Raw genomic sequence first — 71,617 nt, 5'->3', positions numbered from 1 at the left:
TAGAAGAAAAAGTGATGGATACAGAAAGTGATGGAAGATTTGTGGGGAGTGGACCCTGAAGAAAGAGTTTTGTGCATGGTCAGGACTGGCTAAGTTTAGAATAAATTTAATTGATTAAATGAATTTTAAAAGTAAGCTGGTACAAAACTTGAATTTGGCTTTTCTCTCTGTTAAGAGAACAAGTTTTCTTAAAATGTTGAACTGCCTTTGATAACAGATTTTAAGTTTCTTTACCTTTTAAGCGATATATTCTGTATTTGCCTTTGAAATCTTTTATTGTTACTTTGGCTAAGTGAATAACTATTGTTTCACAGTGACCTGTGATCCTATCTGACTGAGTGTTCTAAACGCTTTTGATATTTTTCTGACAAACTTTCCAAATATCAAATTTTAATTACAGTTCTTTTGACCTCCAGCTAAGTTCGAGATGCTTTAGAAGACCCATGAAGCATCTCACAGAGAAATATTTCATCAGTATGTTAAATTACAGTACATGGAGAGCATTATTACATGAGTGATTAACTTTTTAAAAAATATACTGTATGGAACGGGAAGTGGAGTCCATCTGCGATGACCTCTAACTTTAAGAAGGCAAACATGGCATCAACTGCTCAGCGAAAAAGGATGAGTCCTAAACCAGAGCTTACTGAAGAGCAGAAACAGGAAATTCGAGAAGCTTTTGATCTCTTTGATGCTGACGGAACTGGGACAACTGATGTTAAGGAACTTAAGGTGGCAGTGAGGGCACTGGGCTTTGAACCCAAGAAAGAAGAGATAAGAAAATGATAAGCGAAATTGATAAGGAAGGGACTGGAAAAATGAACTGTAGCTACTTTTTTATGGTGATGAGTCAGGAAATGTCTGAGAAAGATACCAAAGAAGAAATCCTGAAAGCTTTGAAGCTCTTCAATGATGATGAAACGGGGAAGATATCGTTCAAAAATCTAAAATGTGTGGCCAAGGAGTTGGGTGAAAACCTCACCGATGAGGAGGGGCAGGAAATGATTGATGAATATAAATGGAGATTGAGAAGTCAATGAGCAAGAGTTCCTGTGTATCATGAAGAAGACCAGCCTTTATTAAGATCAGTGTCATCTTTTTTTTTTAATTAATTAATTTTTATTTTTGGTTGTGTTGGGTCTTCGTTGCTGTGCGCAGGCTTTCTCTAGTTGTGGTGAGCGGGGGCTACTATTTGTTGCGGCTTCTCACTGTTGTGGCTTCTCTTGTTGCAGATCATGGGCTCTAGGTGTGCAGGCTTCAGTAGTTGTGGCACATGGGCTCAGTAGTTGTGGCTTGCGGGCTCTAGAGCTCAGGCTCAGTAGTTGTGGCGCACGGGCTTAGTTGCTCCACGGCACGCGGGATCCTCCCAGACCAGGGCACAAACCCGTGTCCCCTGCATCGGCAAGCGGACTCTCAACCACTGCGCCACCAAGGAAGCCCGAAATTGAGGTTCTTTGTAAGGTGACCTGCTGAGTGCTTTAATTCCCCAGGGCAGAACGAGAGCACGTTAGAGTGGAGAAAAGGGTCTTCAAGCTTTTGCCCACCTGCTGCTCTGCCTTGTATCGCTTTGTCCCGCATTCCCACATTTATGCTACGGCAGAACAACTTCTTCACAAGCACATGTTGTACCTGTGTCACCACAAGCAGGGGGCATCTCTTCAATGGTTCCAATGTTAATTGGCGCCTGAGTGCAGCTTTCTCTTTTATAAAACCCAGTGAACTCTCTTACTTGCATTTGGATGTGTGTGTGTGTGTGTGTGCGCTATTGTTTTGTCTTCAAATAACCCTTTCTTATTTTGAAAAAAAATATATATATATATACCGTATGGATGTTATTATTCTAGAAATTACATGGAATTCCTAAAAATCTAGTATGTCCTGGTAAAATGTTGCCAGTCATAATTCTAGTTATTTTAAAATGTTGCATGTCACAGCAGTAAGTTTCTTTTGTCAGTTACATTGTGATCAGATGGTTAACTGTGACTTTTTAAGTCTTTCTGTCATTTATAGACAGTTGTTGTACTCTGATAAATCTCCAATTATCCTGGGGAACTGGGTAAGAAAGTAAAGAATCTTAAGGAAACCTGATGCTTCATCAAAAGTTTAACAAGAGGATTAGTTACTGAATGGGCTGGTGAATATAGTTGTAATGTTTATGTTTCTATCTGAAACATTACAAGCTGTTAATTTGTGTTTTCCAGATACAAAGAAACCCTTCCCCTCAAACTAATTATGACTTACAGCAATTTGGTAAATTACACCTTTGTAAGCAGAATTGAAAGATTTCTCTTTTCTGTCTACCTGACCCCTCCAGAGATTGGAAACTCTTGGGTTCCCAGCAGCTTTATCAGATAAATTAGAAAGGCCACCTCCTAATAGGTGCAGGAATCTGAAGGTATTTTTGTGGACCTTAAAAAGGGAGGAATTCACCTAAATCTGAGGCAGAATCTGTGACAAGCCCTTGGCTTTGCTTTCCTGGTCTGGGGAAGCCTTTAATCAATTAATCAGACTTAATGTGCAGACAAATTAATCTTGCTTTGACTATATTGGTAAAAATGAGGGTAACTTTAGACAGAAAGTGATGCTTCAATGGACATCAAAATCTAATTCTGTTTATTGAGGTCTATATTCACTAAGACTCACTTCTTAGATAGTTTTTGCTGTTATGTTATATTGTTGTAAAGTTTTAATTGAATTATTAAAAGGACACTTTAAATTTGTTTCTGAAGCTTAACTCAGTAATCTGTCTTTGGACGAAGCTCAGATGCTCCATGATCTGCAACTGGGAGGTTAACACCAGGTTATGGTCATTTAAATTTAAAGGCAACTTTATTTGGGGACAATTAAACCATACTAGAGATAACCAGCCTAGTAACAATAGGAAACTGGGCTGGGTGCCTTATGGATAGTGCCAATATATTATTTCCCTTAAAGATAAAGATTGGTACAGAACAGACTAAGAAAACCTGGGATATACTGGGCTGCACCTAATGGAAATTCTTGACTTAAATTCTTACTTGTGAGCTTACTAATACTGCTAGCTATATTATTTTTTTAATAAATAAATTTATTTATTTATGTCTGCATTGGGTCTTCGTTGCTGCACACGGGCTTTCTCCAGTTGCAGCAAGCGGGGGCTACTCTTCGTTGTGGTGCACTGGCTTCTCATTGCGGTGGCTTCTCTTGTTGTGGAGCATGGACTCTGAGCTCACAGGCTGCAGTAGTTGTGGCATGCAGGCTCAGTAGTTGTGGCTCTAGAGTGCAGGCTCATTAGTTGTGGTGCACGGGCTTAGCTGCTCCACGGTATGTGGGATCTTCCTGGACCAGGGCTCAAACCCGTGTCCCCTGCATTGGCAGGCAGATTCTTAACTACTGCACTGCCATGGAAGTCCCTATATTATTTTTTATATTGAGTGTTTTACAGAATTGTTGTTCTTTGTATTACCAAATGTGTGATTGAGCCTCTGATAAAATGATGACATATAGTTCCATATAAGATCAGTGATGGTAATAGTAACTCTAGATATGGGAAGAAGCAACAAGAGGGAATATTTTCGTGGACCATAAAAGACTAGTAAGACAGGTGGTCCAGAGATTTTTGGCTACTGTGAATAAGGCCTAGTCTAGTAATAGCACATTGAGTGGCCTATCAGTGAAATCTTTGCCCGACCTGGGAATGATCATTCCTAGCACCATGGGACGAAGTGGTCATGAAGTGCCCCCGAAACCGTGGTTGAATTTATGACTCTGAAGGGGCCCTGCCAAATGAAGACTGTCACTTGCCGTATGCTTATGCAAGGATTAGGTCAATGGCCACTGCAGCCACTGACCTTAACATACCCTGAAAGGAGTTCAGGGTGGAGATCAGGAATGAGGCACTCTGTGCTCTGGGAAAAACTGGTAGAACAGGCCTGCAGATCGTTAGATACTTTCAAGAGAAGACTTTATGAGCCCAAATTCTTCCATCTTCTCATATCTAGAAAAGCTCTAAAATCATTAACAGTGACATCTGCTTTGGCCATTAAAGAGAGAAGTGCAACTGAAAGTCAAAATGGAGTAGCTGTGATTCAGACATCCAGGGTAATACTAGGTGGCATTATGGGCATGATTTCAGACAAGTCCTTGTATTGCTAAGAACTTGAGTTTTCTGAGCTGTGTCAGACTTGGGATGCCACCAGCCATTCGCAAAAAAATGTCTGCTGGCAGCTGGTAGCTGCAACCTTATGGTTTCAAGGTATCCTCTTGTAACTACTAAATTTTTAGAAAATGAAATTGTTTTAGATCAGATAGTAGTAGAAAAAAGAGATGTGTAGTGGCCAATAGCTCCTGTTATGTACATATTAATACCATATCTGAAGTTAAAACCTACTTAGATTAGATAAGAATAAACAACTGGCTACCTGGTTACAAGTCTCTCCAAAGTGCGAGGTCCAGACTGGGTTTCCGGCTTACTCTTCTGAATTCCTCAGGGAATGAGATTTATTTTGTCTCTTAAAATTGCAGTTGTCACTCGTCCAAATACTTCTTTTTTTAATTAATTAATTAATTAACTTATTTATTTTTGGCTGCGTTGGGTCTTGGTTGCTGCGTGCGGGCTTTCTCTAGTTGCAGCGAGTGGGAGCTACTCTTTGTTGTGGCGTGCAGGCTTCTCATTGCAGTGGCTTCTCTTGTTGTGGAGCACAGGCTCTAGGTGCATGGGCTTCAATAGTTGTGGCACGTGGGCTCAGTAGTTGTGGCTCATGGGCTCTAGAGCACAGGCTCATTAGTTGTGACGCACGGGCTTAGTTGCTCTGCGGCATGTGGGACCTTCCTGAACCAGGGCTTGAACCCACATCCCCTGCGTTGGCAGGCAGATTCTTAACCACTGCACCACCAGGGAAGTCCCCAACTACTTCTAATTGGGTCTATTACACCAAAATGGCGGACCAAGGGATTGAGATTTTAATTTTTTTTTAAATTTATTTTTGGCTGTTTTGGGTCTTTGTTGCTGCGCGTGGGCTTTCTCTAGTTGTGACGAGCAGGGGCTACTTTTCGTTGCGGTGCGCAGGCTTCTTAGTGCGGTGGCTTCTCTTGTTGCGGAGCACGGGCTCTAGGTGCGTGGGCTTCAGTAGTTGCAGCACTCAGGCTCAGTAGTTGTGGCATGCAGGCCCTAGGGGATTGAGATTTTAATCATACAAGACTCAGATCCAGGACTTGGAACTCAGGAATATTTCCAACTCGGTGTCTATTTTCCAAATTGAGGCGGGACTAGTCCCCCTTTTAGCAGGGAGTGGCCAGAGTTGTTGTACCCCAGTTCCCTGAATTGAAACTGAGCAGGACTCTGTTGGCTCTGGAGTACAAATCCTTTCTGTGTCCCCTATTTCTTGTTTGTAGGAATAGGCTTCTTTCAGCCTCCTTGACCTTCCCTGAGTTCCAAAGAGCAGATTCAAACAGTTGCTAATCAGGGAATGGTGGGGATATATAGAAACAGGGGAGGAACAGTCAAGTGATGGTATGGCCTTGGGGCGGGGTCCTGGTTCCTCCTCAAGGAGTATGCATAACAATCTCTCTGAGTTCTTCTGCAGGAACTAAGGCCCCCACCCAGGTGAAGCATGGTAACTTCAGGCTGAGCACAAGACTCTTGGAGCACCGCCCTGTTACCTCACTACCAACTGATCAGAAAAAAGTCACAGACACTGCAGCTCTCACCCCAAATTTTGCCTTCCTTTTCTGGGCCCGGCAATGACCATCCTGTTCAGCCTCCTGTTTGGCCCTTGTCTATTTCAGCTGCTAACAAGGTTCATCTCTGATAGGGTCCAACAGTTTCAGGCTAAACTGTTGTTACTATGAGGGTGAATGCTGATTTGGGGCACAGAATACCTCGATTTAAATCAGGTGGAGAGAGTGGGACTTCCCTGGTGGCACAGTGCTTAAGAATCCACCTGCCAATGCAGGAGACACGGGTTTGATCCCTGGTCCAGGAAGATCCCACATGCCGTGGAGCAGCTAAGCCTGTGTGCCACAACTACTGAGCCTGTGCTCTAGAGCCTGCGAGCCACAACTACTGAAGTCTGTGCACCCTAGAGCCTGCACGCCATAACTACTGAGCCTGTGTCCTGAAACTACTGAAGCCCATACATCTAGAGCCCGTGTTCTGCAACAAGAGAAGCCACGGCAATGAGAAGCCTGTGCACCGCAACAAACAGTAGCCCCCACTTGCCGCAACTAGAGAAAGCCCGCATGCAGCAACGAAGACCCAATGCGGATCAATCAATCAATCAATCAATCAGGTGGAGAAAGACTTCTATTCCACTAGGCAGGACTACACCCACTCTCATCAGGAAGTAGTTACAGAAGAAAGAGTCCTCTGCCCCAATTCCCAAGAAGTATCTTGAGTATGAAGTCTCTCTGGGGGAGTTGTTAGGGGAACCACTGACTGAAACCACCCGCCCTAGCCAGGCACCATAGTAACCACTTACATGAGTTCTTTTACAACAGGAGGTCCTGGTAAGGAATGCGGAACTAACAAGCTACCACCAACCAGAAGAATTTGGGAAAGGTCAAAAGGAGAGAGGAGACACCAGTCCATATGTCCTACCAACCTCCCAGAATCCTTCTTGCTGGAATCCATCCTGGCTGAGTGATGCACACGCCACCAGGAAGGACCCTGAGTCAGAGTGATTGGCCAGAGACAACCAGGAAACTAACCCTATTACCATAAAACCCGAGGCTGCGAGCCACATAGCAGAGCAGTTCTCCTGGGTTCCCTTACCCTGCTGCTCTCCGCCCGGGCGCCCCTTCCCAATAAAGTCTCTTGCTTTGTCAGCACATGTGTCTCCTTGGAGAGTTCATTTCCAAGTGTTAGACAAGAGCCTACTCTCAGACCCTGGAAGGGACCCCTTTCCTACAACAGGTTGATTGGGAGAAGGAAGGATTAACTACTTGCATCAAGTAAGGAGAACACTGAGGATCTTTCCCAAAGCAGTGTCTCCCCAAACACCAAAACTGGGTAAGTTTTAAGCTAAGGGTACATGCATATTTTTGAAGGGGTTTGGGCAGAGGAGACTATAGCATAGAATTGGGGTAAAGGTTGACAGAGTCCAAGCTGTAGTTGATCGAAGTCTTAAGGGTCAGAAAAGGTCAACATCCTCATTCCATTCTCCATCTGGGTGGGGGGGTCTTAGTTCCCACAGAACTCAAAGATATGTATCAGATTGTTATGTATATCCCTTAAGGAGGAACTAGGACTGTTTTATCTCTGAACTATTGTTTCTTGACTGTTTTTCCTTTGTTCCTGCATTCCCTCACTTCCCTTAAAATCATTAATTACTGAGACCTGTTCAAGGGCAAGCACTGTGGCCAGGCTTAGATCACAAAATGGCTTAGGCCAAAGATGGTTTCTCTTATGTCAAGAAAGCTGTGCCTGGTTCTCTTTCTCTGGGGACTCCCTATCCTACCTGCTTACAGTCCTGGTCCCTGAGCCTTCATTTCACTAAGAAGCATGTAAACTTGAGCTGGTTCCTCAAACTTTCTGGATTTTTGTCCCATTAGGGAAGAAGTGTTGGCTGGAGAGAAACTAGGTCCAGTTGGAGGGGCGCTAGCATGCTGCCACTAATGCGAGGTGGAAAGTTCTTCACTGGGGAGCTGACTGCTGTGCTGTGGAAACACAGGTGAGCAAGGAAACGAGCAATCAGCTCTGGCTGGATCAGGTGTGGCACCTGAGCTGGACCTTCAGTGCTCATGCGTGGGCTTTTCCACTGGAGAAAGGAGGTGTTTCAGGTGAGGACAAAGACCCAAGTGTCCGGCAGGTGAAAGAGCATGGTGCTGTCCAATGGCGGCTCATATCCAACCCCACTGCAATCAGCTTCTGGGACTACCTCTGACTGTTGAGTTGTATCAAATACATTTAAAACAAGTGGACCCTCTGTGGGCTTTGGAAATCTTTTAGCTCTACTCTAGGGAAATGTTAACTGAAATGGGAGTTGCCCTGTAAACCCCAGGTACTCACCATTTGGACTGGGGCAAAGGAAACTACCAGTTAAACATAAGTCTTAACTCACTAATAATAATAACTAATCGTTCCATGGTGTGTTCTATGTGCCAGGCACTGTTGAAGTGCTATACTTCTATTAATTTATTTAATTCTCAGAACAATCGTGTGAAAGACGTGCTGTTGCGTTACTTCCTTCACAGATAAAGAAAGTTAGAAAAATTAGATCATTTGCCAAAGGTCACCTGCAAGGAAATGGGAGAATTAGAATTAGGATCCAGGCCCCCCGATCCTAACCATTCTGCAGGCTGCCTCTCTAGAGACTGAGGAAGTAAAGAATCAATGTTACAGAAAAAAAATAAAATAAAAAACATATATATTTATATATATATCATAATTTTTTAATCGAAGTATAGTTGTTTTACAACAGAAAAGTATATATTTAACTAGCACTAACAGTTGAGAATTTAGTCACATCTTTGCGTATAGCTGTAGGAAATGCTGCCTTCAGATGAGAAGCCAGGGCATTACTTTTGGGACCAAAACATGCTCTATTATTTGCTTTGGTAACAATTTTGATTGTTTCATTATTTGAACATAGGCGGTTAAGTAATGCCTTACAACACTTCAGTCTCCCCTCCCCCTAATGCGCCATTCTTTGTTGGAAATGAGAGGAAAGAAGGAAGTGGAATGGGTTGGACAGCATTTTACTTGGAGCAACGTGGGCTTTGTAAAGAGTGTCAAGTGGAGATTCTCTTAAGAAAGCCTGGACCAGTGTGTCTTCTCTGGGCTGAGTGATGGAGCCTCAGGCTGCCAATCTTCCCTCTAAGTCAGGCTTTCTCAAACTGGAGGAACCCTTTGGTGGGGCGGGCGGTGTGTGGACATATCTCAGGGCACTGCGATTCTGCAAGGGTGAGGAAAGTGGCTGCAGGTAATAATAGGAATCTGCTTCTCATCCTTTTGTGTTCTACATGCTAATTCTAAAAGGGTCAGCGGGGACACAAATGAGGATTATGACTGGCACTCGGGGTGCTGGCTTGAAATGTCTTGCAGAAAACCTATTTTGTCATTTATTTTTCTTAAATAATCATCCAGAGGGTTCTACCAACAAACTCTTAAGGAGGTTCTGAATGGGCTGTGAACTGCCTGGCACCCTGGGGGTCAGGAATACAGTTTGCCCCGGTATCTGTAGAGGATTGGTTCCAGGACCCCCCCCCCCCCCCAGCAAAATCTGAGGATGCTCAATTCCCTCGTATAAAATGGCCTAGTGTTTCCATTTAAACAACCTGGGCATACCCTCTAGTATACTTAAAACCGTCTCTCGGTTACTTTTTGTTTTTTGGGGGGGGCATGCCCCAAGGCTTGTAGGATCTTATTTCCCCAACTAGGGATCGAACCTGGGCCATTGGCAGTGAAAGTGCGGAGTCTTAACCACCAGGGAATTCCCTCGGTTATTACTTGGTTACGTATAATACCTAATATAATGTAAATACTATGTAAATAATTATAAATACAATGTATATGCTATGTAAATAGTTGCCAGACAGAGGGAAATTTGAGTTTTGTTTTTAGGGACTTTATGGATTTTTTTTTTTTTCGGTATGCGGGCCTCTCACTGTTGTGGCCTCTCCTGTTGCGGAGCACAGGCTCCGGACGCGCAGGCTCAGCGGCCACGGCTCACGAACCCAGCCGCTCTGCGGCATGTGGGTTTCCCCTGGACCGGGGCACGAACCCATGTCCCCCGCATCGGCAGGCGGACTCTCAACCACTGCGCCACCAGGGAAGCCCTGGAATTTGTTTTTTTAATATTTTCAATCTGAGGTTGGTTGAATCTACAGATGCGGAATGCACGGATTTGGAGGGCCAACTGTAGAGTTGAATGACTGGGAAGAGAGTGGGGAAGTCCAGAGTGGGGAACAGAGTGGGTTGGCTGTCACCATCATCTTCCTTTCCCGACATAGGACTCCTGAGAACTGGGTCTCTGCTTGGGGTCCTTTGGGGTGTTGAGCATGATGCTCTATTCCTCAGTTCATTTCAAAGGACACAGATATGGAGCACCTGCTGTGTGCCAGGCACAGTGCTAAGAACTGGGAACCCAAGGATGAAAAGTCAAGAGTCCTGAAGGAACTCAGTGCCCAGAGTAGGGTGTGCCTTAGTAATAATATCAAACATCCTCATCAGCATAGCCATTTATTGAATACTTGTCAGGTGTCAGATACTGCCCTCTATGCTTGTCATATAGTTATTCATTTAATCCTCACAACAGCTCTACTGTTATTAGCTCCATTTTACAGAGAGGGGAAACAGGCACAGAGAGGTTGGTGAACCTATTCACTGTCACACAGCTAGTAAGAGATTGGGTAGGGGTTCAGCCCAGAAATTGGTGGAGATAGGCAATGGCTCCAGAGAGGAGGGGAGCAGGACACCCTCTCCAATCACACACTCCGTGACGGGGAGGGGGCGCCTGCTGGTGGGAGGCGGGCAGACTCACACACCTCCGGTTTGGGGAGTTATAAGAAAAGTGGGGGGGGCTTCCCTGGTGGCGCAGTGGTTGAGAGTCCGCCTGCCGATGCAGGGGACACGGGTTCGTGCCTCGGTCCGGGAAGATCCCATATGCCGCGGAGCGGCTGGGCCCGTGAGCCATGGCCGCTGAGCCTGCGCGTCCGGAGCCTATGCTCCGCAGCGGGAGAGGCCACGGCAGTGAGAGGCCCGCGTACTGCAAAAAAAGAAAGAAAGAAAGAAAGAAAAGTGGGGACACTTTGAGACAACAGGCAGGGCAATCAGAGGCAGCACCATGAAGGGTTGACTAGCTAGACACTGGAACCACCTGCCTGGGTTTGAGTCCTGGCTCCAGCACTTTATAGCTACCTAACCTCTTTGTGCCTCAGTTAATCCATTTGTAAAATGGGGATAATTGCACCTACCTCTTAGGGCTATTGTAAGGATTAAATAAGTTAGCATTCGAGGCTGAGAGGCTGAAGAATGCTTCTCTCTGGGAAAACCACAACCATGAGGCTGGTTTCGCAGCTGCCTTCAATTTGCTCCTTTTTGCAAACATCTCACTTCAAGTCCACCCCATCAGGCATTTACTTGGAATTTGCTATAGGTGATGAAGTTCACTTAATAAAAATTTCTATACAGCTTTACCTTACAAACTTGGTTTGGCTACATGTCTTTTTTTTTTTTAATTGAGGTAAGATGTACATAACATGGAAGTAGCCATTTTACAGTGAAAAATTCACCGGCATTTAGTACATTTACAATTTGGGGTAACTGTATGTAATTCCAAGACATTTTCATCCCCCCCAATAGGAAACCCTATACCCATTAAGCAGTCACTTCACTTCCTTCCTTCTCCCAGCCCCTGGCAAGCACTAACCCAATTTCTGTCTCTATGGATTTACCTATTCTGGACATTTCTAGTGGAATCATACAGTATTTGTCCTTTTGTGACTAGCTTCTTCCACTTAGCGTAATGTTTTTGAGGTTCACCTATGTTGTGCCATGTATCAGTACTTCATTCCTTTTTGTGGCTGAAAATAGTTTGTTTATCCATTCATCTGTTGATGGAAATTTGGTTGTTTCCACCTTTTTGCCATTGTAAATAGTGCTGCCATAAACATTTGTGTACAAGTTTTTGTTTGAACACCTGTTTTCCATTCTCTTGGGTATACACCCAAGAGGGGAATTGCTGGGTTGCATGGTAACTGTTTAACGTTTTGAGGAACTACCGAACTGTTTTCCACAGTGGCTGTGCTATTTGACATTCCCACCAGAAATTCCTCCACATCCTCCCCAACACTTGTTATTTTCTCGCTTTTATTTTATTTTATTATTATTATTTTTTTTTGCAGTACGCGGGCCTCTCACTGTTGCGACCTCGCCTGTTGCGAAGCACAGGCTCCGGATGCACAGGTTCAGCGGCCATGGCTCACGGGCCCAGCCGCTGTGCGGTATGTGGGATCTTCCAGGACCGGGGCACGAACCCGTGTCCCCTGCATCGGCAGGCAGACTCTCAACCACTGTGCCACCAGGGAAGCCCTTTCTCGCTTTTAAAATGTATTTATTTACTTGTATCAGAGCCAGCCTCATGGCTTTATCTATTGGGGTTCACACTGCTTTGGGGTTTGGCAGAGGCACTCTTCACTTTGCACTGGAATCTCCCGGGTTTTTTTGGTTTGTTTTTGTTTTTTTCTTTAAGATGTTTTAGGACTTTAATGTCCTTCACACGGTCAACATAAAACACTGACAATGGATGAACAATAGGGGAAAAGACTCTTCAGCAAAAATCTTCCCGAACTCACGGCATCACTGGTCAAACACCAGAAAGAGAACAGTCACGTGAAGAAACAGTAAGGGAATTTAACACAGATTTTTAGTTTAACAGCATAACTGAAAAACAAAACCAACCAACCAACCAACCAACCGTTCTTCTACCCACTGAAAGGAAAGTAAAAGTGAATCAGGGAGCTTCCAAATCTTGTGAAGCAGCTTAAAAAGGGAGAGAGGAGGGGGAAGGGGAGGCACACAACTGTTGAGAACGTAACACTCTAATGCACAAGGTCAAGGATCCTAACAAATTCTCAAAGTCTCAACATATACCAACAAGAACCGTATTATTAGAAATATAAAGGCACAGAGATATAAATGCATAGAGATATAAACTATTTGGTATTAAAAACAGACCTTGCTATATAAACATATAGTAAGTCACTTTTATCGCTTTATGAGAATAACCGTATAAAGAAAGTCCAGAAGACCCCACTGCTGTCATCTTGCAAAGGATCAAAATTCAGCACCTAGAGGGCCCCACCCACCCTCCATGCTGTGTGTCTGTGTGTCTCTAAAAACAACAACCTGCAATTTGCATATAATTAAACCCATAGGCAGCTTTGAATATGAGATCTAGGCAGAAAAAGTAGCAGCAAAGACAACAGTAGCTGGAATTTGGTAGAAAAGCAAGAGAAGACTTTTTAAAAGCTTCCAGTTCAAGTCAGAATTAAGGTTAAGTTTCAACAGCTTGGGATAGCTGTGGATGTTTTGCTGTTCTCTATGCCCTTTCAGGGAGATCATATTGAGTTCAAGAGCTTTGTCGACAAATCTTTTTTCTAAAGCATCATCTCCTTTGGTGTTGCCAATGTGAAATGGAATATTCATCTTGCTTCTATTCTGGGGCTCCACTGGACATCAATTCTAATAGTAGCTTTTCCTTTTCGACCACTTTCCAAAATTAGAGTTCTCTTCTTCTGTCTAGCAGCTTTGGATGGTTCCTTCACCGATGGAGAAGTTATCCACTGGTACAACAAGTGGATTTTTTCTTACATCCAGAACGAGCAGAGTTCCATTGGTTTCAAGGGCCTTTAGTAAAGCCTTTGCTCCTTCACTGGTGAGGCCACACTGCTGCAGGTCCAGTGCTTTTGATGAAAGACAAAAGGTCACTTGCTAACTCTACAGGTTTAACATATAGACAACTCTCATTTTCTCACGTGTGGAAGAGTCCTCCAAGCCACAAATCCTCACTAAGAGATTCTGCAGAAGCACTTGCACCCAGGTCACCCATGAGCATGTCGCAGTTCGGAGCGATGCGCCTCAAACCAGCCATACAGTCAAGATCAGGTCTCCTGGAATGGAGATTCTCAGCCCAGGTTTCTTCATGCCTTCTGGTAGTCAGATACTTTAAGGTCTTGGCCATGTGATCTGCTCCCTGCCATGTCAGATTACACCCCGTGAAGTTTACTGTCTTAAAAGTGATAGAGTTCTTTACACCTTGACAAATAACTGTCTCGCCCAGCCGTGGCTGGAAGAAGCTCTGGATACAGATCAGGGACAGAGGGTGCTCAGAAGCGGTGCCCAGTCTACCCCGCGGAGGCGGTCGCCGTTAACTCCAGCAGGCCCTCCCGCAGGGAAGCGCGCAAGGCGGGCAGAGGCACTGAGTCCTGCAGCACGCACAGGTCCTCACAGCGCGGGAAGAAGTCGGCCGCGGTGTCGCAGCGCAGCTTCACCGAGTGATCATGGCCCGAGCGCAGCTTCGGGGACGCTGGCTGTGGACACGATGCCCACACCCACCTGGGGTCCCCGGCTCGCCTCCCGGCCCCTTGGGTGCTCACCGCCCGGGGGCTGCAGCCCCGCAGCGTGCGCAGGACCCGCGTCGCAGCCAGATGACGCAGGGCCAGAGCCCCAGCTAGGCCAGGCCCTCCATGCCGCGCTCCCGCGCCGTCTCCCACGGCGAATCGCCGGCCCTTGGCGCCAGCCTCATCGACCTCCGCGTGCGGGGCTGCGGTTCAAACCGGCAGGCCTCCCGGGTTTTTATATATTTATTTTAACAATCCAATGCCTGAGCTGCACCTGAGTCCGGGCCCAGGTAGCAGCAATAGCTTTTAAAGCTCCCTAGGTGATTCCAGTCTGCAGCCAAAGTTGAGAATCGTTGTATCAAAGATTCCAGGCCCCTCTTGGTTATACGCTCTTTTTAATCAGAAATTTAAACCGTGTTTAACTAGCTAGGCCAGGCCCACATTCATCTGAGAAATGGTGGGGGAGTGATCCAGATATCTGTCAGACATTGTAACCCTAACAAACAGCTAAGGCCAGTTCTTTTTTTTTTTTTTTTTTTTAAGAGAGGAAGTGATTTCACCACAGCTGCACACAGGGGGCAGGGAGGCAGAATGTCTCCTAGGGTCCCAAGTGAACTGGTGAAAAAGCAAAAAACAAAACAGTAGAACAAACGGCTACTGGGTAGCGCTCGCCCCTGCCTCCCCCCCACCTCTCTTCACAAGAGAGGTTTGGACTGCAGCCCCATAGAATGGCCTGTGCATTCTTTCAGCTGGGGAAGTTTCCAGATAGCACCCCAACTTCCCTGCCATGGCCACTGTCTTCTCCTTTTTAACAGAAATCTCTTCTGTTTTCCATTCTCTTCTTACCAGGAGGTAGTTATTGTTGCTAACTGTGCAGGACAGTGTGGCTCTTTATCTGAGGTTTTTGTTTGTTTGTTGCGATATGCAGGCCTCTCACTGTTGTGGCCTCTCCCGTTGCAGAGCACAGGCTCCGGAAGCGCAGGCTCAGCGGCCATGGCTCACGGCCCCAGCCGCTCTGCAGCATGTGGGATCTTCCCGGACCGGGGCACGAACCCGTGTCCCCTGCATCGGCAGGCGGACTCTCAACCACTGTGCCACCAGGGAAGCCCCTCTCTGAGTTTTTAAAAACTGTTGCAGACGTGCAAGTTGGCCTGACTGCCAATAAGCAGATGGGTCCATGTGAATGTGAGTTTTGGATAAGTGTAATATCTAACATCAAGTAGGATTTTGCTAAGAGGTCACTTTTCCGCTCTAAGTATTGACTTCAGCTTATTTTCACCGCCCTCCAGCCACTCCCCCCGTCCTCAGGAGCACCTGCAATGGAACAGCCGTATGCCACGGGGACCCACGGGGCATCACAGCGAGAGGAGGTCACGAAGGACCACACGTAGCAGTGGGGCCTGTGTCTGGTGATTTGGGGAGCGTTTAAGGAAGCCGGGTGTCGCTCTGGATTGGATGTTGTCAGGAAGCGGGGGTGAGTCCTGATCAGGCGTCTTAGTCTTCTTGCCCGAGATGCGGGGAAGACCAGACAAAGGCTGGGATTGGTGAAGAAGCAGCAGTCTCTTCTAGGAGCCAGGACCCAGGGACGTTGGGGTGACTTTGGTGGTTTGGACAAGTTCCTGCTTTGTCCGTGTTTTGACATGATTATGGAGTGGTCTTGTTTTTGTTCCGTCCTATCCTGGTCACAGAGTGGCCTTGTCTGATGTCAGGGTTGTGGGGAATTGTTTATGTTCAACAGGAGGGCATCTGGCCAGCTCCTGCTGGATGCCAGGTACTGCTTTTCTCTGTCTCAGGCCTCCTTTGGGCCAAGAGCAGACGAGGGCAGGTAAGAGGACATTAATCCATGATATCTACATTTTCACCATTGCCAAGATTTTGTTGATGAGGAAATGCAGGCTGGCCTTGGGTAAGTCTCTTCTGCTTTTTTGTTGCAGGATAAGTTACTGAATTCTCTGATGTGATAACAGTTGCAGAGGATACACTGGTCAACTGTAACACAAGCAATTCCCACAAACAAAGTGATTATTTGTCTTCTAAGAGGCCTTGAAGCCAGGGGCCTAGATTATAAAACCCAGGCAAAGAGAACACGTTCCAGAATCCAAATAGGTACTCACAGCCCAGTTGGAGGTATTTACAAAGGCCTCAAGCCCTTGATTCCTGTCCATGTCCTACCTGTAACAGTCTCACCAGGATTGTGTCATTGATAGGTAATACAGGCACTGTGAACATGCTTAAAATTACCCAACAATGCTGGCTCCATTTCAAGGCCCATTTATCTCTGATGCTGTGCTAACATTATGAAGCGTTAGGGTTTTGTTGTGGCTTTCTGATTAGTTAATGGCAGAGTATCTCAGGGACTTTTATCTCTGTCTATTTTGCACCTGCAGAAGCAAGGCGGGGCACTATCGCTGGCCACTGCCACCTGCCCTGGAGGACACAAGCTGTTGAGCAGGACCGGCTACATAATTTGCAGGCCCAGTACAAAATGGAAACACGGGGCCCCTTGTTCAAAAATCATTCACAATTTCAAGACAGCGAGAGCAGAAAGTTAAAGCAAGTGCAGGGCTGTTCTGAGCCTGAGGAGGCCTGTGGAGCCTTGCTGCCCCTGCAGTGTGGCAGACAAGGACAACTGGGTTCCCGGGGACCTGACTCCGGAGGAATGACCAGAACTGGAGAGCATCCCAGGAAGCAAGCAAGAGCTGCAGTCTGAAGAATAGGGACTGAAGGCTGAGATAGCAGAAGAGCTATGGAAATTGAGGACCCTGGGATCCACAGAAGAAAGGAAAACATGCAGGGCAACAAACAGGTGGCCTGGGCTGGAGAAAATTAATGTGGGGGCTGAAAGGGGGCCCCGGTTCTTAACAGGATGGTCTATTAAAGGACACTTGTGAAGACACTGCCCAGTTCCTGTGGAAAGGTGAAGGACTCAGCAAAACAGCCACTAGGGACTGTTTGCAGGAGAGATTAAGCTTCATATATAGGTTCCTCCTGCGCTTGTGGAGGTACAAGAGTTCACTGATCTAGACTTTGTCCAGCCATTACAGCAATTCCTGAGGAGCCTGGGAGCGCCTAGAGAGGCACAGAGGACTGATGGGATGATGGAGGCATTTGCCCAGTGATACTGTCAGTGTCATAAAGAGGGCTTTAGTGGCCAGACACTGATGTTCTCTCCTTTGTCGCATCTTGTTGATCACTAGCTACAACCCCGAAGTCAAAGACAAGCTCACAGCGAAAAGGTTCACTGCCACGAATGTAGACATCAGTGGTGGACGAGCAACTCTAGAAGCTGTAATTTCTCAAGTCAACATTAACAACGTTTTCCTCTCACTTCTTCCCCATTCCCATTTTTCGCAAAAACGTAGGCAACTAAGTTGAATACCCAAGAGCTTTCTGTTCTGTGCGGAAACGCAGAGCCGGCCCTGGCTATAGATAATGTAAATGACAATTCTAATAGATTAAATTGTAGCATTTGAAGAGTTAAGGAAAAGGCGGCAGTACTTTTAGACTCCAGGGTGGTTCCCAGCATTTTATTTTCTTGGCTTGGCCAGGAAATCAGAGGGGCCTGGGCTCGGGGGGCCGGTCTGGGGGAAGCGCAGGGGGTGGGCCCCCCGGAAGTCGTGCTGCGTGGTTTAAACCTAAGGTGACCTAACGGATGGCGGGAGCGGCCGCCAGATCCTCGGCGCGGGGCGCGGCCATTGGTGACGCACGCCAGGGAGCACGGCGCCCACGTTTCCACAGTTGCCTTAGCGCGGCCTCACACGCTGCGCTCGGAGTTCGGGGCTGCGGGCGTCCTCGCTTCCTCCCTCCCGGAGGCGGGCCCGACCCCGCCCCCGCTCCCCGGGTGGCTCCCCGCAGTCCCTCCTACCTCCTACCCTCAGCCTCCCCGGCGCGGCGCACTCCCCGCCGGCCGCAGCCTGACACGCCGCGCGGCCCCCCAGTCTCCCCGGCCGCCTCCCCCAGGCATGGCCCAGGGCCTCGCCTCACTATGGCAGCAGCACGGCACAGCACCCTTGACTTCATGCTCGGCACCAAAGGTGAGGGCGCGCGCCCGCCACCTGCCCCGTCGCTCCCGCCGCCGGGCGGGTTGGGGCCGGCGGGGCCGGGCGGGGCGCGCGCCGCGGGCCGAACAATGCGGACGGTCGCGCGGCCCCAGCCCCGGCGCTGTCGTCTCCCGGGCTGTCGCTTGCACCGGCGCCCGCGTGGAGGCCGCGCTCTTGCTCCCGCCGCGCTCTGTCCCGGCGGCAGCGCGGGGCCCGGGGGGGGCCGCGCTGGCTCCCTCTTCGACCCCGACCGGGCCGCCCTCCGGGGCCCGGGTCGCCCACCCGCGCCCTTCGCGGGCTCGGCCGCCCCCGCCGGGGGTCCCCTCGCGCCCTGGGCGCGGGAGGAAGAGTCCGGGTGGGGCGGGGGGCGTGCGAGGGGCCCGCCCGCGGGACCTTTCCCCGTTCCCCGAGGCGGGTAAATTCCCCCGGGGGTGGGGGCTCCCCTCGTGTGAGCCGGGCCTGGGGCAGGACCGCGCCGCGCTCGCAGAATTCTCAGGCGACCGCGTAGGAGAGATTCCCCCGGAAAGGGACTGGGCAAGGGAAAAGGAAACGATGATTATATTATTATTGGGTGGGGGGGTGAAGTCCCAGCGCGGGAACTATAAGTCTCCGAATCGGGGAGGCTCGGAAGACTGCGAGCCGGCCAGAACAGGGGGCTGGGAAAGTCCGGACTGACTGCGGAAATTGTGGAGAGGAAGGGTATTTTGCATCCTTTTTTCCTGGGTGCGTCTAAGGGGGGGGAGGGGGAGGGGGAGGGGTAGGACTGCTGGTCTTTTTTCTGGTGGATTTTTTTTTTTTTGCCGGGCCCAGCGGCATGCGGGATCTTAGTTTCCCGACCAGGGATCGAACCCGTGCCCCCTGCATTGGGAGTGCGGAGTCTTAACCCCTGGACCGCCAGGGAAGTCCCTCTGGTGGCTTTTAAACCTGTGAGTGCCGCAGACTTGAATCTGCGCTTCCGGTTTGTCCCACTTGGAGCGTCTCACCCAGGTCTTGCTTTTTCACCGTCTTCCTCCAATTGGCTGGAGCCACCTTTTCTGTTACCATTGAAAACATTACTTTTACACTTTCTTTCTCCCCTGCCCCTTTTTTTAAACTTCTGAGTACTCACTTTGCATGTTCTTCCCCAGTTTAAAGGATTTCCGAAGGCATAAGATGAGGGGGAAAAAAAAGACCTTAGGGATTTGGACAAGACCTAGTTTTCTGTCCTGTGTTGATTGGCTCTGCTTGTGACTTTGGCTTTATTTCTCAACCTGTCTGAGCTGCTTCTTCCCTGTGGTAAAAAGGGGGAAGGATAGGGCGCACTTCGTTGGGCACCCCCATCCCCCAGGGCTTTTAATGTTAATGGAGTTGCTGGAAAACGTTACAGGGTTGTGAAGTAATATCAGCGTATTTGGGTGGTGGGGAAGTGACTAGGAGAAAAAGCATTTCTTAGTTCCCTCCTTTCTTAGGTGAGGCTGGAGGGAAGGGAGGCGGCTGGGGAGAATCAGGAGATGAAATGGTGATTGGAGCTGTAAAAGGTTTTCTTGAGTAATTAGCCTGCCAGTTTCACTGGGAGGGTGAGGCTTGAGGAAGAAATAGGGGTTCAAAGCCACTAAGCTGCTGAGTTGAGTTTCTGGTGGCAGTCTTGTGTGAGCGCTCACCTGTACTTATTGAGTGTGAGTTTTCCAGGCTCTAAGCACGGTAACGATGAGGCCGGAAGATTCCTGCCCTTCCCTCAGCCTGAGTGTCCTTGCCTGAAGCCTTAAACAGCTTGCAGCTAAATTCAGGTGTTGTCTGTTGAAATGGGTGCTCCCAATGGACTTCTGTGTTCTATTGTAGAAGTGGGGAAAACCTTCCCTTAATTGCATGAAGAAAAAATGAGAGAACTTGAACATTTTGGGCAGGCACCGTCTAGAGAGGGAGAGAGAACCATGGACGTGCAGTTTGGGAAGGGAGCGGGAGAAGCTGGCGGGTTCGAAGTTGCCGAGGTGTGGAAGTGGCATCCAAATAATTTAGTCGTGTGAAGAGAAAGTAAAAAATAATTGAGAATTCCCAGTCACTCTTTTTTTTTGTCTGCGTTGGGTTTTCGTTGCTGCGCGCAGGCTTTCTCTAGTTGCGGTGAGCGGGCTTCTCATTGCGGTGGCTTCTCTTGTTGCGGAGCACGGGCTCTAGGCGCGCGGGCTTCAGTAGTTGTGGCGCACGGTGGCATGTGGGATCCTCCCGGACCAGGGATCGAACGCATGTCCCCTGCATTGGCAGGCGGATCCTTTTTTTTCTTTTTAAATAAATTTATTTATTTTATTTTTGGCTGTGTCGGGTCTTCATTGCTGCGAGCAGGCTTTCTCTCGTTGCGGTGCGCGGGCTTCTCATTGCGGTGGCTTCTCGTGTTGCGGAGCACGGGCTCTAGGCGTGCAGGCTTCAGATGTGGGTCACAGGCTCTAGAGCGCAGGCTCAGCAGTTGTAGCGCACCGGCTCTGTTGCTCTGCAGCATGTGGGATCTTCCCGGACCAGGGCTCGAACCCGTGTCCCCTGAATTGGTAGGCGGATTCTTAACCACTGCACCACCAGGGAAGCCTTTTTTTTTTTTTTTTTTTTTTGGCGGTACGCGGGCCTCTCACTGTTGAGGCCTCTCCCGTTGCGGAGCACAGGCTCCGGACGCGCAGGCTCACCGGCCATGGCTCACGGGCCCAGCCGCTCCGCGGCATGTGGGATCTTCCCGGACCGGGGCACAAACCCGTGTCCCCTGCATCGGCGGGCGTACTCTCAACCACTGCGCCACCAGGGAAGCCCATTGGCAGGCGGATTCTTAACCACTGCGCCACCAGGGATGTCCCCCAGCCAGTTACTCTTAATTCCCAGATTGTTTGATCTTCAAGATGAGAAAGTTTTTTGTTTTCAAAGATGAGAAAGTTTTGATGACAAGGTGAATATTCTAGAAAGAGATCCTAAGGGGACATGTATGTATGCATCTGTGTTAGATCTTGAGTCCCTACAAAACTGTTTTGGGAGTAAGAGGACCCTGATTCTTATTGTATTCCCCCCATCACTTGATTTTGGGGGGAGGCATGTCGCCCTTGCTGTCTGTAGGTATCCACCCTTGTAGAATAAGGGGATCGGCTAAACTAGGATCTGTTTTCGGTTTTCATTAAGGGGCACTTGATGAGAAGTCTACCACCTGTGAGGTCTTCAAAAACATTTATTTTAATTGATAATAATGAGTCAAAAGGCATTAATCTTGGCGTGTGAGTATTGGATGTGACTCAAGGGTGAGTCAAATGCCTGTGGAGCCTGGAATCATGTTCTTTTTCTCATTTGTCAGTAATCCTTCCTCATGCCCCAGTTCCACGATGTGATTTTAATGGAATTAAACTTGAACCACTTAGTTATGTTATGTTACGATTCTGTATAACTTGGTTACCAGTGCAAGCCAGCTAGTACCCAGCAGCCACTGGGCCACTGAGGGCAATTATAGGTTGGGCCTGGCGGTGCCTGTTTAGTTCTGGCTGATGAGGTAACTCAGGAAATTTTAACTTCTGCTGAAAAAAAATCTCACCTTTGATCCTCTCGTAAGTGAAGTATTGGACTGTGAAGACTCTTGAGCCCAGAAAACATTTTGTGACTTCTTAGCCTGAGGCTAACAAGAATAAACATGTCCCACACTAGTATAGCTTAAGCATCTTTGGGCAGGTGGAGGACACGTGGTTTGTTTATGCTAGGCAGCCAGCAAGTGTTCTGTGTAGACCGAGTGAGGTAGACCGAGTGAGGTACGCACGACCTCTGCCCGCCCTGGAAGGGTAGGGTTGCAGTCTTCCTTTCCATGTCCATTTCTTCCCCGGGCTGGGAGTGTCTTTGAAGGGTGACCTCCAGGGTTTTTATCCTGGACACAGTTCTGATACATCATAGATGTTTGAGAAGTACTGGTTAAATGGACCTGACTGATGTTATGGTAAAGGTGGAAAGCTAGTTCAAGTCCACTAGGGGAAAACGAGGCACACATTTACTGTTAGAATTAAGAGGATGGGTCCTGAGTGAGGAAATGTGACTGATGCTGTTGTATCTGTCCTTTGGATCACTATAGTTTATGTAGGGAAACAAAGTGACTTATGTCATTCAAATTAACAAATTAGTTTTATAACAGAAATTTATTTAGTAAATTAAGGACATGGGAGTTCCCTGGTGGCCTAGTGGTTAGGATTCTGGGCTTTCACTGCCATGGCCCAGGTTCAGTCCCTGGTCGGGGAACTGAGATCCCACAAGTGCGCAGCGCGGCCAAAAAAAAAAAAAAAAAAACAAACCCAAAACAAAACAACAACAAGAAAAACCATAAGCCTGCTTGGGAATTATGGGCTTAGCCGAAAAATGTTGAGGGTAGGGATTCTTCAGTTGTGTGCCTTTGGCCCTCATTGGGGAAGCCTGTGGAGCGCTTCTCAGAATAAGAATTTTAAATGCATAAAATAACCCATCTATTTAAAATAACATTCTCAAAATAAAACCCCTAATATGTGACATAGTAAATAGTAATATGTGCTTCTTTCATAACACAAAATACAGTCTAGCTGCAGGCCTCATAATTTCCAAATTTCCATAATTTCGGAGTAGAGCCAAGGAAATCCGTATTTCAGCTGTCATTTGATCAGGAAAAGCTGTGCTTCTGTTGTGACAGTGGCCAGGTAGTTGATAATGTGTGGTTTTACAAGCATAATTGAAAAAAATGCTAAGTTTCAATTAGTGAAAATAAGGATGTATGCTTTTTGCCATCCATGTTCACAGAGCCCCTGAATTGTGTCCCCTGGCCCTTGGGAGTCCATAGACCCCAGGTTCAGGGCCCCCAGGAGCTGGAGAGAGAACTGAGACTGTCATTTCTCTATATTGTTCCTTTTGGGAGGAGGTTTCCACTCAGGCCAAAGCTGTAAGCAAATGTCCCCGCTTCTTCAAAACATCTTTTTGAAAACAAAAAAGCCAGTGTTTACTAATTGCCTCCTGGGCTAGGCATTGCCCTAAGTGCATAACACATTATTTTATGTAATCTTCTCAACAGCCATATGGTGGGTTTTATCCCCATTTTAAAGATGAGTAAATAGGCCCATTGAAGTTTTTCTCCTTTTAAGTGGGCTACCTGTGATTCAAAACCCTGTATATTTGATTCCAAGTCCTTTGTTAATTTCCACAACCAGGAAGCCTCTAAGTTAAGGCAATGGCTGCGTGTTCCCCCCCTCCCCCCCAATTTATCACTATATGGAGACTTTTTTTGTCTCTTCACCTTGGGAGGTGCTACCAGCATCTAGTAGGCCAGGGGTGATTTTAAACATCCTACAGTGCACAGCATTGACAAGCCAACATATCTGTGGTGCTGGAGTAGAGAATCCCCGGTGTAAATTCTAACCAGGTTGTTGCAGTGATCTGGATGACAAATCATCAGCAAAATTTCCCTGGTTCTTTTTGCAAGTGTCCGTGGTGCAGGGAAAGGAGGATGGGCCTTACCTTCCCCTGAGGTTTGCACTGGGGTCAGTTAGCACTTCCTACCGAGCAAAGCCTGTGGCTTCAGGTGACCCCCCACCCCCCATTTCCTGAACCATCTTGGACCCTCTCCACCAAGCTCCCGCTCTTCCATGTATTTATTGAGCTCCTTTCTGGCGGAAGCAGATCATCTTCATGTACTTACTTACTTAATTAATTTAACATCTTTATTGGAGTATAATTGCTTTACAATGGCGTGTTAGTTTCTGCTGTATAACAAAGTGAATCAGCTGTATGTATACATATATTCCCATATCCCCTCCCTCTTCTGTCTCCCTCCCACTGTCTTCATGTATTTTAAATTTATTTAATTTATTTATTTTGGCTGTGTTAGGTCTTCATTGCTGCGCGCAGGCCCTTTCCAGCCGTGGCGAGCAGGGGCCACTCTTCGTTGAGGTGCGCAGGCCTCTCATTGAGGTGGCCTATTTTGCTGTGGAGCATGGGCTCCAGGCATGCCGGCTTCAGTAGTTGTGGCTTGTGGGCTCAGTAGTTGTGGCTTGTGGGCTCCAGAGCGCAGGCTCAGTAGTTGTGGCGCACGGGCCCAGCTGCTCCGCGGGATGTGGGATCTTCCTGGACCAGGGTTTGAACCCGTGTCCCCTGCATTGGCAGGCAGATTCCCAACCACTGAGCCACCAGGGAAGCCCATCTTCATGTATTTTAAATAGCTATAACTATAAGCATAAAACCTAAACCAGTTTTGATTGCATCTAGCTTTTTGGTTCTTTTGTTCAAGAGTAGAAAAAGCTTTCTCCCTACCCCCTCAGCATTATCATTGTCCCATCACACTTTATCCACCACTGTGATAGAGAACATCCACACCCGCTTTAACGATGAAACCTTGGGCGGCTGATGAATGGGAAAATGCATGCGTGGGCCCCACTCTAGACTGACGTGAATCACAGTCTTTGACGGGAGGGTAGTACCTGGAATTTACATTTTTAACCAGCTTTCCTCCTAGCAATTCTGATGCTGATTATATGAGAACCACTATAATAGGATCCTCATTAAAAACAAAAAAACCCCGTGTATCAGAAACCTTCGAGGCACCCATCCACGTCAGTAAGTCCTATGGATTCTACCTGCTACCCTCTCAGATTCCTTGCTCACCCTTTTCCTGGCTACAGTCCTTGGCCACAGTCTCCCTACTTGTCTCCCTCCCTTGTTTGGGAAGGGCTCAGTCAACAGGAACACAACAGATCCCTGTCCCCTTTCCCATTTAAAAGCCCTCCTGTGAGTCCTCATTACTCTACAGATGAAGTTGAAACTCCTTATCAGCACTTCCAAGGTACATGAAGGTCCATTTCTACCCGATTCTCCATCCTCACCCAACACACACTTGAGTCTCACACTCCTTGTGCTTCCAGGTAGAACCTGGACTCAGAATTTTCTAACAGCTCTGGGGAAGGTATATTTTTGTGTGACATAGGTATTCTCTCATACCTTCATTGTCTTTGAAAATGTTTTCTGGACTGCTTGGGGGGAGGTTCCTTGTTAGAGTCTGACTACATTTGGCATGCTCCTTTGCTTTGTTGGGATTTAAAAAAAAACCTCCCCTTTCCCCAACTTTGCAAGATTCTTAATTGCACTGATCATGCTGTATTTGACCCCAGGCTGAATAATTGCACACTGCTGGGAATTCATTTTGTGAGCTTGCCATTAAAAAATTGTGTAAACCTTAATGGTTTTTTAGAGTATAGTTCCGCAGTTATACCTATGTCTTTAAACCTGTAGAGGTGGTATAGGGTAAAGTTAGTTTGTGCTTTGTATCAAAAAGCCTCATCTATTTCCTACTTGATACTTCTCTATTGTTTTAAATGCTTTGGAAGGGATAACAGCTGTTTAAGAAATTGATTCCATAATCCAGGCATTTAGGAACAATCACCCCAGCTAACAAGTGAGGTATTTTTTCAAGTAACCTGAAGCTTTGCAGGTGATGTTTCTTAAAAAGAGTGTTTTCCAATTTAATAAGCAACTGGTGGATGATTTGTGGGTTTTTTGTCTGTTTTGTTTTTGTGGGGCAAAGCTAGTTTTGTCTTGCAGTGGAGGAGTTACCAATTTGGAATCTTTGTATCCTCCTTTTTTTTTTTTTTTTTTTTTTTTTTGGCGGTACGCGGGCCTCTCACTGTTGTGGCCTCTCCCGTTGCGGAGCACAGGCTCCGGATGCGCAGGCTCAGCGGCCATGGCTCACGGGCCTAGCCGCCCTGCGGTACGTGGGATCCTCCCGGACCGGGGCACGAACCCGTGTCCCCTGCATCGGCAGGCAGACTCTCAACCACTGTGCCACCAGGGAAGCCCCTCTTCTTTTTTTCTTTTTTAGGCCTCCCTGCCCGGTATGTGGGATCTTAGTTCCCCCACCAGGGAATCAAACCTGTGCCCCCTGCAGTGGAAGCGCTGAGTCTTAACCACTGGACCAACAGGGAAGTCCTGGATTCTTTGAATCCTCTTAATTGTATAATGAAATTGGCCGTATTTGAATCAGCATTCACAGACCTTCCCTACCTTCTTGGGAGGTAGACTGAAGTGCTGTGGTCTCTCATAGCTTTGAAAAGTTAGAGCTTTTGGTGTTGGATTTGGGACCCTGGGTAAGATTTGGAATTACGGGCTTTATAATTTGAATTGAGACCACCGTGGTTATACTAACCCTTGGCACGTAAGGATTAGCTCGAAAGTTACTGGATTGTGGTTGGGCCTCTGTTTAAAAACGTGTTCAAGAAAGCTATTATTGAGTTTAGTTTTTGGAGTCACGCATGCTCTGCGCGTTTTAATCCACCATTTCACTGCAGTTGTAACCTAAGCCTGCTGGTGTGTGCTGCGGCTCCAACCACCATTTCATGGTAGTTTAAATACAGGCTCAGTTCTTTTGAAAAGTCAGGAAACCTCCTCAGTTGAATTCTGCCAGCCAAGTATGTAAACCATTGCACAAATGCTCTTTTAAACCCTTACGACTGGGCATTTTTCCAGACCCCAGGAAAAAGGCAACTCTGGAGCCCAAAGTTGTGGTGGGCCTGCAGTTCGTTAAACTGATGATGTCACCTGTGTTCTGGAGTGAGCTCCTGAGCTAGTGGCCGCACTTGTGATCAAAGGCATTCATGGGCTAAGCGGCAAAGTCAAAAGGAACTGGTAAGGGCCAGGAGCGTGTTCTGGGTTCCTGAGCTGACTTGACCCTCTGGGTAGTTTCTCATGTACCTTAATTTCGCCCTTTGCGTGAAGGCACCAGTGATACCAATATCCCACACACTGTGTTGTTGGGTGGGATGTCCAATAAAATGTTTGGAAGAGTGTCAAATGATACATAAAACACTTAACACTAATTGCAGTACTTAGCGCTGAGTACTTTGAAATTGTGCCAGTGGGTAAAGATGATCTGTTATAAAGAGGTGTGAATTTCACTTACTGAAAGATAAGGAAAGTTCTGCTGGCAAAAGAAGAGGCAGAAAATAAAGGGTTGGCCTGTGATTTGAAGGTTGGTCTACTTTACTTGACCTCTCTAAGTTACTAAAGCAGAATTTTATGAAGACGCTTTGATTTTTAAGATAACACTTCCATGGGTTTGTGTGGCATGCCTGTTTTCTCTGGAATGGAAATTTCTCCTGTGAGAATCCTGAGCAATTTCTAGGATACTGTTAAATTTAGCACCAAATTGTCTCTTCTGAAGGACTGCAGATCACAGTGGTCAAGCAAGACCGATAGGATAATGGGCATTCTGAATTTCTAGAAAATATTAGAAGATTTCTCAAACTGGGTTCAACATGGGGTCCTTTCTCTTTTTTTTATTGAGGTGTTACTGACACATAACATTGTATTAGCTGCAGGTTACAACTAATTACAACATCGTAATTTGATACTTGTATATGTTGTGAAATGATCACAATAAGTCTAGTTAACATCTGTCACCATACATAGGTTGAAAATTATTTTTTCCTGTGATGAGAACTTTTAACACCTACTCTTAGTAACTTTCACATATGCAGTACGGTATTAACTATAGTCACCCATGCTGTACATTACATCCTATGACTCACTCATGGGACCCTTTTTCTTAGAACCGGTGCCATGGATCACACTTGGGGAAACAGTAGTGGTGTAGGTTTTATAAATGGCTTAACACTGAATTTTTGAACTGTTTAATGTTGCAGCTAAGTGGCCCAGTTGGTCTGGGGTTGTGAGGAAGGGGATCATGGGCCTGTCAGTCCAAGTGTTCCTAAGTGGGGTTTGTCTAGGTTGGAGAGAAAAAGAGCTTACTATCACTTTATTCCCTTTGGAATATGATAGGTCTTAAAAAAACATTTTGTGAATGTTTTTTGTTTGTTAAGAGTTCCCATGCATATTTTTTTCTTTTAATGAAGGATATGGCTTTGCTTGAAGAAACTCCAGAAGCTGTTCAAATAATGGTTTATGCATTTGTCTTTTTACATATTTTTGTTTAAGTTATGTGCTCATTTTAGACTACCTGCAGGGTGTAGGGAAATAGAAAGGGGGAAACCCAGATCTCTCACCTTATCACAAGTAGATAACCTGTTGATGTTTTGGTGTCTGGGACAAATGGCTTATTGTCCCGTATTTAACTAAGCAGGGGGCAACACAGTGTCATGATTAAAAGCACTGGATCTTTGGAGCCCGGCTGCTTCAGTTTGGATCCTAGCTCTTAGCTCTACCACTTACAAGCCTTAAATGTGTAACCTTGGGGCACATCTTGACCTCTAGGCCTTATTGAGACATCCTTGCCTCCTTACTGATAGCATTCAGTCTATTACCATTAAGTAGGATGCTGGTTGTACATTTTTTTTTCACATATTTATTTATTTATTTATTTTGGGCTGTGTTGGGTCTTTGTTGCTGTGCGCAGGCTTTCTCTAGTTGCAGAGAGCGGGGGCTACTCTTTGTTGCAGTGCGCAGGATTCTCATTGCGGTGGCTTTCCCTGTTGCGGAGCACAGGCTCTAGGTGAGCGTGCTTCAGTAGTTGTGGCTTGCGGGCTCTAGAGCGCAGGCTCAGTAGTTGTGGCCGTGGGCTCAGTAGTTGTGGCTCGCAGGCTCTAGAGCGCAGGCTCAGTAGTTGTGGCGCACGGGCTTGGTTGCTCTGAGGCATGTGGGATCTTCCCGGACCAGGGCTCGAACCTGTGTCCCCTGCACTGGCAGGCGGATTCTTAACCACTGCGCCACCAGGGAAGTGCCTAGTGTACAGTTGTGAGCTTTGACCAATGCATATTGTCCTGTGAATACACCACTGTGAAGATGAGAATATCTGAGAGGATTTTTAAAGCAGATACTTGAATGATTTCAAACTGTATTTGGAGTCCATTTTCCTTATCTTCCTCTTTTAGGTTTAGGGGTCTGTCGAGAAGACCAGAAAGCTGGTAAACTGTACAAACCCAAGCCTGGCTCATAGGTTCTCTGACATGAGAGTCTGGGGTTTTGGGGAAAGGATACCTGCATTTATGTTTCCCCTTGCAGGGAGCTGCAAATGGATCTGCCAACAGCTTCGGGCCATCTTCCCACTGAGAGAGTGCAGATCTCTGAGAGGGGGAGGTGGGAGGGGGGGTGGGGCGTCTGACCTTGATGGTAAATGGGAAGTGTGCATGGAGGAGGCACATCAGGGGGCTCTGGAAATTCCAGGGTCTGGGGAGTGGGAGGTGGGATGGAAGGAGGCTGGGTTTTGGACCTCACTACTTGGGCATGGTGCAACCACGGGAATAATTAACCACCTGTTGGAGCTTAAATTGCCCGAGCTTTGTGGGAGAGAGAGACCTTGGGAGAGAGAGACCTAGGAGACAGTAAAATTCGGGGGGGGGGGGTCCTTGATGGTGAAGTGTGGCATTTCCAGCGCATATAAAGATACGTTTAGCAAGAATAGAAATTCATCTTCTAATTTTATAAGCCAGGTGCTGCTTAAATGTGAGAGCAGAGAGGAATGCAGCCACCTAATTTTGCGGGGGGGGGGGACTAGTGTGGCTCTGGCCCACAGCTGGTGCAGGGTGATGACCCTGCAGCGGCAGAGACTTGGCATTATGTAGCTTAAAGCCCTCATAATTTATGTCCAGAGTTTTCTTAGTTGAAGTGTTTGAAGTTGGAAAAGACTTAAAGGCACAAGTCACGGTCATGGGGTGGAGAGTCCAAGAGTTTTTCTGGAAGTGTGAGAATTGCTTATTTCCTGAGGGCAGCCTCTCTAATGGAATTCACTTAGTTAAGGAGGTTACAGTATTTTAGCCTCTTGAAGCTGGAGAAGAGGGAATCTAACTGAAGCAGGGCACCTGGTGTCATAGGTTTTTATTGGGGAGGACTCTCTTTTCTACTTGGGCTAGTAATGTTGGGGGGTGCAGCTAATCTACTTATGTCCACAGGGTTGCCCACCTTATGGATAATGATTAAATGGCAGTGCCTGACTGTGAGGGATGGAGGGCTCGAACATTGGTGCTGGCTTCCTTATAGGAACCCTGTGAAGTGGTGCCTCCATTTGATGTTTGATGAAATGAGGTCTGTGAGGCCAGTGAGTTTGAGTGGTGCAGAGAGGCTGTGGTGGGGGACTTGTGGGAGAAGCTTCAGGGGACCGTTAAGGGGGATCTTAAGTGGCAGGGGTATTAACCATTGGTGGGAAGGAGTGGGGAAGTCTGGATTTTATTCCAGACTTGAGATTGGGACAGTGTGGTGAGCATTTGGGTGAGAGGCAGGTTGTAGCTGGATGTACAGATTTGGGATTCGGCCGTCTGGAGCTGATGGCCAGGGTCAGAGGAATGAGGTTCATTCTCCAAGAGAGGCCTATGAATGGATCCCTGGGACAAAATGAGGCAGGGAGATGAAACCTTGTCTTCCCTTGTCTTCTTTTTTTTTGTTTTTTTTGTTTTTTTTGTTTTTTTTTTTTTTTGCGGGCCTCTCACTGTTGTGGCTCAGTGGCCATGGCTCACGGGCCCAGCCGCTGCGCAGCATGTGGGATCTTCCCGGACCGGGGCACGAACCCGCGTCCCCTGCATCGGCAGGCGGACTCTCAACCACTGCGCCACCAGGGAAGCTCCCTTGTCTTCTTTTGATAGCGGTATATTTGGACTAGACCTCCAGCAGACCTCCAAGTGGATTCTTCTTAAGTTATTGTTGAATAAACACACACAAAGTGGGCAGTGGTCTGGAAACGAGGACACTGAGTTGCCCATTGGACAAAGGACACATTTGCCCTGGGACAGGTCTCTGTGTTTCTGAGCACTTTGGAAGGCTCTGAGTGCTTTACTAGTTGCACATCATTCTTGCCTGGGCAGAGTTTTCTAAGAACTTGTGCCAAGCAACATTTTATTAGCCTAGTTTGGATTACCATGTCTACTTGAAAGCAGTGTACTTATATCTCTTTTAGCATTGAATCTATTTTCATATTTTCTGATTCATAGGCACTTATGACGTTGCTGTTTTGTGTTCCCAGATTTGGGTGCGCTTTGACCCCAGGCTCCTGCTCGCTTACGTGTAGAGCATCTAGTAGTTCTCAAGGGATTGCATTACCCACCTCCCTTCTGCCCCTGGGAAATTGGGGTGTGGGGTCTTTTTTTTTAACAAAGGGGGGCTCTTCTTGTATTTAGTGGGTATGGCTAGGATTATCAAAAGTCCTGTGAGGGACAGGAAAGTCACTTACACTGTATTTTCAGCCCAAGTTGAGGAACCCTGATAGAGCAAGCACATTTTGTTTGGTCATGTTACGTGCTCCTTACTAGACAGGCATAAAGGTTGAAATTGGATAATTGATTGCAGAGCATTTTCTGGGGGCCCGTCACGGGTTACCTGTGGCTATAGCTAGCAGGGAGTTCGGACTTTCTTCAGGCCTCCTGTTGTGTTGAATATTTTCTGTAACCTTCTGGTGACTGTAGTGTAGTTAGCTTGGAGTTAGTGGGGGTTTATTTTTCTTTTTTTATCTAGTGGTTTAGATCAGTGGTTCTCACACGTGGCTGCACATTGAATTTCCCAGGGAGCTTTAAAAAAGTGTTGCCTGGGTTCCACCCCCAGATTTTTCTTTAATTGGTCTAGGATGTGGCATCAGAAGTTTTGTAACTCCCCAGGTGGTTATAATGCACAGCTAGGATTGAAATCCACTGGTCTAGGTGTTCCAGAAGCTCTGCAGAGATACAGGAATAAGGATGATTAATTTAGCTAGATGAAATTTTCATTTAGCCACAAAACATTTATTGAGCACTTGAGATCAAGATGACCAAGGAAGCTACCTTGTTAAGGCTAGTGGATCTCATTTCTTTGGTTTCCAGTTTTCATCTTAAAACCTTGGTTCTGGAAAAGAGATGCTAGGTAGTTGTTTCAGCTCCAGCTCTGCTTTCTGGAGTCCTCTCCAAGGGCTGGGAGCAGCTTGGGTGACAGGGGAGCCCCCAGGTCAGGAGGAAGGTGAATATGAAGTGAGGTGAACAGTGGGCAAAACGGCATGGTCCCCATGTCCCTGGCCACAGGGACTGGGCGGTGGCAACAGCCAGAAGGATCATTCAGACCCGGGCTATTTCTACTGAGCTGCGGGGGTAAGCCCACAGTATAGAAATAAGGGAACACTAAACTGGATCTCTTTTGTAATCTGTTTTCCTTCAGTTTGAAACCTGGCTGGAGGGCCTCCATTAGCCCACTCAGTGCCTTTATGCTAATTGTGCCAGTTAGAAAAAGGGGATGGTTGCCACGCTGGGCTTGGCCAGCAGTCAAGGGCTTTGCGTGTATCAGACAAAGACACCCCCTTTTCCTGCCCAGGGGACAGAGTTTGCTCCAGCTCAGCCCCAGGGCCCTCAGTCGGTGCACAGCCTGGCCAGTGATCCGCAGGATGACCCTGCCTGCACAGCCCTCTTCACCAGCATGGGGAGTTGGTGTCCTGTTTTGTGATGTGCCAGCTGAACACGGTCTTGAGGCCGTTTACCAGGAGTGATGATTTGTTTTATACACTTTCAAAACAGAAAACATCTGTTCTGGCCAGGGAGGGATTGAATAATTGCATAGTGGCTTTCCTAGTCACAATTCAAGTACTGCTGGGCGCACTTGTCTCCACCGCCCCGCAGCTCAGTCACTTCCACGGTGGCCCGACCCCACCAGGCTTCGTTGACAAACACAAATGGAACGAGGTCAGTTCTTTGTATCAAGTTTGAAATTGAAATTTTTTTCAGGGGCTGAGTTCAGTCTTAAAACCACAGTTCTGGGGGATATAATTCAGGCCTCCCCGTTTTAATTTCCTGAAACCAGTTCCAGAATAGCAAAGCCAGCTAGATTAGTCTTTGCCAAATGAGTTTCCCAAAGGCACAGTTTTGCTGGGAACGAGGGAGACTCGAATGAGACTGGAGGCCACTGCTCATGCTGGGCGGTGCTTGTGCTCGGGTGGGGCCGTGGTGTGGCCGCTGCTCCAGTGGTCCCTTCCCGATGCGGGGCTTTTTCCTGAAGGGGCCTCAGTTCATTTTGGCCGGGCACAGGTCGTGGCTCTTCCACCCTGCCCAGGTCCCCGCGACCTGCTGGGCGCTCACTGCCTTCTGAAAGGAGGAGCCCCCCTCCTTTGTGGGTGAACCGCTGTTGGTATTTTTATGGGGGTTTGCAGTCCCTTCGCTCTGCTCACTTCTCTCACACTTGCTGGTACCCCACCAGGTCTGTGGGCCAGGGCTGCTTGTCTCTACCTACTCCTGGTGTGCTGTTTGGGGATGCAGTCTGTCATTTAGTTTTGTTCTAAATGTTGTCTGTGAGGTTTGGTTGTGCTAGCCTAATTGCTCTGTGTTTGGAGATTGAGAAGATTAAAAAAATCACTCCTTCACTGCCATTTTTGCTACTCCATTTGCTTTTGTTTGTTAAGCAGAGTTAAAATAGGACTTTTGGTGGGTATATTAGTTGGCCAGGGCTGTTGTAACAAAGTACTACAAACTGGGTGACTTAAAACTACAGAAACGCGTTCTCTTCCAGTTTTGGAGGCTAGAGTCTGAAAACAGAGTATCATCAGGGCCACACTCACTCCCTCTAAGGGCTCTAGGGGAGAGTCCTTGCTTGCCTCTTCCAGCTTCTGGTGGCTCCACGTGTTCTTGGCTTGTAGCCATTATCACACCAGTCTTTGTCTTGCTCCCTCCCCTCCCCCTCCCCTCCCTCCCCTCCCCCTCCCCTCCCCTCCCCTCCCCTCCCCTCCCCTCCCCCCTCCCCTCCCCTCCCCTCCCCCCCTCCCCTCCCCTCCCCCTCCCCTCCCCCTCCCCTCCCCTCCCCCCTCCCCCTCCCCTCCCCCTCCCCTCCCTCCCCTCCCCCTCCCCTCCCTCCCCTCCCCTCCCCTCCCCCTCCCCTCCCCTCCCCTCCCCTCCCCTCCCCCTCCCCTCCCCTCCCCTCCCCCTCCCCTCCCCTCCCCTCCCCTCCCTCCCCCTCCCCTCCCCCCCTCCCCCTCCCCTCCCCCCTCCCCCTCCCCTCCCCCTCCCCCTCCCCTCCCCCCTCCCCCTCCCCTCCCCCTCCCCTCCCCTCCCCTTCCCTCCCCTCCCCTCTCCCCTCCCCTCCCCCTCCTTCTCCTCCCTGGGTCTTCCAGGCTTCAGTCTCTAATAAGGACTTAACTGGAATTAGGACCCACCTGGAGGCTCCAGGATGATCCATCGCTAGATCCTTAAATTAACTACATCTGCAAAAACCCTTTTCCAAATCAGGTCGCACTCCCAAGTTCTGGGGATTAGGGTGTGGACATATCTTTTGGGGGTCACTATTCCACCCACGACAGTTGGAGTGGATGAAATCATCTGCTATGTAAGTGGCAATTTACATTTTTTAAAATGTCTGCATAGGCCAGAATAAGACACATGTGCTGCCCAGTTTGGCCTCTGAACCCAGTTTGTGGCCTTCGTTCTTATTGTGCACTGGAAGGTGTTGGGAGCATAGTTCCAAATGTCATTGGAGATAGACTCTTGCGTAGATTGTGGAAATCCTTCCAGTCTGTTTTGGCACTCCTTAGTTTCTGGAAGGAATTCTAGTGTAATTTTCTTGTGAAACCACACTGTGGTCAGCTGTGGATCTTGTTTTTTTTTTCTTTTGCCCTCGGTTCAGGTCACAGGGATGCTTTGTTTTGATGCTTTGCAGCCCCTGCTCTTTTCCTTTGTGTGGAAAAAGCACCAGCCTGTGGTGGGCTCCTGAGAATACAGAGTAATTCCTTTTGTCTCATCTTGCTTCTTTATCTTACCCTTCTCAAGGAGTGAGTACTTTTGCAGGTACAACTAGATAAGAATAAATTGCATTTTGTTTTTATCTAAATATCATAATGATGGATGTTCTTGAAGATTGTGGCTTCAAGTGAGCCTACAGAGGTTAACGCAATTTCTATAACCTTGACCTCAGTCCTTGACCTGAGCTCCACTTGGGTAGCAGGTAGTGGGATGGGAGATGGGGTCACAGTGCCTAGCAGCTTGTACCATATTGAATTGTTGTTCAGTTTCTACCAGTTAGAGATAGGTTACTGAGTGGCGCCATTTATTTTTTCCAATAATAAAAGCAAGCCATCCTTATTGTAGAAAACCTGGAACACAAAGCCAAAAGTTTTGAAGTTTTTTATGATACCCATCAACAGTGGATGGAATTCTTTTTCTAGTACTCTGTATTCTCATTAACTTACTTAAGCTAAAGTGGAATGTCTTTTATTGTGTTTGTATTTCTGGTTTCTGGCTAGCCTGAATATTTTGTTAGACTATTTCTAGTTTCCTGAATATCTGTCTGCATTTTTGGCACAGCTGTTTTGTGGTTGGTGTTGCCATTCTTATTTTGTTCCCTGGTAATCTGAAGCCTCTCCTTATAGGGTTCAGAACGTTGTAGCTCATGACAAAGGGGATAAGCGACGCTGGCAGCTCTGTTCAGGTTTTCTTAAAAGTTCATTCATCAAACTGTGCCTCGCTGGCTTTGCTTCTGAATGTTTCATTCTGACCATCTTGCCTTCTCCCCCTGTTCTCCAGCTGATGGTGAGACCATTCTGAAAGGCCTCCAGTCCATTTTCCAGGAGCAGGGGATGATGGAGTCGGTGCACACCTGGCAGGACCATGGCTATTTAGCGACCTACGTAAACAAAAACGGCAGGTGAGGCGGCCTTGAGTGCTCCTATTCAGGTCTGAGCACTTCAGCAGTGTGTGTGTGTGTGTGTGTGTGTGTGTGTGTGTGTGTGTGTGTGTGTGTGTGTGTGTGTAGGGGTGGGGATGTGTGTTTGTATGTGTGGGTGGATGTGTGTGTAAAGGGTGGCCTCACTTCTGGTTAATGACCCCTTTGTGTGTGGTCCTGGTCCTCAGTCACCTTTTTTCTTGGTCTCCATTTTGTCCCCCTTGCAACTTTTCCTCTTTCTTTATTTCCGGTTTTAATCCGGTGAGGTTTGACTCTACCTTTCGGCATTCTCTGTGTTCCTAGGTTCTCTGGTGGGGGATTCTTTGCTAGAACCACCTAGCTGGTTAAGAGGTGGCATTTCTCTCTCCTTCCTTTACCCCTGGCCCCTCTCCTTTATGTGACTGGTGGTGGTGGTGGGTGGGGATGGTCAGCTCGTGCAGGTGCAGATGAGTTTGTGGTGTCCTGGGCCTGAACTTGATTTTGAGGCCATTTAAGGGCTGAAGGTGAAAATTAACTAGTTGTATTTTTTTTTTAATATTTATTTTATTTATTTGGCTGCATCGGGTCTTAGTTGTGGCACGCAGGATCTTCGTTGCGGCACGCGGGATCTTCTGTTGCAGCACAGGCTCTCTAGTTGTGCTGCGCAGGCTCTAGAGCGCAAGGGCTTAGTTGCTTCGCAGCGTGTGGGATCTTAGTTCCCCGAACAGGGATTGAACCTATGTCCCCTGCATTGGAAGGCGGATTCTTAACCACTGACCACCAGGGAACTCCCACAGTTGTATTTATTTTTTTAATCTAAGCACACTGCCCGTATTCTCCAAACAGAATTCTTCATCTTATTTAGTGTCATTCAAACGTTTCTTTAACCACACCTTATAGTAAGAAGTGATTTTATATCAGATGTGCACATACACATCTGCATGTATACAAATATACATGTCTAATTGAAAGAAAAGTTTCTTCAGATAATTCTTACACATGTGTAATACACTCTTTATTTTTATTCCATAAAAAAGCTGGTCAGATACACTAAATTAGAGGTTAAAGCTTTTCCTGTAAGGAGCTACATAAGGTCCCTGTCACATACTCCCTCTTTTTTCTTAAGCAACTCTTTAAAAATGTAAAAAAACATACTTAATCTGCAGGCTTTACAAAACATGCCGCGGGCTGGATCTGGCTTGCAGGCCCCGAGCTCAGTGAATTTAGCCACCACCTGCTTGCAGTCAGAAAAACACGGCTCTGGGGACTTCCCTGGTGGCGCAGTGGTGAAGAATCTGCCTGCCAGTGCAGGGGACACGGGTTCGAGCCCTGGTCCGGAAAGGTCCCACATGCCGCAGAGCAACTAAGCCCGTGTGCCACAGCTACTGAGCCTGCGCTCTAGAGCCCACGAGCCACAACTACTGAGCCCGTGTGCCACAGCTACTGAAGCCCGCACGCCTAGAGCCCGTGCTCCACAACAAGAGAAGCCACTGTAATGAGAAGCCTGCGCACCGCAACGAAGAGTAGCCCCTGCTCGCCACAACTAGAGAAAGCCCGTGCACAGCAACGAAGACCCAACGCAGCCAAAAATAAATAAATATATTCAAACAAACAAAAGAAATACCACGGCTCTGTTTTGAACTCTGAGGGTAATTGGGAGAACCCAGTTTGCTCTTCACCACCCTCGCTTCCTTTTAAGGAGGAGTCAATCACTGCTGGGGAACCTTCTTAAAAATCAGATGCATAGGACTTGCTGCTGAATCACTTTCTGGACCCAAGAACCTGTTTTGAAAACCTTAGCACTTGATGGCTCTCTCTAAAATCTTCCCTAAATGATTGGCTTCCCTGCCCCCATGAAGAGGCTCTAATGAGAAAGCAACAGGGACAATTATGTAATATAGGGAAAAAAGAGCGGTGGTTTTGCCTTTTAACTGGGTTGGTGTCTTTTTTCTTTTGAGTGCCGTGATACAATTCCTAACCTTAAAATTATGCTTTCCTCTGTAGCTTTGCCAATTTGAGAATTTACCCGCATGGATTGGTGTTGCTGGACCTTCAGAGTTACGACGGTGATGCACAAGGCAAAGAAGTTGACAGTGTCAGTTTTCCACTTTTATTTACTCAAGTATTTGAGGATCACAAAAACTGCTCAGTTTAATGATAAAATTATTTTCACCTATTTGCTGAGTTTCACTTATTTTTTTTCAATAAAATTTCTGTTTTATCTTAAATATTCACTTAATTTTAAACTTGCCTCCCTTCAAGTAAGTGATTTTAGAAGAAAAATAGTTGTTCCTCAGTAGTTTTTAGGAACCTGGCTGTCATCTTTCCCTTGACTGCTTGAGTACTGAGTTATGATTTTACTTTTGCACTGGAGGGAATGTAAACCTTTATCCAGGATGTTACAGCTGCAATATTCTTGAGGCTTTCCCTTTGCCATTATTTTGTTGGTACTTTAGGCTGAAGCGAGGTTGACACTGTGTTGCGCTAGTGGCGTGTGGAACTGTGCCAGGCCTGCGGGCTGCTGTAGGGGTTAGGGAGGACAGGTGTATCTGGGCATCTGCCAGTATCACAGCTCTGCCAACACAGTCTCAACCTCCTGTTCCACTCAGCTTATTCGATAAGCCCATTTCTTTTCTTTTGATTGCAGCTTTTGAACAAAGTAGAAGAAAGAATGAAAGAATTGAGTCAGGACAGTACTGAGCGGGTGAAGCGGTAAGTCCACTCCTGAATGTTCTTTTATATTTGGTTCATCGATAAAATAATCAGAATGGTGGTGTTATCCCTGAGCAGTGTCTAAGATGTAGAAGAGATCAAAGTCGACTTCTGCTTCTGGCCACTTGGTAGACTGAGGTAGTGGGCCCTTACAACAGAAGACTAACTGTATATGAGAGAAAGAGATGCTAGACAAAGTGGAACAAAGGCAGAAGGGAGTGTACAGTGATTCCAAGGGGCTGGAACTGTGTAACGCAGAGAATCAGGTGGGGCTGGCACCTCGAAGGGGAGCTAGAAAACGCCTCGACCCTGTCCAGTAAAGAGAAAAGATTGTCTTGTCTTTCCTCAGAGTTCTGGGCCCCAGAGTAGAATTAAGCAGTTTTAAGAGATTTATGACAGCATGGGATGATAGAAAATTTGCCTCAGTGCTTTCAGGTAAGATGACATTGATACTGCAAGGTACTAAGAGTTTCAGAGGCCACCCACCTTGAGCAGCCCCTGGTGGGTTCTTTTCAGATGAAAACGAAGACCATTAACCTTTCTTGAGGAGTGCAGCCACTATATGCCACATGTGACTATTTAAAACTAAGTTAATAAAAAAACAGTTCAGTTCCTCAGTCTCGCCTCATGTCTCTAGCTAATGGCTAGTGACTGCCATATTGGGCAACGCAGATAAAGAACATTTCTGTGGTGCCAGAAATGTTCTGTTGGACAGAACAGAAGTATTTGTCAGTGGTGTCAGATGTTAAAAGAGCTTTGATAGAAGTAATAGTTTTGACATTTGTTGCGAGGGATAGAGTCTGGTAGGTCCTGGGAATTAATCATGGCTGCACAGCAGGTAATTCTGAGCGGTTCTGCCTTGCCCTGCCTGGGTGGCTCCTTATCAGGCCCTCAAAAGTGGGCTTGTCCCTTGCTCATAAAGGCAAACCCGTAGATGCAGAAACACAGAGAGACTTCGGTAAGGTCGGGGCATCACTGATGGAAGTGACCATCCAGAATACAGACTTCTCCATTTCAGGGCACTTTCCACAAGAGGGAGTCCTTATTGGCTGTTTAAGAACAGTTAAGTACATAATGGCTCATCCTGCTAAATTTGATCAGCCTAGAGGAAAGCCCCAGGGCAGATGTAAGATAACTGGAAAATTGTTTAACCTCCAACATGGACACAAAGCAGGAAACTGCATGTGAAGAGAGCAGGACACAGTGTAGAACTCGGGCCACTTGATTGAAACCTGTTGGAGCACCCAGACTTGTTTACCCCACCCAAGTTCAGCTTACGTGTCCTCGGGCCCTTCCCCATCCTTAAAGAACTTGTCCACACCTACAATCTTTTCTGGAATTTCCCTCTTTTCCTGCTTGCAGAATTTTCCTAATCTTTCCTGGTCCATCTGAATTGAACGGGTTCCCACTGTGTCTTTAACTCGGTGATAATGAATTGGCCAACATCAAAATGCCTGATTTTTTTTTTAATTGGTCTGGTTTTTATTGGGATTACTTCTAGGAGTGAGCAAATAGATGGAATGCATTTATGGGCTTCCCCACTCATGAGAAGTCTGGTTCCTTTGTGGTTTTGATATGGGAGTTTTTGAAGTGAGAATGCAGTTATACTTCCGATCTTCAGTTCAAAACAGCACAGGCCTTGTTTTTCCTTGTCACTGTTTTTACATCTTTTCATAAAATCAGGGTGGAGGGGGCAGGAAGTTGTTGGGAATACTTTGTTGTAGGCCCTTTGTTTTTGGCCTCAAAAGGACAAGAATGGTGCCACTTTTCTGTCTGGGGAATGACATTGTTAGAGACTGAATCATTAACAAATGACTCAGTAACATCTGAAATGATTACTCCCCTGTGGCCAGTGATTTAAATCTGAATTAAGAAGCCATGGGATTCATTAGAAACTTTATTTTCATATCCTGCTATTCAAAAGAAAAGAAACAGGAAAAACAAGCTTACATCAGTAATGTTTTGTTGAAAAGAAAAATTCTTGCAATTTACACGGTGTACCTGAGGCCCGTACACCCGGGACATATTCTGTCTTTCTCTCTACCATCTATTTTCAACTTTCTGTAGTGAAGGTTGAAAAGAGAGTTATGTAGGGCTCCAGAATATCTCCCAAAGCCCATTTCAGGGAGATGTGCTTCATGTTAGTGAAGCCAAATCCGGCCTCTGTACCCCAACACTGAATTAAATCTTGGAGACAGAGTTTTGGGTGAAGTAGAAAAGAATAGGTTTATTGCTTTGCCAGGCAAAGGGGGCCACAGTGGACTAATGCCGTCAGAACTGCGTGTCCCGACCTGGAGGGGGTAGTGAGGAGTTTTATAGTAATGGTTCAAGGAGAGCGTGATCCACTCGTGGACATTCTTCTGATTGGCTGGTGGGGAGGTAAGTGGGCGTCAGCATCATCAGCCTTCTGGTTGCAACTGGTCTGGGGTCTACGTGCTGGTGGGCAGCATGCAGTTAACTTCTGCCACCTGGTGGGGGCTTCAGTATCTGCAAAACAGCTCAAAGATATTGTTCAGGACCGTGCCCCAAGGCTGCACTATTGTTTCCTTTGACTGTTCCTCCCTCTTCTGCACATCCCCTCCCTTCCCTAATTAGCATCTGTTTGAACTGCCCATCGGCACTCAGGGAAGGTCTTGAAGGCTGAATGAAGCCCCGTTTCTTCTAATCAAGAAATGGGGGACACAGAAAGGCTTTTGTGCCCAGGAGCCCCACAGGGTCCTGCTCGGTATGATCAAGGTGATGGCTTCCCCATCCTTAAAGATCCTTGCATCACCTCGGTGCTTTGTGACCACCTAGAGGGGTGGGAGGGAGGGAGATGCAAGAGGGAAGAGCTATGGGAACATGTGTATATGTATAACTGATTCACTTTGTTATAAAGCAGAAACTAACACATCATTGTAAAGCAATTATACTCCAATAAAGATGTTAAAAAGAAAAAGATCCTTGCTTCTTTGCATCTCTTTAAAAACCACTGTGTTGCTGTGGAGGAAAGAGCTCTTACCTGCACCCAAGGCACCACTGACTCAATTGAGAATGGACATTGTTTTCATTGGGTTTGTGCATAGTTCAGTAATTGCCGGTAGCTGGCCAGCTGTCCGACCCGAGGGGTGGGTTTCCTCCCCTGAAAGCCCTTGAGTTGCTATTTGTTACTTTCATCCAGTGTCACAGGTAGCTCATGCTCCCCACCTCATGCCACCCACCACCGATCAGCCAGAGGTGGAAGAGGCTTCCCCCAAGTCCTGTTTGCCTACTCTCGGGGTTTGTCCTGTTTGGGGTGCCACATTTTACAAGAAAAACCTCTGATCTGCCTAATTCCAACAGCTGAGTTTGTTCTCCTGGAAGATGAAGAAGTGGTTAAATTAGGAGGAGTTAGGATTAAATGACAGTTTATGGGAATTTGCTTTGTAAATTCAGTGCTTTTTGCAGATGTTAGTATTTCCTCATAGAAAGCCTTATTAACCTGTAACAGGTTCAGACTGTATTCTTGGAAACAGGTGAGCGGAAGAGCAAAGACTTATCAAAGCGAGTCAGAGGTAGCCCAGCCCAGCATTTTAGGTACCTGTGGCTTGTTTACTGTAAACCCCACTGTACTTGAGAACACAGGACTTGCCCATGGTTGTGTTATGTATGCAGTGAGTTCTCATCTTGTTTGTGTTCCACTTAATTTGCCAAGCCCCCTTTCCAGGTCTGGTTTTCCTTTTCATGTAGTGTCTTCTGCTGTTAGTTTCTAGTACATTCACCCTATCTAAAATACTCAGTATTAACAGAAAGAACTGAATGAGAAAATCATCAGTTTGCAGCTCTTCTCGTAATAATTGGTTCAGGCAAGAATGTTCTACATGCCAAAGCCACTGGTGAAGGTTTGTTGAAAGATCAGGACCTTGACTCAGTTTCACAGGACCGCTCCACACCCTGCTTAGTAATTTCAAAAGGAAAAACGGTACCTTTGCAAGTGTAGGGATCTCGTGGGCATCTGCTTTAACCATGTGGTCACTCTTTGCATCACCAATAATAGGACAGGAACACATCTCGTGCCCCTGATGTGATGCTTGCATGATATGCCAACTTGACTCTATTGAAGAGATCTTCAGGCAAACCCACTTGAGGGATTTCCTGCAGAACACCTGGTCTGGACTTTGCTGTGATGTCAATGTCATGAAACACGGGGAAGAGGTGACGACGCCAACAGACTATTTTCTTTTCTTTTTTTTTTTCTCTTTTCTTTTTTAACATCTTTATTGGAGTATAATTGCTTTACAGTGCTGTGTTAGTTCTGCTTTATAACAAAGTGAATCAGTTATACATATACATATATCCCCATATCTCTTCCCTCTTGCGTCTCCCTCCCACCCTCCCTATCCCACCCCTCTCGGTGGTCACAAAGCACCGAGCTGATCTCCCTGTGCTATGAGGCTGCTTCCCACTAGCTATCTATTTTACGTTGGGTAGTGTATATATGTCCATGCCAATCTCTCACTTCATCCGTGTCCTCAAGTCCATTCTCTGTCTGTGTCTATTCCTGCAACGGACTATTTTCGATTAAATGAGGGTAAAAAAGGGAAACAGCAAAATACAGTATATGATTCTTCATTCAAAAGTAGAATAGCTCTGAAGGAGATAATTGGCAGTTGGGGATACTTGAACATGGATTCCTTACTAGGTGCTGGTATTCCATCCATGTGGACTTCAATGGATGTGGTAGTGACAAAGTAGCTATGTAGGCAGTCTTAACAGATTCCTGCTGGAGTATTTGGGGGTGAAGGATGATGTTTGCAATGGCCATTTTCTCCTTCAACATTTTTTAGGGAAAATTTAAAGTATGCCAGAAAGGTTTTTTAAAAAGTAAATTCTTAATGTACAACAGTGTTGAAATTTGGTAGTGGCCATGTTTGTATAAACCTCAAAGCGCAAGTTTTAGATTGGTTGTGTACTATTTAGGAGTCTGCCTGGGGTCATGTGGCTCCTGCACATGCTTGTTCCCAGGTCCTCTTTTAAGGCAGCCTCACCTAAGCAGCCTTTCTTTTAAGACTCATTCCTGTTTTCCTTTTTTTCCAGATTACCACCCATAGTTCGAGGAGGGGCCATTGACAGATACTGGCCCACTGCAGATGGCCGCCTGGTTGAGTACGACATAGATGAAGTGGTGTATGATGAAGACTCACCTTACCAGAACATTAAAATTTTACACTCAAAACAATTTGGAAATATTCTCATCCTCAGTGGGGATGTTAGTAAGTATTCCATCCCTACCCCAATCGCATGACAAAGTGACAATGTATTAGATTGTGTTTTCCTGACACATACCACCGTTGTGGATTTGTCCAGATTTGTCCATGGCCCTGCTGGGTTGTTTTTTTTTTTTTGAGATGAGTATTTGCATTGGATTAACCTGTGGCTTGTCTGGGCTTTCATGTTTTATAGTAGAGCCATGAAAATTTTGTCTTGTTACTCTTTTTTCCTTAGTTTTCTTAGTGATTAGTATTTAGATTGTATTTCAAAAGAAAATGTAATTGGCTTTTTAAAAAAAATTTTTTATTGAAGTATAGTTGATTTACAGTGTTGTTAGTTTCAGGTGTACAGTAGAGTGATTCAGTTATACATATGTATATGAATATATATTATTGTTATTTATATTCTCTCCCATTATAGGTTATTACAAGATATTGAGTAGAGTTCCCTGTGCTATACAGTAGGTCCTTGGCTATACAGTAGGTCCTTGTTGGTTATCTATTTTATGTTGCTTATTTTTAAAGAAGTCTTTTAGATGGGAAATTCCAAACCAAAGTAGACAAAACAGTAAGATGAACCGACATATACTCACCCTTGAGTGCCAACGATTATAAACTCCTGGCCAATCTTGTTTCCCCTGAACTCCGGTCTACTTTTCTCCCTCTCATATTCTTTTTTTTTTTTTTTTTACATCTTTATTGGAGTATAATTGCTTTACAATGGTGTGTTAGTTTCTGCTTTATAACAAAGGGAATCAGTTATAAATATACATATGTTCCCATATCTCTTCCCTCTTGCGTCTCCCTCCCTCCCTCCCACCCTCCCTATCCCACCCCTCCAGGCGGTCACAAAGCACCGAGAGCTGATCTCCCTGAGCTGATCTCCCTGTGCTATGCGGCTGCTTCCCACTAGCTATCTACCTTACGTTTGGTAGTGTATATATATGTCTGTGACAAAGTGAGAGAGAGGCATGGACATACATACCTCTCATATTCTTTTTTTTTTTTTGCGGTACGCGGGCCTCTCACTCTTGTGGCCTCTCCCGTTGCGGAGCACAGGCTCCGGACGCGCAGGCTCAGCGGCCATGGCTCATGGGCCCAGCCGCTGTGCGGCATGTGGGATCTTCCCGGACCGGGACACGAACCCGTGTCCCCTGCATCGGCAGGCGGACTCTCAACCACTGCGCCACCAGGGAAGCCCTCTCTCATATTCTTTTGAAGCAACTCTGCTTCATATTTCATCTGGACACATGCAATTGCTTTTTAATTATCATATCAGAACAGTCTAAAGACTGAATTTTCTTCCTACTGACTAAAGTATATATGTATATAATCTATGTAGGTAACATTTTATGTTGGGTGTTAAGATGAGTAGGGTTGATGAAAGTCCACAATCCAAAAAACCAGAAAAACAACACCTCTGTATACTGCTGTTTTTAAAGATTGAAAATGAAAATTTCTGAATTTTCTAGATTCTAGCACTTTCTGGTATAAGTCAGGTGGTGTATGGCTTTGGTTATAGTCACCATTTTGGATGTTTCTTCTCCCTAGATTTGGCGGAAAGTGATCTGGCGTATACCCGGGCCATCATGGGCAGCGGCAAAGAAGATTACACTGGCAAAGATGTACTGATTCTAGGAGGCGGAGATGGGGGCATATTATGTGAAATAGTCAAACTGAAACCAAAGATGGTCACTATGGTAGAGATATCCTTTGTGGTATAAGAGATCAAGTTAAGTGGGCTTTGTTTGTTTTCTTCCTCGTTTTTTGTCTTAAGACTCAAGTTGATGTTACGAGGTAAATGTGTTATAAAGACTACCTTGAACAAACATTTCGACTTAGTACCAGTACCTTTTTTTTTTTTTCCTGTACGCGGGCCTCTCAGTGTTGTGGCCTCTCCTGTTGCCGAGTACAGGCTCTGGACGCACAGGCTCAGCGGCCGTGGCTCACGGGCCCAGCTGCTCCGCAGCATGTGGGATCTTCCCAGACCGGGGCAAGAACCCGTGTCCCCTGCATCGGCAGGCGGACTCTCGACCACTGCGCCACCAGGGAAGCCCACCAGTACCTTTTTATATGGCTACCAACAAAGAAGCAGAGTTGAGAATTAAAGAGCAAGTAACCTTTGTACTGTGTCTACTGTTCAGCAATTGCTGAAATGGCTTCTTCATTAGAAGAAAATTGAGTTCCTTTTGAGTGTCCTTGGTGCACAACAAATGAAGTCATTGTCTCATTTATCATTTTTTAAACTTACGATACGCAAATTAGTGTTAAAAAATGTTATGTTCATCTTAACCTTTTTAAAAAGTATATCTCAGAATTCTTTGATACATCCAAATCCAGGGGAAATTTCTCCTTAACCTATTTCGAACATTGACCAAATGGTGATTGACGGATGTAAGAAATACATGCGAAAAACATGTGGTGATGTCCTAGACAATCTTAAAGGAGACTGCTATCAGGTAATTATATTTATCAGATAATGTTTTTTTATTATGTCAACTGATAATATGTTGATCAGAACTGTGCCTTCTGAAAACAGCTTTAAGTATAATTGGTTAAGAAGATAAATAATCAAGATGATAGGTCATCTTGTAGGGGAGGAAAAATTTTCCCTCTACCCTTCTAGTACTTGCCTGAGACCCCCATAATAAAAGACTAACAAGAGGAAAAACAAGTTATTAAATGTTTTAAACTCATGTATTTATGGGAGATGCACAGAAAAATGAGCAACTCAGAGGTAGCTTTAGAATTTAGGCTTAAATATGATCCTAATAGGGTCAGAGGGATGTAGGAGTCTTAAGGGAGAATAAATGACTTAGGAAAAATGAACAGGGCCCTTAGAAGAGTAGAAAAAGAAGTATGATAGTTTGTGACAGAGTTTGTCTGGGTGTGGTGTCAGCCTTATGTGCTGTGATAAGAGGCCATCCTCCCTGGTTGAATTCCTCGGGGAGGGGATCTATGGCAGTTGAATTCCTTTTGGAGGATGTGTCTTTAGGCAGATAAAGGGGAGTTCAGAGAAAGCCTCTCCCTACATTTGCTGTTTTTCAAGTGCCTACAGCTCAAAATGTTCAATATGCCAAAGCACCGTATTTTGAGGTAGCCTGTTCTGCTATCCTTTATTCTCTTTATGTGAGTTCTATATACATTTGTATTCAGGGAAGGTGTGTACATATAGTTTAAAAGAAAGAAAGAAATGGCTAACTCCAGATTCTTTGAATTTAATAACATTAAGTCATTCTTGTATAAAAGATGCCATGTACCTTTTTTATGACCTGGCAACCACCACTTTTGACTTTTGTCTCTTTAGCCTGAGTCTTTCTGTGTCTGGGTCTTTGAGAAGGAATTCAGGTATTTATTAGAGGGTGTAGATGATGTTTGATGTAGGAATAATTGATTCTTGCTAAGCAAATAAGTTCCTAAATTCTACTGTGCTTGTAAGTTGACTGATCATTATAGTTTATAGGATACATTTTTTTTTTTTTTTTTTTTTTTTTTTTTTGCGGTACGCGGGCCTCTCACTGTTGCGGAGCACAGGCTCCGGACGCACAGGCTCAGCGGCCATGGCTCACGGGCCCAGCCGCTCCGCGGCATGTGGGATCTTCCCGGACCGGGGCACGAACCCGTGTCCCCTGCATCGGCAGGCGGACTCTCAACCACTGCGCCACCAGGGAAGCCCTATAGGATACATTTTGTATTGTATTTTGAGGATTCATATGTTAGGTGCCCATACCTACATTATTAGGTAGAACAAGATAACTAAGCAAATGCATATTTTTATTTGACCAGAATCTTAAATGTGTACCTCTAGTTTTATAAACATATAGATGAATGCTTTCATTTGTTATGTAAATTACCTACACCTACCCATGTTCTCTAATACGTGTGTATCCAAATTCGATTTCATGGTACATGTGTTAATTTTTTCTTTTCTTTTTTTTTTTTTTTTTTTTTTTTTTTTTTTGCGGTACACGGGCCTCTCACTGTTGTGGCCTCTCCCATTGCGGAGCACAGGCTCCAGACGCGCAGGCTCAGTGGCCATGGCTCACAGGGCCAGCCGCTGTGCGGCATGTGGGATCTTCCCGGACCGGGGCACAAACCCGCGTCCCCTGCATCGGCAGGCGGACTCTCAACCACTGTGCCACCAGGGAAGCCCACGTGTGTTAATTTTTTAAACAGAGAGAAATTATATCAATGTTAAAATGCAGTTGTGATAGTTTTATGGGCAAAAGGAAAAGAAAGTACGTATTTCACTTACACTGTTGGAAAGTTTAAAAAGGGAGGGAGGATGCAGCAGTTCCAATCCTGGGTGTTTATTTGAAGAAAAGGGTAACACTAATTCGAAAAGATACGTGCACCTCCATGTTTATTGCAGCATTATTTACAATAGCCAAGATATGGAAGCACCCTAACTGTCCATCAACAGATGAATGGATAAAGAAGATGTGGTGTATACATACACAATAGAATCCTACTCAGCCATAAAAAAAGAAAGATATCTTGACATTTGTGACAACGTGGATGAACCTTGAGGGTATTATTTCCACTTAGCATAAAGTCAGATGGAGAAAGAAAAATACTGTAAAAATACTGATTTCACTCATGTGGAATGTAAAAAAAAATTTAAATAAAGGAAAAAAACAAACCAAATAAAAATACATAGATACAGAGAACAGAGTAGTGCTTCTCAGAGGGGAAGGGGTAGGGGAGGGTGAAATGGTTAAAGGGGATCAAACTGTATGGTAATGGATGGAAACTATGCTTTTGGCAGTGAGCATACTATAGTATACACGGAAGTCAAAATATAATGCTATACACATGAAAAAGAAGAGGGGGAATTTAGGTTCTTCAGAGCATGACAGACTTTTCACAATGAGCTAAAAGTTACCATTGTTTGCAAATGTTTGCATTGTTAGCCAGACCCTCTGCCTAAAGTGTTAATCCTCACATGTGTATCAAGTGGCAACTGTTTCTATTTTGTAGATGAAGACAGTAAGTTTAGGGAGTTTAAAGGGCAATTTATAGGGTAACTTTAGAGGAATGTTTCAAATTCATGTCTCCCTGGCGGCTCCTTAGGTTGACTTATGGATTAAGAAAAAAATGTAACAAGAACCGCAAACCTAAACCTTCAGTACTGTGGAGTTCCCTTTCAGGAACAGAAAAGCCACCAGGGGGAGTCTGAAAAATTCTTCTGAGGCTGAGAGTTTTCCTGGAGCTCTAAAGGGGTGGGGGTTCCTGGTCTGTGGGACAGCAGTAGGCAAGCCCCTTAGCCATTAAAATACTACCATTAAAAAAATACCAGGTCCTTGCAACTGTTTATCATTTATAAAACATAATTAATGTTATCCTTTTTTAGAAAATAGATTTATAAGCAGTAAATCTAGCAGTTTAAAGAATTTTCAGTTATGTCCAAAAAAAATTTAGTTAAGTATAAAGATATGAATCTTTTTTTTTTTTTTTGCGGTACGCGGGCCTCTCACTGTTGTGGCCTCTCCCGTTGCGGAGCGCAGGCTCAGCGGCCATGGCTCACGGGACTAGCCGCTCTGCGGCATGTGGGATCCTCCTGGACTGGGGCACGAACCCGCGTCCCCTGCATCGGCAGAACCACTGCGCCACCAGGGAAGCCCGAAGAGATAAATCTCTTAACACAATCCATAAATCTATTGTCAACACAATCCATTATAAAAATAATAAAATAATTTGGTATTAACAGGTGACAAACCATTTGAGAATATTTAGCAGTCTTAATAAAAACTTGGTAAGAAAATTACAAGAGAAGGGAAACTACCTAAACATAATAGAAACGATCAGAAATGTAAAGATACTGTATTAAATGGCAAAATACATAAGCGTTTTCCACTAAAACTAGGAAGTAGAAGAGGATGCTCTGTTTAACCTTGTTTTTGACTCCTTAATGCAGTAAGGTAGGAAAATGAAAACAGTAGAAACATAGACAGAACCACATTACTTGCAGAGGACATGAATGCTCACAAAATATAGAAAACTCATCTAGAAAACAAGCTGAACTCATGAGAATTTGGTGTAGCGATAGGATAAAGGCAGACTAAAACTTTTTTCCTTATTGTAAATGCAAAAGTTTGAATGGAAATTGAGTGTGGGCCAGAAATCGTTTTCAAAATAATAACCAGTTGATACTAGGAATAAATTTAACAGGAATGATTTTGAGACTGATAGAATTATGTTAAGATCTTATTGATAGACAAGCAACTGAAGTGTGAATATGTGGAGAGACAAGTTATTTCTTAGATGAAAAAGTACCATAATCCCCAAGGGGGTTTTTAGAATTAGACCAAATGATTTTGAAGTTCTCTTGAAACCGTAATTATCTAAGACTCGCCAAGAAAAAATTAAAGATCACAGTGAAGGGAGATTTGTCCTCTTATTAATTTACTGTGAAGTACAGTAAGCAAATAGAGGAAGTATGATGATGACAAATATAGAAGTATGGCACAGAGACTTGACCACACCTTGGTATTTGTGTAGACACAAAGCTAATATATGGACCTAAGTGTTTTCAGTTTGGGAAAAGGTTTAGTTGATTTAGTAAATGTCGACATAATGGGCTGTCCATCTGCGTGAGAACAAAATTAACCCTAGAAGCCATAGAAAAAATAATTTCAGATGACTTAAGCTCTAGATACTAAAACTAATACATTTAGAGAAATTTAGAGTATCTAACCTTGGATTTGGGAAACCTCATAATGAAAGACAAGAAACCAGTAAGTAGTAACATCATACTATATAAACCAAGCCAAAAGTCTGAAAATAATGGCAACAAACATGATAGGGAATTAATCCCTTTAATAATACAAAGAGCCCCTACTAATATTTTAAAATATTAACTAAAGGTGTAAAGGATATAAACTGGTGTTGTAGACCCCAAGTTCGTGTGCCCAGTGCACAGTGAGGCCAAACAAACTGAAATGGAATTTGGAGCAAAGTTTATTGCAAAGGGCAAGCAAAGAACAGGCAGCTCATGTGATAAAGACCCGAACTCCCTGGTGGTGTCTAGGGAAGTGGTTTTACAGGCAAAATTTGGGGGAAGGTGCAGGGTGTGTGACCTTCCTCTGGTTGATGGTAACAGGGTGGTGTTAAAGAAATCTCAAATCATCAGCCATCTTGTTTCAGCCAGGCTGGGTCCATGTGCTTGTGCACAGCCTGAAGTTACTGTCCTCTGCCTGGGTGGGGGCTTTAGTTCCTGGTTAAGAACTCTGTTATGTATCAGATTGTTATCTATAGGGACACAGAAAGACTTGTACCTGGGAGGGGCCTGCGGCGCCCCACTCACTTTAAATTCCCCTTTTCTTTGATACTCCTCAGTCTTGATGGGAACAGGTGTGGGATAAGAAAGGGAATAAACTTTTGGATAAAGAGGTTAATCATAAACTCCGCCGAGGGAGTCCACTTTTGGGGGCTGGGGAGATGGATGACTCAGTTTTAATACCCCACCCCTGTTTCAACCTTCTCCAAATCTTTGAGGGAATGGGGTGATGACCTGTCTGTCTGCTTCCTGCTAAAATGGGGCATAGTCCTGCCTCACCTTGGGGAGTGGACACTGAGTTGGAAATACTCCCAAGTTCCAAGTCTTGAATCAGAGTCTTGTATGATTAAGATCTCAGTTCCTGGGACTTCCCTGGTGGTCCAGTGGTTAAGACTTCGCCTTCCAATGCAGGGGGTACAGGTTTGATCCCTGGTCTGGGAGCTAGGATCCCACATGCCTCATGGCCAAAAAACCAAAACATAAAACAGAAGCAATATTGTAACAAATTCAATAAAGACTTTAAAAATGGTCCACATCAAAACAATTCTTTTAAAAAAAAGATCTCAGTTCTTTAGTCCACTGTTTTGGTGTGCCAGATCTAGGAGTAGGAGTAGTAGTGACAACCCACACAGACCTTGGAAAGTAGATATCATTCCCTGAGAAATTCAGGAGAATGAGCCTGAAAACCAATCTGGACCTGGCACTTAGATAAAATTACATTAACTGGTTACAAGTCTCCCCCTAAGTAGGTTATAACTTTTGATGTGATATTAACATGAAAGGAGCTATTGGCCATTACATGTCTCCTTTTTCTGCTAATGTATGATCTAAAGCAGTTTTGTTGTCTAAAAAATTTAATAGTTACAAGAGGAGACCTTGAGATAAGGTTGCAGCTGCCAGCCAGCACTACTTTGAGAATGGCTGGTGGTATCCCAGAGTCTGATACAGTTCAGAAAATTCAAGTTCTCAACAAGACAGATGTGTCTAAAATCACGTCCTCAAAGGCCACCTAGTTCTACCTTGGATGTCTGAACCACATGTCTTCCATTTTGACTTGACAAATTCATTCCCCTCCTCAATGGCCAAAGCATATGTACCATATGACCAGGCCGCTCTGGTCAGTAAAGTTTAAGTTAAACCGTGTATAAGCCAGAATGACTCCCCCATACTTCCATATGTGAAGATTTTTCTATCATTTCCCCTTTTGATTGCAAATCTTTCAGTAGACCAAAGTACTTGTCCCTCGATGTCAGGGTGGTTGCTGCCTCCCCCTGGGTCCCTCATGTTCCTCTGTGCTAGGCCTCCTTTTTGTTTATATAAATTTGCCTAGGTATCTACTTTGGGGGAAAACTAGTCAGATGCTGTCAACAGGCTCAGAGGTATGCTAATGGGGAAACATTTCATAGGCTACACATTTAGTTAATTATACCGAATTGTAACACAAGCAGTGTGTATGTGCTTTTAGCAGTAGACTTAAAGCTAGCAATTATATATGTCATGTATGAGTAGTTATACCCTGACAACTTCACTAGAAAATTTTCTTTCTATCCTGAACATTGGGGGCAACAATATGGTTAACACAGTAGCTTTCAGTTTTGATAGGGCCTTGTCACACACAGGTCATGGGACATCTGATCTTCATCTCAAGATAGGTTGCTGTTATAAGCTTCAGAAACAAGCTCAGTGTCTTTAATAATTCGGTTAAACTTTACAACTATATAACAAGGAGCTATCTGGGAAGTAAGTCTTAGGCAAATATTTTAGCCAAATTATGGAAATCAGACTTTCACAAACTTGGTCTGATTTATTTACATACGTGTAATTGATCCTTTAAATTGGCTGTGCTGGAACTTTTCATAAGGAATCCCAGACTGAATTTTTAAAAGGCCCCTCAGGGCCAGGAAAGCTATGCCAAGGGCTTGCCACAGATTCTGCCTGCCATGTCTGTAGATCTGGGTGAATTCCTCTCTTCTAGAGGTCTCCAAAACATCTTGAGACTCCTGCGCTTGTCAGGTAGTGACCTTTCTTGTTCACCTTGATGAGGTTGCTGGGAAATCTGAGTTGCCAATTTTTGGAGGGCTCAGGTAGAAAAAAAAAATCATTGTTTCATTGCTGTAAGTCATAATTAGCTTGAGGGGAAGTGTTTCCTTATATCTGGAAAACACAGATCAAAACCAGTAGTATTTTAGACAAAAACCATAAAAATTATAACCATATTCACCAGTTCACTCAGTAATCCTTTTTGTTAACAGTGTTTATGAAGACGCCAGGTTTTTCTGTTAGGATTCTGTAATTGCTTACCCAGTTCATCGATATGATCTGAAATTTATGAGACTTGGACATGTCAAAAAGTCCTTTTTATGAATCTTCTTGAAGATGAAGCACTTTTGGAAAAACAGTAAAACAGTAACTGAGTGACAAGACTTAAAAGGTACAGTTAAACACCTGATCCCAATGTAATTGACCAAAAACTTGGTTATAATAACTAGAATTATGAGTAACATTTTATCAGGACACACCAGACTTTGAGAAATTCCATATAATTAAAAAAAATTTACTGGAGTATAGTTGATTTATAATGTTGTGTTTCATATAATTTTAAGAATATAAAAACATTTGCCCATACCGTATAACCTGATAAGGCTTAACATTCATTTGACGATGCTTCCCATGTAATTTAACATACTGAAGTATCCTAGTTCATTTAATCTCTGAGATGCCTTAGGGTTCTTCTGAAGCATCCTAAAGTTAGCTGGAGGTCAAAAGAACGTCAGTTAGAATTTGATATTTGGGACGTTTGTCAAAAATATTAAAAAGTTTCAAAACACCTGGTCAAATAAGATCATAGGTCATTGTGAAACAATACCCATTCACCTAACCAAAGTGACAATAAAAGATCTCAAAGGCAAATATAGAAAGTTACAGTCAGATCCCTCAGAAAGGCAAAAAAACTCACAATCTGTTATTGAAAGCAGCTTAGCATTGTAAGAAAACTTTGTTTTGCAAGCAGAGAGAGAAAACCAAAAAACCAAACTCCAGTCTTGCATCAGCCTATTCTTTTTTTTTTTTTAAGAATCTTAAAAAAACGTTTATTGATATCTCTTTGTAAGTGAATCAAGTGGGTGTAAAGCGGCATAAACACAGCAGTGAAAATCAGATACCCCATTATAAAAATAAATTACAAAAAAAAAGACAGTGAAAGAGAAATTTTTACAAAATTCGTTCAGGGGCTGTGATGCAACCTGGATTGACCACATCTAGACGCACAGCTGGATGAGACATAAGGCTGGGCAATCTTGGGGCTGAGAGGATTGGTGAGGTTGGGTGAGCAAATGCAGACCCTTTAAAGTAATACTGCGTGGTACCCATTCCAAGGGTCCCAAATCTCCAGGTTCAAGGAAATCTTCCTATAGCTACAACCTGCATGGGAAACCCAGACGATGGTACACCGTGTGATCGGGAAAGGTTTCTAAAACGCACCTCATTTTTCATCTCCTGGTGCGCGGGTTTGCCATTCCAGCCGCTTTACTAACAATCTCCCCACTTGGAGAATCAGCACCTTTAACCTCCTGTTTCATACAGTGTGCAGTTTGGCCGGAGGATGAACGGGAAGTAGGGGAACCAATGAGAGACTAGCTCTAGGTGTTTGGACAGGCACATGTCACTCTAATTTCCAATCAGAAAGAAGAATTAACCAAAGGATCAGCCTGCCCCCCGGAACCAGAATAGGGCCTGAAGCAATCCTGGGGTTTTGCGGCCAGCTCCTGAATAAGCGAGTTGAAAAATGGAGCTCAGGGGCACTGCAATTCACAAACCTGCAGAGTTATAAATGATAACTATCGTCCAAAAATATATTGAGGTAAGGCAACGAAGAGGATTTGAAAGCAATGCAGAATTGCAGGAAACAGTTTTCAAGAGGTAGATTGGACTCGCCTTTAAAGCACATGAAAAGCGGCAGAACTTCGACAATGATGCAGTTGGCCAAAAAGGGCGCATGCGTCATCAGCCTTTTTTTTTTTTTTTTTTTTTTTTTTTTTTTTTTTTTTTTGAGGTACGCGGGCCTCTCACTGTTGTGGCCTCTCCCGTTGCGGAGCACAGGCTCCGGACGAGCAGGCTCAGCGGCCATGGCTCACGGGCCCAGCTGCTCCGTGGCATGTGGGATCTTCCCGGACTGGGGCACGAACTTGTGTTCCCTGCATCGGCAGGCGGGCTCCCAACCACTGCGCTACCAGGGAAGCCCTTCCCTTATTTTTTAAACATTTGAAAAGAAGGTTTCTCCTAGAAAACTTACCTAATTTACATTTAATTTACTCAAATGTCTCATCAAGTTGTTTTTTTTGTTGACAAATTTTATAACAATATGAACTTTCAGTAACCCTAGATGCAATAAAAGTATTATACTTAATACTGATGACTCTAAAGACATGTGTATATTAAACCAACATGCTTAAGTTAGATTTAATACCAAATATCAATTTAATAATGTTTCCCAGATCACATGAACCTGAAATTTAACTAGTTTTTTATATTTCTGAGAATTTAAATAAGCACATAATTTTGTTTAGGTCAGTTAAATGGAACTCATCCACAAACCAATCTTGTCAATGCCATTTGGAGATAGACACATATTTATAATGTACACATAGACATACATATGTCTATATAGACACAGATGTAAAAGTTTTCCTGTTTGTGTTTAAAAAGCCCCCTTCCCTGTCCCCGTCCCCCCCACTCCCACCCCGGTGTCAGGGATCACAGACGATTAAAGTTTCTGAGAGCCCAGGTAGATCATTTTCATCTCCAAGGTATTAGCTAACCTCTACTAACTGTGCGCACACCAACTAGTTTTGGAATGTCAGAAGAGCCCCATCTTAGCCATTTTCAGGGTGAGATTTCCTTCAGTTTGTAAGTAGCCAATTCGGTTTAAATCAATAACAGTAATAGACAGTAATACATATCACTCACGCACATTCACATGCTTCCCTTCCAGATGAACTTGAATCAGCGTTCAGGTTACCAAGACTCCCTTAAAGAGGGTTAAAACCAGGAAGAGAGAACAGGATTGGGACTCGTGTACCAAGACACTCATGCTCACACCCAAAATAAAAGCCAAATCAGTTCCAAAAGGCTCAGTTAGATACGACATAGCATAAAAGCCTATACATAAGGAATTTCACCCCATTTCACTTCCCTTTTATAAAACAGTTCTAGTTGAAAGATGCTGTTATAATTTAGAGGGCCATTGTTGTCCAGATCCCAAGGCGTACTGAGGCCAGGCAGTGTTACGATGAATATTTTCTTTCATTCATGGGAGCAAAGCTGATCTCCCAGTTCTGAAAAATGTACTCTAGGGGACTACAAGATGGACCAGAGCTGTGCTCATCCACAGTTATTCATGGCTGGTGGTGTCAAATACCAAGCAAAGAGCAAACCAATGCAATGCAGAACAATCTCAGGGTCACAGTTCCCTAGCCCCAGAAAGGGAGAGAGCCAACCAATGCCCTATCAGAGGTGAAGCCAAATGACCAAGCCTAGTCCCCTAGTCCCTTTATCTTAGGGAATTGTGTCAAGCTCGATTTCTGATTTGTTACATGTGATTTTTTTTTTTTACATGAACATGTTTTTTGTAACTAGAAGGGAAGATTTCTTTGCTGTAGGTGAAGGCAGTGCAATAGGGAAGAATAACCATGGTGTCAGTATGAGCTCCATTACCAGAGATATCTTAACCAGCCAATGCAAGTACTGACTGATACACAGATATAAAAAACAAATACGGTCGCATAGACAAGAGATCAGATAAGGTATATTTCAAAATTGCTTTCCCACTCCCAGATGGAGGCCTCCAAACAGATTCGTCTGACTCCCAAAAGAGAATCAGATTGACTCTCAGTGAACCCAGAGTGGCTCACTTCCTGAAAGGGAATGAACCTAGACGGAGCTGGTAGAATTCCTAGCTCACGCATGCTGGAGAGACTCAGCCCAAACCGATACCTAAGGTGGGCCGTAGGTCAGAATGTTTCTTGGTTCTAAACAGTCCTGTGCTGAAAGGGCTGGCATCCGGCATCGCCAGGGAGCGTCCCTCCAAGTTCCTCTGAGTGAAATGAGCTCTGGTGGCTGTTGGGGACTCAGGGAAGAAGGCTGCCCTCGGCCAGGGTCGACCTGTCTCGGGCACAGTCTCTTGGTTGGCTCATCAAAACTGGTGAAACCTAATTCGTGTGCCTGATACACAGTGAGGCCGAACAAACAAACTTCAGCGTTTGGAGCAAAGAAAGGTTTATTGCAAGGGCCAAGCAGGAACAGGCAGGTCAAGCTCTAATGGGTTTTCAGGGAAGAGTTTTTTAAGGCAAATTTGAGGGGAGAGCTGCAGGGTGTGTAGTTTTCTTCTGATTGGTTGGTGGTGAGGTACCCCGGTGGTGTTAACTGGATTCTCAGTCATCAGTCTAATGGTTGTAAGTACTTGTGCTCAGCCTGAAGTTACCAGCCTCCACGTGGGTGGGGGCCTTAGTTCCTGTCGAAGATCCCAGAGTTATGTATCAGATTGTTAGGTGTAGGGATACAGAAAGGTTTTGTACCCGCGAGGGCCCGCAGGGCCCTGCTCAGTTTCAACACCCCCCGCCCCCAACTTCTTTGATACTCCTCAGGCTTGAGGGGAACAGGTGTGGGACAAGAAAGGGAATAAAGTTTTGGATAGAGAGGTTAATCATAAAGTTGGCAGAGGAATTCGGCTTTAGGGGTACTCGCTTTCATTGGTACTGTTCAGAAGACGAAAGTCAAATAGCCTGCAAACTTATGACAAGCTGCTTGCCCCTATTGGTGGCGTGAAGTTCTTGTGGAAAGTTAGCAAGGGACTCGACAAAATAAAACAACGGGGACAACATCCAGTACTGGGAAGGCTGCAAGGACACAGGTGCTTTATGGAGCAAGAATTGCCTTCAGAATTAAAAAGTAAAGTACACATGCCTTTTGTTCTGGCAACCCAATGTTTGGGCATCCAGGCAACCGTCATCTATACAAGGAGGTTTGTTATGGCTGTGTTTGTAGAGACCAAGACTTGACGATGGTAAGAATATATAGCACTTTTAGTGGTATGTTAATATTTTTAAAAAAACATCATTACCTGGAATGGTGTTAGGTGAAAGTTGCCAAGTTCAGAACGATGTGTGTGATCCTAGTTATACAAACGAGAACAAGCATTTGTGTTTATGTGCGGGTGAATGTGCACAAGACTTTGAGCACAAGGGAAAACTGAACATATCAAACAAGACTGATACGTAGTTGGAGGCGGCTGAGGTGTTAGTGCCTTCTAGATCTTTGCATGGTTGCACTTGATGCATTAAATGAAACGAGTTATGTAACAACCGGACAGGAAGATCCAGTTTCTTCAAGAATTGTGGTTTTGAGGATATGTGTAAGAGCATTTATAGGAAAAGATCTGGAATAGTTTATCTTAGGGAATTGTGGCAAGCTCGATTTCTGACTTGTTACATGTGATTTTTTTTTTTTATACACGAACATGTTTTTTGTTAAGTAGAAAAATGAAAAGACAAGGAGAATAACTCCTTTCTTGTTCAGGAATTTGCCTACAGCTAGGTGGGTCCCTAGCTCATAGCTTCAGTACTCCAAAGATACGGCAAACCCCAAACTTATTTCCTGTATTTACTGTAAAGGGTCTGTATGAGAATTCCAGCTTCTACCTGCTATACTCTGCTTGTTAATAACTCTGTGATTGTGAGAGCTGGCATTTATCACATGGCTTTATTACCATCAGTACTTGAGGTATTAGAGGTAAGGTGCAAAAAATAAATCAATAGACAACAAAGTCATTCAGTGCTTAGTATAAAAGAAAAACTAAAAGTAGAAGAAAATACATGCAGTAGGATAGGCAGTATAGATTAGAGTTAAAAGTGTGAACTTGGTTTTCAGATCTAGGTGTGCTTCTTGGCTCCGTTTCTTATTGGGTGCCTTTGAGCAGGCTTTGTGACCTCTCTCATTTGTGTCTCTATTTGTAAAATGGGGATGATAATAGTACCTGCGAGGAGTTGTAAAGCATGCAGTAGGTCCTGAATTTTAGCTCTTAGCAGGTATGGGTGGAAGTCATTTTTGCTTGTGCGGCAGGGTGCTGTGGCCCTCAACCCCCACATGCCGTCTCCCCTTTCCTTTTACAAGTGTTTAACTACTTCCATATGTGTTGGCTCACCCGCATCTGTTCCTGTTCTCTCTGGAAGGTTCTAATAGAAGACTGTATTCCAGTACTGAAGAGGTACGCCAAAGAAGGGAGAGAGTTTGATTATGTGATTAATGATTTGACAGCTGTTCCAATCTCCACATCTCCGGAAGAAGGTAGATTCTGTTTTTTCTTTTTAACCAAGATAATGTTCATGGAAACGTTTTTCTTGGCACCATGTGAGAATGAAAGGATCTTAAGAGATTGTCTAGAAAAGTTCCTTCATTTATTAAAGGTAGTTAAACTGAGGCCAGAGGTGGAAAGATGGCTATATTTGGCTTTGGTCAAATCCTGTTTTGCCATTAAATGAGAAAAATTAATTCAGTTGTTTGAAGTAAGCATGAAATAAAATGACTCATACCATTGAGACACTAGGTTGTTGGATAACTTATTTTTACATACTGTGATTTTTTTAACCTGTACTGGGACAATATGGTGACCTTTCTAAGCCACACCAGAGACAGTTCCCCTTCTCAGACCACCACTCGAAATTACTGCTAGCTTAGGATTTCAGTGTTCATGTTTTTTCTATTACCTTGTCTTCCTGCTGAGTTTCCAGACTCGGGTCACCACCTGATGACCCTCGCTGACCCTCACCCTTGCAGTTTCTCTCTTGAGATGTTGCTGCTTTCCCCGTTACTTAAAGCTGTTGTCTTTCAGATTTCAACCACTGCCTTTGTGTCAAATCTTTATGGGTATGGTGAGGACACTGCTACGTACATGCACATTTGCTTTTGATCTTGCTTGTGTATGCGTGTATGTGCACGTGTGTCCAAGACACAAAATATGTGACAGTATGCTGTCATTCACGAATAAGCCCTCGAATATTGGGTCTTAAAGAAGCTCATGGCTATTTCTTATTTTTTGTATTGTTGAATATTAATGTGAATGTTTGACTTTAGATGTTGTTTCTCATGCACGTAAACTCATATTTATAAAACTTAATTTTTTTTTTTTACATCCAGATTCCACATGGGAGTTTCTCAGACTGATTCTTGACCTCTCAATGAAAGTATTGAAACAGGATGGGAAATATTTTACACAGGTATAGACTTACTTAAGTGTTTTTTTCCCAAAACTCTCAAATTTTATGTTTTGTGTTTCACACAGCCAAAATACTTAAGGAGACATTAACATAAAGACTAATGGTAGCACTAACTATTTAGTTACTTGTAAAATTAAGACTAAATGAAGGTTAAAAGGGAGTGCGTATAGTATGTAATGGCTGTATGCTCTGACAATGTAGGGATAGTACAACTATTAAAAATAGTGGTGAGTGGGGGAGACTGGGACAAGTATATGCAAAAATCCTTTGTATATTTTCAGTAATCATGTTGGTGGTGATGGTATTAGTATTGTTATTGAGGTTGTTATATTTGTAATGTGGCATAAAGCAATTGAGCAATTATGCAATATATTAATTCTATCATCCCCAACATTGTCAATATGGAAGGAAGTAGTTGAAGATGTAATAGAGAAGTGGATAAATAAAACCGTATTGTACTGAAAAAAATTTCAAGGACAGACCAGTATAATTGGATTATGTTCTCAAGCAGTAAGTTTGTAAATAGCTGACCTGTCATTTTTAGGGAATTAATGAGTTCTGTTGTGTCCTGTTACCACAACCTTCTGATTTATTAAACTTGGGCTTTGGATGTAGTATAAGCAGTTGTCACCAGATGGAGACACAGACTGTGATTCCACCCCCCACCCCCAAACTCTAGGGCAGGGGTCCCCAACTCCCGGGCCATGGGCCAGTACCGGCCTGTGGCCTGTGAGGAATCGGGCCGCACAGCAGGAGGGGAGCGGCGAGTGAACCAGCGAAGCTTCATCTGCCGCTCCCCATGGCTCACATTACCGCCTGAACCATCCCCCACCTTCCGTGGAAAAACTGTCTTCCACAAAACTGGTCCCTGGTGCCAAAAAGGTTGGGGACCGCTGCTCTAGGAAATTCTTAGTGGAAAAGCCATCAGCATAATTTCATAAACTGCTTTGGCTGTAGTATGAGTTACTGCCACTAGATGGAGACACAGACCGTGGTTTTTCCCCTCATCCTCTAGGAGATTCTTAGTGGAAAAGCCATCTACATAATTTCATAAACTGCTCTGGCTGTAGTATGAGCTGCTGCCACCAGGTGGAAGCAAATTGTATTTTCCTCATTTTCTAGGGGATTCTTAATTTTAAAAGGTTTGAAGTTAGTATTTCTTGATATGTAAAAAATACATATATATATAACCTACTAAAGTCCTTAACTTTTCGAAAATGACAGCAAAAGCAGCTAATTGATGATCCGTCTTTTTACTTGGTACAAAAATCCCTTGATTCATAAGCAGAAGATAAACAGTATTGTACTCTGGTCCCTGTAATTAATTCTTCAGCATTTTCAGGAGAATTCCACCTCCCCCCCAACTTTTTTGAAGCATTGTTATAGTTATATGTCAAGAGCTACTAGAAAGGTCCTAACTTTATTCTCCCAAGGAGACTTTTTTAAGCAGACCCCAGACAGTTTACGGGATCTGAGATTCATAGTGCCGAAAACAGCTGGGCAACTTAAGAGACACCTTGAATTAGTTTCCATCCCATCCTGTTTTCTTCCTCCTCCCCCTGCACGGGCAATTAATCCTGGACCTTGCACTTGGTGAAAGTGTTGGCAAGCTTCAAGGGAACAGACAACTGTCGACGAATGGACTTTTTCTTACCCTGATCCTTAAGAATGATTTTTAAAACACATTGTAGAATTGACTTTTTAAAAGCCATGGGTCCAGGGGTCTGTAAACCACGGGCCAGATCTCATCTACTGCTAGTTTTTGCAGTTTTCTTGGCACACAGTCATGCCCATTCATTACAGAGCGTCCATGGCTGCTTTTGCTACAGCGGCAGCTTTGGAGCACTTTTGGTGAAAACTATATGATCTGCAAAGCCTAAAATATTTTCTGTCTGGCCCTTTACAGGAACCCTGTAAAGGGTTCTGACCCCTGCTTTACAGGAACTCTACAATGAAACCTGCTCAAACCAAGTGGTCTTATTCTTATAAAAACAACCCGAATTCAGTGAGTTGGGCTTTTCATAAGTGGATATTTCTCAAGCAGAGCATATATTGATAGAATTTGGTTCTTTTTATGTTTCTGCAAATAGAAGTCTCATGGAGCTTAAGTTGGGGAGACTGTGAGGCTCTGACATCTTTAATCAAAAGTGACTGAAAACAATTTGGATCTACTGCAAACCAGTCAGTTTATAGTAGAGAATAGGTACCGTTAGGAAGAAAGCACGAGTGTTTTCTTTTGTTGTATTTACCTGGTACATTGCTTCCTTGGGGAACTGCTTTCTCAGTATGAACAACTAATAGAAAGGCTTACTTGACAGATCATCCCTGCCCATTCCTAAATACTAATGATTCAGGCTTTGATAACCTGGCCTTTGCCAGCCAACTTTTACTAAAAATCACCTTAAATACTCAAGGCTGTGCTGGTTTCTAAGAATTGTCCAAAAGATGTATTAGGACATCCTTCCCACCCCCGCATTCATTATAGTTGGAAACTCAAGGCGATCTCTTTTTATGATACCCAGGAATCCCACAGTATGTTGGGTGGTTGAATGTGTCATATGAACCAAGGGGGCGTAGGCCTTTGAAGAAGCAGGAGTCAAGAGCTGCAGTGTGGTTTGACTCAGTATGTACTGATGTCATTCCCACAGTGTAATACTTTCAAAAACTACCACGTGGTATGCTCAGGAGATACCTTTAATTCACACCCACCCCCCTTCCCTGAGCCTGTAGCTTAGAAATGGAGTAAGGTTAAAGATGGGACAAAAATGTTGTTTGGCTTGTTAACTTGGTGACTGACAAAAGCTAAATGTTCCTGCCTAAAACTGCTTGCATCACAATGGCAAGTTCATGATGTCACTAGTGTCACTGTGGCTGGTTGAAGACAGCCTTGTCTGTGGGCCACAGAGCTGGGGAAGGCGTCCTGGAATGTGTGGGGATTCATCGATCCACCGCTGGCAGGCTAGGGGAATTTGAATCCAGGGAAGAATTGCTTTTGTGGGACTAGGAGGCAGGTTCCCCCCACCCCTCATTATAAAAAAAAACTGTAGGTTATTTCAAAGTACAAAAATATGTGTGTGGTATTCATATTAGTTATGATACAAAGATATTAACTTCCCCGTCCCCCCGCAGTCATGGATGTTACCAGTACGCTTGACTCGTCTGCATTCCTCCCTAATCCCCTCCCGCCTTCTGGAAGTAACCCATTTTTAGTGTGATTTTTTTGTTTCAGTTACTCTTGTGCTTTCTTTATAGATGTTTTACACACGTGTGATCTGCTAAATCATCATATTGTTTTTGCTTGCTTTTGAACTAGATAAAAATGGTGTCCTTAAGGAGGTATTCTTCCAGACTTTTTTTTTTTAGTTGCGGCATGTGGGATCTTTTCAGTTGCGGCATGCGAACTCTTAGTTGCAGCACGCATGTGGGATCAAGTTCCCTGACCAGGGATCGAACCCGGGCACCCTGCTTTGGGAGTGCAGAGTCTTAGCCACTGGACCACCAGAGAAGTCCAGACTTTTTTATATTACAGAAATCACACAAGCTGTGTAAAAGATACAAACAGAACTAAAATCTATAAAGTAATAAAGCAAGTGTCACCCACAGCTAACATGAGGCAAGGAGAAACTTCTTAATTCTTTGCTATTAGATTGTTATTATGCATCCTTCATGTGTCGTAAGAAAAGAACAGTGTAGTTCCATTTAAATACATAGAAAAGTGAAATGTATCACATTACTTTTTTTGGGTAGGTATCTGTGGGGTTTTTTTTTCTTTTTTAAACTGCTTTTTGACAATTTTGGGGAAGCATAAATTGAAACTATCCTATTTCTTTACCACATTCTTTGTAAGGAGGACTTCCCATATACCCTCTGTAAAGAGAGAGCATGGTGTCATTTTTAAGATGGCAAGGAAAACCTTGAACTGTGAACCTTGGTGGCATTTCCATTCTATAGCTTCCCCGGTAGTGAGGTGTTCTATAAACAACCGAGCAGTGTTTTCTATTTGTGAATCTTAAATTACACATGTGGTGTTTATGTACTGTCATGGTGAACTTGATGTTGAAACCAAATTATATGCTGGCCAAGGGCACTTTGGCCAGTTCCCACTGCAGGACCCTAGATGATGGGTTACTAAACAGGCTGGCACTGAAGGATGACGATGTGCTGAGCGAATGTGCTACGTTAAAACCGCCCAGGCCAGCCCTTGGAATAGTTCTGTCTACCCACTTGCCCATGACTGACTGGTTCTTTGGTTTTGAAAGCCATCCTCAGGAACGCTTATATCACAGGCTGCTTTATTATATGTGAATAATTTTCATCTTACATTATACTTGGCTATTTTGAGGCAAATTGATAGCAAAGTTCTTATGAGAGAATGTGATCAGCACATATATTCAGTTGTCTTCCAAATGTTAAGAACTTCAGAGGTTGGGACTTCCCTGGTGGCACAGTGGTTAAAACTCCATGCTCCCAATGCAGGGGGCCCGGGTTTGATCCTTGGTCAGGGAACTAGATCCCACATGCATGCCGCAACTAAGAGTTCGCATGCTGCAACTAAGGAGCCAGCAAACTGCAACTAAGGAGCCCTCAAGCCGCAACTAAGGAGCCCACCAGCCACAACTGAGGAGTACATGTGCTGCAACTAAGGTGCTGGTGAGCTGCAAATAAGGTGCTGGTGAGCTGCAACTAAGGAGCCTGCTGGCCACAACTAAGGAGTACATGTGCCACAACTAAGGAGCACGCCTGCCGCAACCAAGACCTGCGCAACCAAATTAAATAAATAAATATATAAGAATTTTAGAGGTTAAGAGGAAATTGTTGGTATTAAATATCCATCTTGTTTTCTAAATCCATTATGAAAAGCCCTTGGGGGAAAATTGTGCTCAAATGATAAACCCTACCCCAGATCTACTGAATGAAAATCTTCATTTTAATAAGGCCCCCTATGATTCATACATACATTAAAGATTGAGAATCACTGCTGTAGAATTATGCAGGTACTGTATGCATTCAGCAGCTCTCCTGTGTCTTGGCCAGCATTTCTGATTCTCTTCACCTTTTTTTTTTTAATGGTCCTAGAGTGGCTGCTGCAGCTCCACATATCCTATCTAAGTTGGAGGCTGGAAGAAAGTTGAAGGAGCTGGGTCACTGTATTTATCCTTGATTGTCCAGAATCAAGTATCAGTTATATGTGGAATCTAAAAATTAATACAGGGCTTCCCTGGTGGCGCAGTGGTTGAGAGTCCGCCTGCCAATGCAGGGGACGTGGGTTCGTGCCCCCATCTGGGAGGATCCCACATGCCACAGAGCGGCTGGGCCCGTGAACCATGGCCACTGAGCCTGCGTGTCTGGAGCCTGTGCTCCGCAATGGGAGAGGCCGCAACAGTGAGAGGCCTGCGTACCACAAAAAAAACATACAAATGAATCTATTTACAAAACAGAAACAGACCCACAGACATAGAAAACAAACTTATAGTTACCAAAGGGGAAAAGGGAGGAGGAGGGATAAATTAGGAGTTTGGGATTAATAGATACAAACTACTATATATAAAATAGATAAACAAGGACCTACTGTATAGCAGAGGGAACTATGTGCAATATCTTGTAATAACCTGTAATGGAAAATAACCTGAAAAGATATATAGATATAGATATATCTATCTATCTATATATATATATAATATATAATAATATATATAGTATATGTAACTGAATCACTTTGCTGTACAGCTGAAACTAACACAATATTGTAAATCAGCTATACTTCAAGAGTTTAAAAAAAGAACACATTTCAAAAAATAAATCTTTCCCAGCAGACTTCCACTATATTTCATGGAGCACTCCTACCTGCTGGGGAGACAGAAAAGGGGTGGCAAAAAAGGGAGAAAAATTAGAACAATGAAGTCAAGAGAAAATGTTTGATAAAGAGTAGAACTGGGGAATATCCTTAGTGTATACATCCTGAATAGACTTTTGTTCTCTTATTGAAATAAATAAAATAAATCACAGATTTTGGGGGAAAGCACAGAGGTGTGAATATAGTTCTGTGTCAACATCTTAGACTCTTAAGAGGGTTGTAGTTTCTGGAAGCCAAGAACATTATCTTTTTGATACTTCATTCTCAACACAGTGGTGACTATTTTGAATGGGTTATGTGTATGAATCTTTGCTAATTGCATGGTGTTGATACAATGACTGTGTCACTAATGAGAAATTGGTCTCACTGGTTTCTGTTGCTTCATACTCGAATAATTTGAAATGGCTTGTTAAATGAGGTAGAAGGATAATGAGCTAATGGATCTATAAATAGAACTCAGTGCAATTTGTGAAAGTACAGAAACCTTATCTCATTTTCAGAGCTGAACTTTCATCTAAAGCTAGAATTGCTCATTTATTAGAGACCTTCAAATGAGTGGGACGTTCAGTAGGACTTAAGAATCCTATTGTTTGCTTTTCTCTCTTTGATTTAGGGAAACTGTGTCAATTTGACTGAAGCCCTGTCACTCTATGAAGAACAGCTGGGGCACCTGTATTGTCCTGTGGAATTCTCGAAGGAGATCGTCTGTGTCCCTTCATACTTGGAATTGTATCCTTTGACCACATTGTGTTGCCAAATCAGAACCTCCATGTAAATATCATGCCTGTTTAACATTTTAAAGAAACAGAATTAGTTGTATAGTACATGTAAGGCCCTGGTCCCCACCCCCCCACCCCCCGCCCCTCAGATGCTGGGGTGTGGCCTGACACAGCTTCTCAGGTGGTTTTAATGGTCTGGCACCACTGGTTCTCACAGGCAGTCCCCAGACCTGTGGCATCCCCTGGGAACTAGTTTCTCGAGCCCTGCCCCAGCCTGCTGCCCAGTCAGAAACACTGGAGGGTGGGGCCTGGTGACCTGTCTTGACCAGCCTGCCAGGAGATTGATGTGCACTTTAAAGCTTCAGAAGCCCCAAGCTAGACACCGTCCCAGCTGGAGCAGGCTGACTGAAGAAGCTCATTGTCCTTTTATGTTAAAATTACCCTACTTTAATATTAGTTTCTACACTTCACTTGATTCTGATTTGCAGTAGAGTTAGAGCTAAAAATAATGGTGGGCATCATAAAGTTAATGTTGATGTTCTCCATTAGTTCCACTAAGTAAAGTTAGTCCAGGGAAATAAGAAAAGAACCCAGAGAAATGCCAAATGAAAGCATTGTCATTGGAAATTTATAGTGCATTTCTTCCTCCTAAAAACCGGACTGTGGTCTGTAGACCAAAGCTACCATACCGGAGGTGGCAGGGTCTAGCTTCCTGTGAGAGCAGGTTTCATGGCTGCCTGCTAGCCTGAGCTCTGTGACCATGACAGTCTCCCAGGGAGGAGGGGCCGCCAGGTTCCTCCTGGTCTGTGGAGAGCTTTGACACCTCTCCCTGGCGAACAGGCGAGCATGTTCATCAGGGTTCCTCTCCAGAGCATTTGTTATAGCCAGCTCTTCTTCTTTTTTTTTTTTTTTCCAGCTCTTCTTTATACATTGAAAGACTTTAGAAAGCAGTTGATGACACCGGGAGAAAAGGCTTTCGCCCTCTGGCTCCCCTCTGGTTCCTCTTTCCTCTCCATCCTTCCACCTTTCTCCCCCTTCTCTTCCTAGCTCCCTCTTCTCCCACCTTCCTCCTTTCTCTCTTCCTCCCATCCCCCCCACCCCACTTCTCACCTCCCTCTTGTCTTTGTCTCTCCTCTCTTGTTAATTCCCCAAAACATTTTAGAGTCCTTGCAAGCAGAAGTGTTACCTGAGAGGATATTTGTGTCCCTTTAATCTTTTCTTTGCTCACCTGCTGCCCTCCCTCCCCACCCCGCGACGTCACAGGTGGTGGGCATCCTGGCTGCAAAGTGCCCTTGTTTAAGAGGTCTTCATTCTCATTACCACAGTGCTGTAAGCGCTGAAGCTTTCATCCATCTTCCAGTTTGTAGGCCAGTAAACAAATTTGAAGTGATGCCTGCTTTTCCTTGAATTACCTGTTCTTATTCCTTGACTCCTTGTGCAGGTGGGTATTTTACACTGTTTGGAAGAAAGCTAAACCTTGAAAATCAATTTCCCCTAATCATGTGTGCTGCAAATAGCCTTCCTGACCTTCATATGCTGTACATGACATCGAAAGGAGTCAGGCAATTAGTTGTGAATTCCTTCAAGTTTCCTTTTTTTAATTATTTTTTAATTTAAAAATCAAATGGAAAGTGTATATTTTGGTGAGCTAGGGTGTTATTTTTTTGAAGGATGATTAGACAGCACAGTGAAGGCTGCTAAATGCACTGAACCTCTAGAATGTGATTTTTGTTTTTGTTTTTGTTTTTCTGTGTGGGCTTCTTTTGTTTCTGTTTTGGTAGACTTCGAATTTGATTGTTTGGAAGAATGAACATCATTGTTTTCTTCTGGAGGGAAGCTCTTGACGGGAGTTTCTTTTCCCCCCAAATTGATATAGGTATTAAAATTTGGTGCTTATAAGGAAAGACTTTAAAAAATGAATAGCAATGCTTTCGATTAAAATTACAAATGAGAAATTTCATGTGTCTGTTGTTTTATTTCAGCCAGGTCGTCTCTTTCTCGCTTCTGATCTCACAGAACAAAGATGTCTCCTTGGTCTTTTTTTAGTTCTGTTATATCACTCGGTGCCATTTATCTCTTTCTAATAGGATGGCCTTAGGGCCTTTTTTGAACAGCAGTAATGACTTCATTTACCACCGTGGTAAATGACACACAACCTATTACATTCACCAGTTATTCATTATAAAATTGACCTAAGGATAGGAAAAGATTTGGCCTTACTGTAAAGTTGAAAGTCAGAAGCTTCTTTCTATTCCAACTCTTATTGGTGTATTAGATGTGAAAATAAAGACCATTTTGGAATGCTGCTGTGAAGTTTTCTGAGTTTTTTGATGCATAGATAGATGACAGTTGTGGAGAGGCCCACAGCCGCAAGACAGCTTAAACTCACCTAAGGAAGTACGTGTAACAGCTTGGTAGTGTACTTGTGGGTCACAATCCACATCAAAGGTGAGGTTATATTGACCTGGACTGTTGGACATCACTGGGTTATCCTGTTTTGCTTTTTTTTTTCAAACTTTTATTTTTTAATTTTTAAAATTTATTTTTGGCTGTGTTGGCTCTCTGTTGCTGCCTGTGGGCTTTCTCTAGTTGCGGCAAGCGGGGGTACTCTTCGTTGCGGCACACGGGCTTCTCATTGCAGTGGCTTCTGTTGTTGCAGAGCACGGCCTCTAGGCGTGCGGGCTTCAGTAGTTGTGGCACACGGGCTCGGTAGTTGTGGCACGCGGGCCCTAGAGCACGTGGGCTTCAGTAGTGCAGTGTGTGGGCTCAGTAGTTGAGGTGCATGGGCTCTAGGGCACATGGGCTTCAGTAGTTGTGGCTCGCGGGCTCTAGAGCACAGGCTCAGAAGTTGTGCACGGCCTTAGTTACTCCGCGGCATGTGGGATCTTCCTGGACCAGGGATCGAACCCGTGTCCCATGCATTGGCAGGCGGATTCTTAACCACTGCACCACCAGGGAAGTCCCCCTGTTTTTTTTTTTTGTTTTTTTTTTTTGCGGTACGCGAGCCTCTCACTGTTGTGGCCTCTCCCATTGCGGAGCACAGGCTCCAGACATGCAGGCCCAGTGGCCATGGCTCACGGGCCCAGCCGTTCCGTGGCATGTGGGATCTTCCCGGACCGGGGCATGAACCCATGTCCCCTGCATCGGCAGGTGGAATCTCAACCACTGTGCCACCAGGGAAGCCCCGCCCTGTTGTTTTTTTAAAAGGTTTTATGCTTTATCAGTGGAGTGAGTTCATTTACAATGAATTTGCAGTAGGCAAAGCATTAAAAATGAAATATCCAGTGTGTGTTTTGAGACAGAATAAGTGTCAACCGAGAACATTCTTCCTCCTGAGATAGGTTCATGGTATGAAACAGATATTCTTTAAAAATGAATATATGTCCACTTTTTCTTTTTTGTTCGATTGGCATGGGGGAAAAATAATAAAGGAGTTAGACTCACGTGGGAACTAGATTGGCTTTCAGCAAATATTTTTCTTGTGGTAGAGGTTAAAAACAGCATTGGTAGACACTAAGAATCCTACTCAAGCCCCGCCCTCTGGCTCTATGCTTTCAAAGTCTCTGTGTACTGTGTAAGATTAAAAATGATGATACTACTACTGTTAGAACACAGTTTGGGGTAAATAGAATTAGAGGGTTTTCTTTTTTAAATTAATTTTTATTTATGGCTACGTTGGGTCTTTATTGCTGCGCATGGGCTTTCTCGAGTTGCGGCGAGCAGGGGCTACTCTTTGTTGCGGTGCACGGGCTTCTCATTGCGGTGGCTTCTGTTGTAGAGCACGGGCTCTAGGCGCACAGGCTTCAGTAGTTGTGGCACGCGGTCTCTAGAGGACAGGCTTAGTAGTTGTAGCACACGGGCTTTGTTGCTCCGAGGCATGTGGGATCTTCCCGGACCAGGGATCGAACATGTGTCGCCTGCATTGGAAGGCGGATTCTTTACCACTGCACCACGAGGGAAGTCCCAGGGTTTTCTTTTTTTTTCCATTTTAGGAAAGAAAGCAAGTGTATCTGCTGTCTAGCTATGGTGTTATTAATATGTGGCATCACTTTGTACTTGAAGACTAGCTTGAGGCTGAGGCTAAATCTGCTGATGAATTTCGTGACATACAGGTAGGTCCTGCCAAGAGCTGAGAGTTAGGAATGAGATGGATCAGGTTGGGCCAGGCCACAGAAGACACATTCAGGAGAGACTAAGGGATGTGGTATGGGAGGAAGAAGGGAATGGAAAGAAATTTTTTATTCTGGGTGATAATGGTGAACTCCGAGCACAATCATTCCTTTCTAGTAGAGAAAGGATGCCTGGTTTTTTTGAACATCTTTGTAACTGTTAAAAGCGTGCAAACTGAACTCGATAGCTAAAAACAATCTCTACTTTTGCTGCATTTTAAGGAAATGTTATAAGATCCAAGCACTGTTACATTACTTTAATGGGTGTAGTGTTATTTACTGTTGTAGTCTCCTTTATATTCTAAAGTAGAATATACTGTAATATATAGTTGCTTTTGAATTAAAGACAAGACAAATGTGGCTGTAGTTTAAATTCTAGTCAACACATCAACAGATGTCAAGAACGTGTTTATTAAAAAAGTAATGCTGCCCTCTCCTGAAAATGTGATTGGATATTTTCAAAATTTGATTAATGGTGATCCACCTGGGCTGGAGGAAGGCTGGGTTGACAGTGTTGCTACTAAGCAAAGGGAAAATGTGCCGCTCCTTCCTGTGCAATTGACTAGACACCTTCTTGCTTAACTACTGCTGACATAAGAGTTTACATTTGTCTCAGTAGATTGATCAGTTTTATTCTGTTCCCATGACTTCTGGGATAGGGTGGAGGGTGAAGGGTGTGTGTGGGGGGGTGGGGGAGGTGGGTGTGTGTGGGTGAGCGTGAGAGTGAAGGTTGTGTGTGTGTGATGTATCGTTGGCCTGTACCCAAGACTCTAGAGCAGTATTATTCAGTGTG

At 44.7% G+C, this 71,617-nt stretch overlaps 1 protein-coding gene across 1 annotated transcript; it reads left to right on the top strand.

Annotated features, from left to right (window-relative positions):
• The first annotated feature begins 17,677 nt into the window (after positions 1–17,677).
• SMS (spermine synthase) lies at positions 17,678–68,610 on the top strand. Its single transcript, XM_033849130.2, has 11 exons — positions 17,678–18,074; positions 35,477–35,597; positions 37,599–37,689; positions 38,242–38,306; positions 43,362–43,537; positions 45,086–45,240; positions 45,904–45,993; positions 59,039–59,153; positions 60,003–60,082; positions 66,550–66,665; positions 68,097–68,610. Exons 1-11 carry the CDS (start codon positions 17,693–17,695, stop codon positions 68,134–68,136), a joined length of 1,431 nt encoding a protein of 476 aa, XP_033705021.2. The 5' UTR covers positions 17,678–17,692; the 3' UTR covers positions 68,137–68,610.
• The last annotated feature ends 3,007 nt before the right edge of the window (positions 68,611–71,617 follow it).

Source organism: Tursiops truncatus, chromosome X (assembly GCF_011762595.2).
Source record: "Tursiops truncatus isolate mTurTru1 chromosome X, mTurTru1.mat.Y, whole genome shotgun sequence".
Classification (NCBI taxonomy): domain Eukaryota; kingdom Metazoa; phylum Chordata; class Mammalia; order Artiodactyla; family Delphinidae; genus Tursiops; species Tursiops truncatus.
This window is presented reverse-complemented; position numbering and strand designations above follow the sequence as displayed.

Coding starts and splice junctions, on each gene's coding strand:
- SMS (XM_033849130.2), top strand. CDS start 17,693: ATGGCGGGAGCGGCCGCCAGATCCTCGGCGCGGGGCGCGGCCATTGGT. Junction 45,994..59,038: donor TTAAAGGAGACTGCTATCAG/GTAATTATATTT, acceptor TCTCTCTGGAAG/GTTCTAATAGAAGACTGTAT. Junction 60,083..66,549: donor ATGGGAAATATTTTACACAG/GTATAGACTTAC, acceptor TCTTTGATTTAG/GGAAACTGTGTCAATTTGAC.